This window comes from Agelaius tricolor, unplaced genomic scaffold (assembly GCF_023055355.1).
Source record: "Agelaius tricolor isolate 1412-34295 unplaced genomic scaffold, bAgeTri1.0.p SCAF_169, whole genome shotgun sequence".
NCBI classification, from domain to species: Eukaryota; Metazoa; Chordata; class Aves; order Passeriformes; family Icteridae; genus Agelaius; species Agelaius tricolor.
The window spans coordinates 1-67,652 of NW_027269429.1; the positions used below are offsets into that span (position 1 = coordinate 1).

At 57.3% G+C, this 67,652-nt stretch overlaps 5 protein-coding genes across 6 annotated transcripts in view; 4 read left to right on the forward strand and 1 right to left on the reverse strand.

Annotated features, from left to right (window-relative positions):
• Positions 1–6: 6 nt before the first annotated feature.
• On the reverse strand, positions 7–10,055 carry PAF1 (PAF1 homolog, Paf1/RNA polymerase II complex component; the record flags this gene model as incomplete). Its single annotated transcript, XM_071420879.1, is given in 14 exon segments — positions 7–384; positions 469–574; positions 1,524–1,652; positions 2,021–2,137; positions 3,111–3,214; positions 3,866–3,934; positions 5,002–5,034; positions 5,036–5,108; positions 6,284–6,385; positions 7,870–7,936; positions 8,903–9,024; positions 9,502–9,594; positions 9,705–9,734; positions 9,947–10,055. Coding segments are annotated over 14 exon segments (1,473 nt in total), but the record flags the coding sequence as incomplete, so codon positions are not given.
• A 19-nt stretch (positions 10,056–10,074) lies between these two features.
• On the forward strand, positions 10,075–12,002 carry MED29 (mediator complex subunit 29). The gene is made up of 4 exons (XM_071420885.1): positions 10,075–10,296; positions 10,685–10,743; positions 10,839–10,923; positions 11,118–12,002. Exons 1-4 carry the CDS (start codon positions 10,075–10,077, stop codon positions 11,391–11,393), a joined length of 642 nt encoding a protein of 213 aa, XP_071276986.1. The 3' UTR covers positions 11,394–12,002.
• A 145-nt stretch (positions 12,003–12,147) lies between these two features.
• Positions 12,148–38,758, forward strand: SUPT5H (SPT5 homolog, DSIF elongation factor subunit). Of its 2 annotated transcripts, XM_071420882.1 has the most exons (29): positions 12,153–12,403; positions 13,142–13,234; positions 13,896–14,064; positions 14,422–14,487; positions 16,000–16,069; positions 17,023–17,091; positions 17,236–17,301; positions 18,676–18,706; positions 18,864–18,932; positions 20,864–21,115; positions 21,969–22,058; positions 23,007–23,077; positions 23,171–23,276; positions 24,403–24,496; positions 24,571–24,707; positions 24,783–24,938; positions 26,220–26,366; positions 27,862–28,008; positions 29,236–29,361; positions 29,449–29,533; positions 29,613–29,717; positions 30,275–30,377; positions 31,407–31,534; positions 32,409–32,514; positions 33,802–33,960; positions 35,276–35,444; positions 36,962–37,168; positions 38,286–38,381; positions 38,485–38,758. In XM_071420882.1, the coding sequence occupies exons 2-29, from the start codon at positions 13,160–13,162 to the stop codon at positions 38,626–38,628; spliced, it is 3,243 nt and encodes a 1,080-aa protein (XP_071276983.1). In that variant the 5' UTR covers positions 12,153–12,403; positions 13,142–13,159; the 3' UTR covers positions 38,629–38,758. The 2 variants fall into 2 exon arrangements, with proteins under 2 accessions (XP_071276984.1, XP_071276983.1); XM_071420883.1 differs by lacking the exons at positions 36,962–37,168; positions 38,286–38,381; positions 38,485–38,758 and adding an exon at positions 36,172–36,306 and having other exon boundaries at positions 12,148–12,403.
• A 678-nt stretch (positions 38,759–39,436) lies between these two features.
• TIMM50 (translocase of inner mitochondrial membrane 50) lies at positions 39,437–59,028 on the forward strand. Its single transcript, XM_071420878.1, has 11 exons — positions 39,437–39,647; positions 39,805–39,934; positions 40,594–40,625; positions 41,538–41,559; positions 42,319–42,377; positions 43,149–43,268; positions 44,073–44,177; positions 46,539–46,637; positions 47,332–47,488; positions 57,661–57,767; positions 58,710–59,028. The coding sequence occupies exons 1-11, from the start codon at positions 39,471–39,473 to the stop codon at positions 58,812–58,814; spliced, it is 1,113 nt and encodes a 370-aa protein (XP_071276979.1). The 5' UTR covers positions 39,437–39,470; the 3' UTR covers positions 58,815–59,028.
• A 7,861-nt stretch (positions 59,029–66,889) lies between these two features.
• The window catches only part of DLL3 (delta like canonical Notch ligand 3), a 4,663-nt gene continuing 3,900 nt past the window's right edge, over positions 66,890–67,652 (forward strand). The window contains exon 1 of the mRNA XM_071420881.1: positions 66,890–67,466. Within this exon, the coding sequence (XP_071276982.1) occupies positions 66,890–67,466 (577 nt within the window). The remainder of the gene's footprint in view (positions 67,467–67,652) is intronic.

Here is a 67,652-nt window from a genome sequence, read left to right on the forward strand (position 1 = left end):
GGGGAGGGGGATTTGGGGAATTTGGGGAGGGGGATTTGGGGTGGGAAATGGGGAATTTGGGGAGGGGGATTTGGGTGGGAAATGGGGAATTTGGGATGGGGGATTTGAGGAGGGGGATTTGGGTAGAAAAGGGGGGTTTGGAGAGGGGGAATTTGGGGAGGGGATTTTGGGTAGGAAATGGGTGGATTTGGGGACAAGGGGGATTTGGGGAGGGGGGGGTTTAAGGAGGGGAATTTGGGGAGGGGGATTTTGGTTGGAAAAGGGGGAATTTGGGGAGGGGGATCTGGGGCCCGAACCCGATCCTGGCGTTTCCTTCTCGGCCTCCATCTCCTCCTCCTCCTCCTCCTCGGGCTCGTGGTTCTCCAGCTGCGCCCGCCGGGCCTCCTGTGGGGGGGCAGGGGGGGCTCAGGGGGGTCCCGGGGGGGTCCTGGGGGGGTCGGGACCCCTCCCCAAATCCCCGAGCCCCACCTGTGCCTCGAGCTCCTTCTCGTTCATGTCCCGGTGCTTCACCACCAGCACCGCGTTGGTGCCCGACTGGACCCCGGCGCGCGCCCGGCGCTTGCTCAGCCGCACCCTGGGGGCACGGCGGGGTCAGGGGGCGCCCCCAGATCCCCGGGGGACCCCCAGGGACACCCCAAAATCCCGAGGGACCCCCAGGATAACCCAAGACCCCTCTGAACCCCAACCAATGCCCCAAGTCCCCCCTCAATTCCCCCCCGTCCCTCCCAGTTTATCCCAATCCCCTCCCAGTCCCAGTTTATCCCAGTTTATCCCAGTCCCTCCCAGTTCCCCCAGGTTATCCCAGTTCCCCCCAATCCCCTCCCATCCCCTCCCAGTCCCCCCAGTCCCAGTTTATCCCAGTTTACCCCCGTTTATCCCAGTTTATCCCAGTTCCCCCCAGTTTATCCCAGTTTATCCCAGTCCCCCCAGTCCCATTTTAACCCAGTTTATTCCAATCCCCTCCCAGTTTCCCCAGTTTATCCCAGTCCCTCCAGTCCCAGTTTATCCTAGTTTATCCCAGTTTATCCCATTTTATCCCAGTCTCCCCATTTTATCCCAGTTCCCCCCAGTCCCCCCCAGTTTATCCAAGTTTCCCCAGTCCCATTTTATCCCAGTTTATCCCAGTTCCCCGCAGTTTATCCCATTTTATCCCAGTCCCCCCCAGTTTATCCCAGTTCCCCGCAGTTTATCCCAGTTTATCCCAGTTCCCCCAGTTTATCCCAGTTCCCCCAGTTCCCCCAGTCCCAGTTTATCCCAGTTCTCCCCAGTTCCCCCCAGTTTATCCCAATCCCCTCCCAGTTCCCCCCAGTTTATCCCAGTTTACCCCAGTTTCCCCAGTTCCTCCCAGTCCCATTTTATCCCAGTTTATCCCAGTTCTCCCCAGTTCCCCCCAGTTTATCCCAATCCCCTCCCAGTCCCCCCAGTTCCCCGGTCCCATTTTATCCCATTTTATCCCAGTTTATCCCAGTATATCCGAGTTTATCCCAGTTCCCCCCAGTTCCTCCCAGTCCCCCCGGTCCCACCGTGTCTCCAGCTCGTTGTAGTAGACGCCGTCGCCCTCGCGGAAGATGAAGAAATAATTCTCCTCGTAGCCCTTGCTGGCCTTGTTCTTCACGTTCCAGTTGTACTCCCGGGCGATCTTGTAGTCATACCTGGGGGGACGGGGGGGCCCCAAAAATAAAACCCCAAAAACCCCCAAAAATCCCCCAAAAATCCCGGGGTTCTGCCCCAAAACCTCCCGGAGCTTTGGGTTCGTTCTTTGCAAGGATTTGGGACCCCAAAACTGCCCCCAAACCCCCCAAGGGGACCCCCAAATCCCAAAGACCCCCCCAAAACCCCAATTCCTCCCCAATTTCCCCCGGGGTTCTCTGCCCATTTTTCATTTCCCAGGAATCCCCCGAGCCTCAAACCCCCCCCAATATTTTTCTATTATTTCCTTTAAGTTCTGGGGACCCCTGCCCGGTTTTGGGGACCCCTGCCCGGTTCTGGGGACCCCTGCCCGGTTTTTGGGGTGCCCTACACGTCCTCGGGGGCGTAGTCCACGTCCTCCTCCTGGTCCCGCTTGCGCTTCCTCAGCGTCTCCTCCACGGGCAGGAAATAGGCCACGAACTGGTTCCCCTCCTCGTCCATCATGCCCCTGGGAGCGGGCAAAAACAGCACAAAATCAGCCCCAAAATCACCCCAAAACCAGCCCAAAATTACCCCAAAAACACCCCAAAATCAGCCCCAACAACACCCCAAAATCAGCCCCAAAATCACAGCAAAGCCACAGTTCCCCTCCTCGTCCATCATGCCCCTGGGAGCGGGCAAAAACAGCACAAGATCAGCCCAGAATCGCCCCAAAAACACCCCAAAATCAGCCCAAAATCATCCACAAAATCAGCCCCAAAATCACCCCAAAAACACCCCAAAACCAGCACAAAAACAGCACAAAATCAGCTCAAAATTACCCAAAATCAGCCCCAAAAACACCCCAAAATCAGCCCCAAAATCACAGCAAAGCCACAGTTCCCCTCCTCGTCCATCATGCCCCTGGGAGGGGGCAAAAACAGCACAAAATCACCCCAAAAACTCCCCAGAATCAGCCCCAACAACACCCCAAAATCAGCCCCAAAATCAGCCCCAAAATCAGCTCAAAATCACCCCAAAATCAGCCCCAAAAACACCCCAAAACCAGCACAAAAACAGCCCCAAAATCAGCCACAAAATTATCCCAAAATCAGCTCAAAATTACCCCAAAATCACCACAAAATCAGCTCAAAATCACCCCAAAACCACCCCAAAATCAGCTCAAAATTACCCCAAAAACACCCCAAAATCACCCCAAAATCATCCACAAAATCAGCCCCAAAATCATGCCCAAAATCAGCCCCAAAATCAGCCCCAAAACCACCCCAAAATCAGCCCAAAATCACCCCAAAATCAGCCCAGACTGGGGTATTTTGGACCTGATCATGGCCTGGGACATCATTTCCAGATTTTGAGTGATTTTGGGTGGATTTTGGGGTGAATTTGGGGGATTTTGGGACCTGATCATGGCCTGGGACACCATCTCCAGATTTTGAGTGATTTTGGGTGGATTTTGGGGTGAATTTGGGGGATTTTGGGACCTGATCATGGCCTGGGACATCATTTCCAGCGCCGCTGCCCCTGAGGTGTCCTTGGGGGCCGGGTCGGAGTCGAAAATCACTTGGGCACAGGGGTTGATCCACATCTGGGGAGAAAAACGGGGAAAACGGGAAAAAACCAGGAAAAACGGGGAAAAAAACAAAAAAAAATGGGGGAAAATGGGAAAAAACGGGGGGAAATGGGGGAAAAAAACAGAAAAAATGAAGGAAAATGGGGGAAAATTGGAGGAAATGGGAAAAAATGGGGGGGAAAATGGAAAAAAATGGGGAAAAAACAGAAAAATGGGAAAAATGGGGAAAAAATGAGGAAAAATGGGGGGGAAAACCGGAAAAAATGGGGAAAACAGGGGAAAAAAAACCCAAGGAAAATAGGGAAAAAACAAGAAAAAAAGGTGAAAATGGGGGAAAGTGGGAAAAACGGGGTAAAACCAGAAAAAGTGGGGAAAATGAGGAAAAAAACAGGAAAAAATGGGGGGTTGGGAAGGGAGAGAGGGAAGAGGGGAAAAAATGAGGCAAGGAAAACGGGGATTTGGGGAGGGAAAATTGGATTTTGGGAGGGGAAAAAATTGGATTTTTGGGGAGGGAAAATTGGATTTTAGAGGGGTAAAATTGGATTTTAGAGGGGTAAAAATTGGATTTTGGGGGGGAATACTGGATTTTGGGGGGGAATATTGGATTTTTTGGGGGAGGGATTTGGAATTGAGGGGTTTGAAGGGGCTGGGGGGCCCCAAACCCACCTTGAAGTCGGGGAACACGGGCATCACCTCCAGGGGCGTCACCCGGGGTTTGCTGTAGTGCTGAGTGATCTGCCCGGGGAGGCCGGGGTGAGCCCCAAAAACCGCCCCAAAAAACCCCAAAACCCGCCCCAAAAAACACCAAAACCCGCCCCCAAAATACCCCAAAACCCTCCCCAAAATCACCCCCAAAACCCTCCCCAAAAAAACCCAAAACCACCTGAAAAAAATCCCAAAACCCTCCCCAAAAAACCCCAAAATCCTCCCAAAAAAAACCCCAAAACCCTCCCCAAAAAACCCCAAAACCCGCCCCAAAAAAACCCCAAAACCTTTCCCAAAAAACCCCAAAATCCTCCCCACAATCACCCCAAAACCCTCCCCAAAAAACCCCAAAACCCTTCCAGAATCACCCCCAAAACCACCTGAAAAAAACCCCAAAATCCTCCCCCAAAAAACCCCAAAACCACCTGGAAAAAAACCCCAAAACCTCCCCAATCGCACCCCAAAATCCTCCCCAAACCGACACCCAAACCACCCAAAAAAAGCCCAAAATCCTCCCCAAAGTCACCCCAAAACCACCTGAATCCCTCTCCAAAAAATCCCTAAAATCACCCCCAAAATCACCCCAAAAAAACCCAAATCCTCCTCAAACTCATCCTCAAAAAAACCCCAAAATCACCCCGAAACCATCTGAATCCTTCCCCAAAAAATCCCTAAAATCACCCTCAAACTCACCCCAAAAAAAACCCAAATCCTCCTCAAACTCATCCTCAAAAAAAGCCCAAAATCACCCTGAAAACCACCTGAATCCCTCCCAAAAAATCCCTAAAATCACCCCCAAAATCACCCCCAAAAAAAACCCAAAATCCTCCCCAAAACCACCTGAATCCCTCTCCAAAAAATCCCTAAAATCACCCCCAAAATCACCCCAAAAATCCCCCAAATCCTCCCCAAACTCGCCCCAAACCACCTGCAAACCCTCCCAAACCCACACCAATCCCTCACCAAATCAACGCCCAAAATCACCCCCAAATCCTCCCCAAACTCGCCCCAAACCCACCCTAAGCCCCTCCACAGCCCCAAACCTCCCAAATTCCCCAAACCGCCCCAAAATGCCCCAAAATGCCCCAAATCCCCACCGGTTTCTGGGCGTCCTCGAAGGTTTTCTCGATGGGCGGCGATTTGGCTGTCCCTGTCCTTGTAGATCTCCTCCTCTGTGAACTGCTGCTTCACCGAGACTCCGATCCTGCCAGGGGCCCAAATCACCCAAAACCGCCCCAAAATACCCCCAAAATATCCCCAAAATTATCCCAAAAACACCCCAAAAATATCTGCAAAATCACCCCAAAAATATCCCTAAAATCAGCCCAGCAGCACCTCCTCTGTGAACTGCTGCTTCACCGAGACTCCGATCCTGCCAGGGGCCAAAATCACCCAAAACTGCCCAAAAATTATCCCAAAAACACCCCAAAATATCTGCAAAATCACCCCAAAAATACCCCCAGAATCACCCCAAAAACACCCCCAGAATCAGCCCAGCAGCACCTCCTCTGTGAACTGCTGCTTCACCGAGACGCCGATCCTGCCAGGGGCCAAAATCACCCAAAACCACCCCAAAATATCCCAAAAACAGCCTCAAAGTCACCCCAAAATACCCCCAAAATTATCCGAAAAACACCCCCAGAATCAGCCCAAAACCACCCCAAAACCACCCAAAAAACATCCCCAAAATCACCCCAAAAATATCCCCAAAATCACCCCAAAAACATCCCCAAAATCATCCCAAAATCCATCCCCAAAATCACCCCAAAAACATCCCCAAAATCACCCCAAAAACATCCCCACAATCACCCCAAAAACATCCCCCAAATTACCCAAAATGTCCCCCAAAATCACCCCAAAACCATCCCCAAAATCACCCCGAAAACATCCCCAAAATCCCCCCAAAAATCTCCCCAAAATGACCCAAAACCATCCCCCAAAATTACCCCATCAACATCCCCAAAATCCCCCCAAAAACGCTCCCCAAAATCACCCCAAAATCAGCCCAAAAACCATCCCCAGAATCACCCCAAAACCACCCCAAAAAACATCCCCAAAATCACCCCAAGAACATCCCCAAAATCACCCCAAAAACCCTCCCAAAAAACCCCAAAAATCCCCGTAATTTCCCCAAATCCCCGTAACTTCCCCAGATGCCCCAAAATTGCCCGGATTTCCCCCAAACCCCCGAAATTGCCCGGATTTGCCCCAAACCCCCGGAATTGCCCGGATTTGCCCCAGCAGCCCCGAAATTGCCCGGATTTGCCCCAAATGCCCGAAATTGCCCGGATTTGCCCCAGATGCCCCGAAATTGCCCGGATTTGCCCCAGATGCCCCGAAATTGCCCGGATTTGCCCCAAATTTCCCCGTGGCACTGACTTGACCTCGGGTTTCTCGTTGCTGACGCCGTAGCGGTTGAACTCGGTGCTGATGTACTCGGTCTTGCGCATCCAGGGCACCACCTTGGCGTGCTGCTGCGACCTGGGCCAGAACCGAGCCAAAAATCAGCCCAGAACCGAGCCAGAACCGGGCCAGAACCGAGCCAAAATCAACCCAAAATCAACCTAGAACTGCCCCAAAGATCAGCCCCAAAACCGAGCCAGAACCGGGCCAGAACCGGGCCGGGATCAGCCCAGAGCCGAGCCAGAACCGGGCCAGAACCGGGCCAGAACCGAGCCAGAACCGGGCCAGGATCAGCCCAGAACCGAGCCAGAACCGGGCCAGAACCGAGCCAGAACCGGGCCAGGATCAGCCCAGAACCGAGCCAGAACCGGGCCAGAACCGGGCCGGGATCAGCCCAGAACCGAGCCAGAACCGGGCCAGAACCGAGCCGGGATCAGCCCAGAGCCGAGCCAGAACCGAGCCAGAACCGAGCCAGAACCGGGCCGGGATCAGCCCAGAACCGAGCCAGAACCGGGCCAGAACCGGGCCAGAACCGGGCCGGGATCAGCCCGGAGCCGAGCCAGAACCGAGCCAGAACCGGGCCAGAACCGACCCAAAATCAACCTAGAACTGCCCCAAAGATCAGCCCCAAAACCGACCCAGAACCGACCCAAAACCGAGCCAGAACCGAGCTAGAACCGAGCCAGAACCAACCCAAAACCGACCCAGAACGGAGCCAGAACCGAGCCAGAACCGACCCAAAGATCAGCCCCAAAACCGACCCAGAACTGACCCAAAACTGAGCCAGAACCGAGCCAGAACCGACCCAGAACTGCCCCAAAGATCAGCCCCAAATGGACCCAAAACCGACCCAAAACTGCCCCAAAACCGACCCAGAACTGCCCCAAAGATCAGCCCCAAAACCGACCCAAAACCGAGCCAGAACCGAGCCAGAACCGACCCAAAGATCAGCCCCAAAACTGACCCAGAACTGACCCAGAACCGACCCAAAATCACCCCCAAAACCGAGCCAGAACTGCCCCAAAAATCAGCCCCAAAACCAGCACAGAATCAGCCCAAAATCAGCCCCAAATCAGCACAGAATCACAACAAAATCAGCACAAAATCAGACCAAAATCACACCAAAATCACACCAGAATCAGCCCAAAATCAGACCAAAACTAGCAGATGGGGTTTGGGGAGCCCATTTGGGGTTTGGGGCAGGTTTGGGGGGCCCATTTGGGGTTTGGGGGGCCCATTTGGGGTTTGGGGGGCCCATTTGGGGTTTGGGGCAGGTTTGGGGGGCCCATTTGGGGTTTGGGGGGCCCATTTGGGGTTTGGGGGGCCCATTTGGGGTTTGGGGCAGGTTTGGGGGGCCCATTTGGGGTTTGGGGGGCCCATTTGGGGTTTGGGGCAGGTTTGGGGGGCCCGTTTGGGGTTTGGGGGGCCCATTTGGGGTTTGGGGCAGGTTTGGGGGGCCCATTTGGGGTTTGGGGAGCCCATTTGGGGTTTGGGGGGCCCATTTGGGGGTTTGGGGGTGCCCATTTGGGGTTTGGGGGTCCCCATTTGGGGTTTGGGGTCACCTCTTGGAGCTGGTGGGTGCCTGGATCTCCTCCTCCAGCAGCTTCTCATCCGCGGGGTCCAGGAGCACTGGGGGAAACGGGGGAAATCGCCCCAAAATGGGATCAGACTGTGGGGTTTGGGGGAAATCACCCAAAAATGGGGCCAGACCGTGGGGTTTGGGGGGAATCACCCCAAATTGGGGGTCAGTCTGCGGCGTTTAGGGTCAGCCTTGGGGTGGTTTTGGGGCAGCTTTTGGGTGATTTTGGGGCGGTTTTTAGGTGATTTTGGGGCGGGTTTTGGGGCAGTTTTTGGGTGATTTTGGGGCGGTTTTTGGGGCAGCTTTGAGAGCAGTTTTTGGGTGATTTTGGGGCGGTTTTTGGGGCAGTTTTTAAGTGATTTTGGGGCAGTTTTTGGGGCAGTTTTTGGGGCAGTTTTTGGGGCAGTTTTTGGGTGATTTTGGGGCGGTTTTTGGGGCAGTTTTTGGGTGATTTTGGGCCATTCTGGGGTCCTTACCACCCGGGTCTATCCTGTACGTGTCAGGGTTGATGAGGTTGACGGGGGCAGTTTTTGGGTGATTTTGGGGCAGTTTTTGGGGCAGTTTTTGGGGCAGTTTTTGGGTGATTTTAGAGCGGTTTTGGGGGCAGTATTTGGGGGATTTTGAGGCAGTTTTTGTGGCAGTTTTTAGGTGATTTTGGGGCGGTTTTTGGGGCAGTTTTTGGGTGATTTTGGGGCGGTTTTTGGGGCAGTTTTTGGGGCAGTATTTGGGTGATTTTGGGGCGGTTTTTGGGGCGGTTTTTGGGTGATTTTGGGGCAGTTTTTGTGGCAGTTTTTAGGTGATTTTGGGGCGGTTTTTGGGGCGTTTTTTGGGTGATTTTGGGGAGGTTTTTGGGGCAGTTTTTGGGTGATTTTGGGGCGGTTTTTGGGGCAGTATTTGGGTGATTTTGGGGCGGTTTTTGGGTGATTTTAAGGTGGTTTTGGGGCAGTTTTGAGAGCAGTTTTTGGGTGATTTTGGGGCAGTATTTGGGTGATTTTGGGCTGTTCTGGGATCCTTACCCCCCGGGTCTATCCTGTAGGTGTCAGGGTTGATGAGGTCGATGGTGACCCCCAGGTCAGGCTCTGTCAGCAGATCGTGCTTGTGCTGCTTCTCCAGGGACGTGGCCTTGTACTGCACAAACCTGGGGACAGCACCCCAAAATCAGCCCCAAAAACAACCAAAACCCCCCCCAAAACCCACCGGGATCAGCCCCAAAACCCACTGAGATCAACCCAAATCCCACTGAAATCAGCCCAAAACCCAGCCCAAAATCAACCCTAAAACTCACCCCAAAACCAGCCCCAAAACCCACTGAAATCAACCCCAAATCCCACCATGACTGGCTCCAAAACTCACCCCAAAATCAGCCCCAAAACCCACCAGGACCCCCGGGATCCCTCAGAACCCCTCCTGAGACCCTCAGAATTCCCCGCATGCCCCCCCAAGACCCCCAGATCCCCCTGGAACCCCTCAGGATCCCCCCTAGAACCCCCAGAACCCCCCAGAACCCTCTGGGACCCCCCCAGACCCCACAGATTTCCTCTCCAGGAGCCCCAAAAGGCCCCAGAACCCCTCATGGCCCCCCAAGACCCCCCCAGAACCCCTCAGAATTCCGTACCGGCTCTGGTCGAAGGGGTACGTGATGAACTTGGGGTCGAAGGGGATGTCCGGGAGGCTGTTGCAGAACTTGACCCGACAAACGACCCCGGACCTGTGGGGGGGGTGCGGGGGGGGACTCAGGGGGTCCCCGCGGGGTGGCCCCAAAACCGCCCGAATTCACCCCAAAACCGGGCCAGGACCCCTCCCCCCCGCCCCGCTCACCTCTCGGGGAGGGTCCGGTGCGAGCTCGGCCTGCGGGGAGGGGGGGGCGCGTCATGACGTCACAGGGGATCCCCGAACGCTTTCGTGACGTCAGGGGGCACCCCGTTATTTACCCCACAGCACCGCGGGGTGACGTCACGGGGGAATCCCGTCCCACCCCCACCCCGCCGCCACCGAGGGCGCCCCCCCCCGCTCGTCACGGCGGTCACCACCGTCACGGCGGTGACGTCACGCCCCGTTACCGGTGGCCCGGTTCATCGCGCTGCGCCTGCGTCTGGATGGTGGGCGCCATCTTGGGCTGCTACTTCCGGTCCTGCGCGGCGCCTCCCGCTGGCGTCACTTCCGCCGCGCGCCGGAAGTGGCGGACAACATGGCGGCTCCTCCGCCGCCTCCGGCCGGGCCGGGCCCGGGGCCGCCCTCAGCGCCCGCGGGGCCCGGAGCGGCGGCGGGGCCCGGAGCGGGTCCGGGGCCGCCCCCGGGGGCCGCGCAGGGCCCCGCGCTGCCCGCGCAGGCCGCGACCGCGCAGGCGCAGGACTTCGATCCCGTGCAGCGCTTCCGGCTGCTGCTGCCGCAGCTGAAGGAGAGCCTGCAGGTGGGCGGGGCCTGCGTCAGGGGCGGGGCTTGCCGCCGGGAATGGGTGTGGTTTGCCGCCGGGAAAGAGTGGGTTTTGCCGCCGGGAATGGGCGGGGTTTGCCGCCTGTATTGGGCGGGGTTTGCCGCCTGTATTGGGCGGGGTTTGCCACCGGGAATGGGTGTGGTTTTCCTGAAGGGGCGTGTCTCTCCTGGGGGTGTCCCCCGGAAATTTGGGAGTCCCTGGGCCGGGACCCGGCGACTCCGGGGGCGTCCCTGTCCCCCTACCCCCCCATTGTCCCTCCCGGTGATGTCCCCACCTGGGCTGGGGGCGCTGGGGGAGCCGCGGCTCCACCCCCTGACCCCTTCATGACCCCTCTGACCCCACCGTGACCTTCCCTGTCCCACAGACCCTGATGAAGGTGGCGGCTCAGAACCTGGTGCAGAACTCCAGCATCGACAACGGGCAGTGAGTGACACCCCCCGTAACCCCCAGTGCCCTCCCAGTAACCCCCAGTCCCTCCCAGTCCCTCCCAGTGCTCCCAGTCTGACCAGTTCCCGCAGGAAGAGCACTGACGGGGCCCTGCAGCGCTTTGACAAGAGCCTGGAGGAGTTCTACGCCCTGTGCGACCAGCTGGAGCTCTGCCTGGTGAGAAACCCCCAAAATCACCCAAAATCACCCCAAAATCCCACAAACCCCCCTGTGCGACAGGCTGGAGCTCTGCCTGGTGAGAGACCCCCAAAACCCCCCTGTAACTCCCATAACCCCCCCCCAAACCCCCTCTAACTCACCCAAATCGCCCAAAACACCCCAAAATTCCCATTTTTATCCCTCTTTCCCAGCGTTTGGCCCACGAGTGCCTGGCGCAGAGCTTCGACAGCGCCAAGCACGCCCCGGCGCTGGTGCCGGCGGCGCCCAAGGCCGAGGGGGGGTCCCTGGGGGGCTCGCTGGGGGTCCCGGGGGTCCCGGGGGGCCTGGGGGGCACCGAGAGCCTGCCCTACACGCAGTACCTGCCCCTGATCAAGGCGCAGATCGCCGGCGCCAAGGACATCCACAACGCCCTGCTCGAGGGCACCAACAAGATCACGGGCAGGCTGCCCCCGCCGGGGGGGCCCTGATGGGGTTTGGGGGGTTTGGGGGGTCCTGGCCTGATTTTGGGGGGTCCTGGTGGGGTCTGGGGGGTCCTGATGGAGTTTAGGGTGGTCCTGATTGGACTTAGGGGAGTCCTAATCAGGTTTAGGGAGGGGGTCCTCATAGGATTTTGGGTGGTCTTGATAGGATTTGGGGAGTCCTGATCAGATTGTGGAGGGCCCTGATGGGATTTGGGGGAGTCTTGATGGGATTTGGGGGGCCCTGATGGGATTTGGGAGGGCCTGATAGGATTTTGGGGGGCCCGATAGGGTTTAGGGGGGTCTGATCCGATTTTGGGGGGCCCGATAGGGTTTAGGGGGCTCTGATCTGATTTTGGGGGGCTCTGATGGGATTTGGGGGATCCTGGTGGGGTTTGGGGGGGCCAAGACCCCCAGGACATCCCCAGTGTGGTGCTGAGGGTGGGAGAGGGGGGACTGAGGCAGAGGCTGGGCTGGTTTGGGGTGCTTTTGGGCGGTTTTGGGCGGTTTTGGGGTGGTTTTGGGGGAATTTGGGGGTTTTGGGACCCCAAATCCCGGGTTGAGGAGTTTCTGGGTGAACTGTTGGAATTTTGGTAAATAAACGCGAGTTTTGTGACAGTCTTCGGCTTTTTCTGTGCATGTCGTCACGGGAGGGGAGCGTGGGAAAGGGCCTGGGACAGGTTGTGATTCGCCGTGACGTCACGGCCCGCGCGAGTGACGTCACACCACACCGCAAAAAAAAAAAAAAAAAAAAAAAAAGGCGCGAAAAACTCCCCGGTGCATTTTGGGCCTCTCGCGCCGCCGTCGGAGGCCGCCGAATCTCGCGAGAGGAAGGGCTGGAAGTCTCGCGAGAGCGGGGCCCGGGAGCGACGCGGAGCGGCTGCGGGTCGGGACCGGAACCGGGGCCGGGAACCGCGACAGGGCCCGGGAATCGCGACAGGGCCCGGGAACTGCGACAGGAGCAGCGCCGGGAGCGGCTCAGGCGCCGGCGGAGCCAGGCCCGGAGCGGAAGGCAGCGGGTGAGGGAGGAGGCGGCGGCGGCAGCGCTCGGCGCGGCAGCGGAGCTCTCAGAGCACCCTCAGAGCCCTCAGGGGGCCCTCGGGGCAGCCCCGGAGACCTCAGAGCCCTCAGATCCCCCCCACATCCCTCAGGGCATCCTCAGAGCCCCACCCGCAGCCCTCAGAGCCTTCAGATCTGCCCGGATCCTTCAGAGCCCCCCGGAGCCCTCAGGGCAGCCCGGGAGCCCTCAGAGCGTCCTCATCCACCTGAGGACGCTCCTTGACCCCTCAGATTCCCCCCCAGAGCCCCCCGGAGCCCTCAGGGCAGCCCGGGAGCCCTCAGAGCGTTCTCATCCACCTGAGGACGCTCCTTGACCCCTCAGATTCCCCCCCGGAGCCCTCAGAGTTCCCCCGGATCCCCTCAGAGCCCTCTCAGAGGGTCCGCGGAGCCTTCAGGGCAGCCCGGGAGCCCTCAGAGGAGCCCTCAGGACGCCTCCAGCCCCCTCAGGACCTCACCCACGCTCTCCTTGGCCTCTCAGGACCCTTCAGATCCCTCCTTGAGCCCCACAAGGCACCCGCAGACCCCTCAGAGCCGCCCCCCAGACCTCTCAAGGCTCCTCAGACCTTCCTGGATCCCTCAGGACCCCTCAGAGCCACCCCTCACACACTCCCTGTCCCCCCAGATTCCCCTTCAGACCCTCCGTGAACCCCTCAGGACCCCTCCTCACACGCTCCTCGACCCCTGCTCGGTCCCCCCAGCCCCTGCAGCCCCCGGCCATGTCGGACAGCGAGGAGAGCAACTTCTCCGAGGAGGAGAGCGAGCGCAGCAGCGACGAGGGCGACGACAACGAGGTCAGCCCCGAGGCGCGGGGGCGTTTTGGGGCGATTTGGGGCGTTTTGGGGGATTTTGGGGGGAGTTTGGGGGAATTTTGGGGGGGTTATGGGGCATTTTGGGGGGATTTTGAGGGATATTTGGGGGGGATTTTGCAGGGATTTTGAGTGATTTCGAGGGATGCCCTGAGGGATTTTGGGGTATTTGGAGGGATTTTGGGGAGTTTCGAGGGGGTTTTGGGGGGTTTGGCAGGGATTATGGGGGGATTTTTTTGGGGGGGCTTTGGGGGATTTCGTGGGGATTTTAGGGAGATTTTTGGGGGATTTTGGGAGGATTCTGGGGGCATTTTGGGGGGATTTTGAGGGATATTGGGGGGGATTTTGGGGGGATTTTGAGCGATTTCAAGGGATGCCCTGAGGGATTTTGGGGGGATTTGGGGGTATTTGGCAGGATTTTGGGGAGTTTCGAGGGGGTTTTGGGGGGTTTGGCGGGGATTTTTTGGGGGGGATTTTGTGGGGATTTTAGGGAGATTTTTGGGGTATTTTGGGAGGATTCTGGGGGCATTTGGGGGAATTTTGAGAGGATTTTGGGGGGCTTTGAGTGGGATTTTGTGGGGATTTTGGGGGATTTTGGATATTGGGGGATTTTGGGGGTCCCTGACCCCCCCCTCGCCCCCCCCAGCCCGAGGAGCAGCGCGGGGGGGGCAGCGGCAAGGAGGAGCCCGAGGAGGAGGAGGAGGAGGAGGAAGAGGAGGAGGAGGAGGAATACGATGAGGAGGAGGAGGAGGAGGAAGACGACGACCGGCCGGCCAAGAAGCCGAGGCACGGGGGCTTCATCCTGGACGAGGCTGGTGAGGGGGGCTTGGGGGGTCTGGGAGGGTTTTTGGGGGGTCTGGGAGGGTTTTTGGGGGGGTCTGGGAGGGTTTTTGGGGGGGTCTGGGAGGGTTTTGGGGGGTCTGGGAGGGTTTTGGGGGGGGTCTGGGAGGGTTTTGGGGGGGTCTGGGAGGGTTTTTGGGGGGGTCTGGGAGGGGCTTTGGGGGGTCTGGGAGGGTTTTTGGGGGGGTCTGGGTGGGATTTTGGGGGGTCTGGGAGGGTTTTGGGGGGTCTGGGAGGGTTTTTGGGGGGTCCGGGTGGGTTTTGGGGGGTCTGAGGGGCTTTGGGGGGTCTGGGGGTCTCCAGGCCGCTGACCCCCTCCCTTCCCCGCCCAGATGTTGACGATGAGTACGAGGATGAAGATCAGTGGGAGGATGGGGCCGAGGACATCCTGGAGAAAGGTGAGAGCCTGGGCAGGGGGCTGCAAACCCACCTGGGGGGCTGCAAACCCTCACCTGGGGGGTCTGGGGAGGGGGGAGCTGAGCCCTGCATGGGGTGGGTGCCCGCTGACCCCTCCCCACATGCCCTGAACCCCTTTTCCTGCCCCAAAACTGCCCTTTCTTGCCCCAAAACTGCCCTCCCCAAATCCCCAAAGCGCCCTTTCCTTCCCCAAATCCCTTTTTCCCTAAATCCCATTTCCGTCCCCCCCAAACCCCCTTTTTCTCCCCAAACCCCTTTTTTCCCCAAAACCCCATTTTCCCTCCAAAATCCCTTTTTGTCACCCAAATCTCTTTTCCCCCGTCCCTTTCCCCAAATCCCCATTTCCCCCCCAAACCCTTTTTACCCCTAAATCCCCTTTTACCCCAAACCCTTTTTCCCCAAAATCCCCCTTTTTCCCCAAAATCCCCCATTTTCCCCCCAAACCCTTTTTCCCCAAAACCTCCCTTTTTCCCCAAAACCCCCATTTTCCCCCCAAACCCCTTTATCCCTAAATCCCCTTTTTTGCCCCCAAACCCTTTTTCCCAAATCCCCCATTTTCCCCCAAACCCTTTTTCCCCAAAATCCCCCATTTTCCCCCCAAATCCCCTTTCCCCCTCCCTTTCCCGGGGTCTCCCCTCCCCCTCCATCTCATCCGCTCTCGCCTGGGTTTTTTTCCGTTGCATTTTTTTCTTTATTATTTTCCCCCAAACCCCCGATTTTCCCCCCAAACCCCCGGTTTTGCTGTTGATTTGCTCCATCCTCCACCGCCACCTCCTCCTCCTCCTCCTCCTCCTCCTCCCGGGGGCAGAGGAGATCGAAGGTAAGAGCCCCTTCCCCAATTCCCGGGGCTGAGCCCCCTCCCCAATTCCTGGGGCCGAGCCCCCTCCCCAACTCCCGGGGCCGAGCCCCCTCCCCAATTCCCGGGGCCGAGCCCCCTCCCCAATTCCTGGGGCCGAGCCCCCTCCCCAGTTCCCGGGGCCAAGCCCCCTCCCCAATTCCCGGGGCTGAGCCCCCTCCCCAATTCCCGGGGCCGAGCCCAATTCCCAGGGCTGAGCCCCCTCCCCAATTCCTGGGGCTGAGCCCCCTCCCCAATTCCCGGGGCCGAGCCCCCTCCCCAATTCCCGGGGCCGAGCCCCCTCCCCAATTCCCGGGGCCGAGCCCCCTCCCCAATTCCTGGGGCCGAGCCCCCTCCCCAATTCCCGGGGCCGAGCCCCCTCCCCAATTCCTGGGGCCGAGCCCCCTCCCCAATTCCCGGGGCCGAGCCCCCTCCCCAATTCCCGGGGCCGAGCCCCCTCCCCAATTCCCGGGGCTGAGCCCAATTCCTGGGGCCGAGCCCCCTCCCCAATTCCCAGGGCTGAGCCCCCTCCCCAATTCCCGGGGCCGAGCCCCCTCCCCAATTCCCGGGGCCGAGCCCCCTCCCCAATTCCCGGGGCCGAGCCCCCTCCCCAGGCCCCGCTGCCCCCGCCCACCCTCCTGTGCCTCCTCTTCCTCAGCCTCCAACATCGACAACGTGGTGCTGGACGAGGATCGCTCGGGGGCGCGCCGCCTGCAGAACCTCTGGAGGTCACCCCCTTCTTTTCCCTAATTTCCCTGTTTTTTCCCAATTTCCCCTTCTTTTCCCCCGGTTTCCCCGAGTTTTTGCTGTTTTCCCTTCCTTTTCCCCCATTTTCCCCTTGTTTTCCCCCATTTTCCCTTTGTTTTCCCCATTTTCCCCTTATTTTCTCCGTTTTCCCCATTTTCCCCTCATTTTCCCCCATTTTCCCCTTGTTTTCCCCATTTTCCCCTCATTTTCCCCATTTTCCCCTTGTTTTCCCCATTTTCCCCTCATTTTCCCCCATTTTCCCCTTGTTTTCCCCATTTTCCCCTTGTTTTCCCCATTTTTCCCGTTTCCGGCTGATTTCTCCCCATTTTTCCCCATTTTTCCCGTTTTTCCCATTTCCACCTGATTTCTCTCCCTTTTTTTCCCCTTTTTCCCGTTTTTCCCCGTTTCCGGCTGATTTCTCCCCATTTTTTCCCGTTTTTCCCGTTTTTCCCGTTTCCGGCTGATTTCTCCCCATTTTTTCCCCCTTTTTCCCCGTTTTTCCCGTTTCCGGCTGATTTCTCCCCATTTTTTCCCCGTTTTTCCCGTTTCCGGCTGATTTCTCCCCATTTTTCCCCATTTTTCCCGTTTCTGGCTGATTTCTCCCCATTTTTCCCCATTTTTTCCCGTTTTCCCGTTTCCGGCTGATTTCTCCCCATTTTTTCCCCCTTTTTCCCCGTTTTTCCCGTTTCCGGCTGATTTCTCCCCATTTTTCCCCATTTTTCCCGTTTCTGGCTGATTTCTCCCCATTTTTCCCCATTTTTCCCGTTTCCGGCTGATTTCTCCCCATTTTTCCCCGTTTTTTCCCCATTTTTCCCGTTTCCGGCTGATTTCTCCCCATTTTTCTCCCCGTTTTTCCCGTTTCCGGCTGATTTCTCCCCATTTTTCTCCCCGTTTTTCCCGTTTCCGGCTGATTTCTCCCCATTTTTCCCCGCAGGGACCAGCGTGAGGAGGAGCTGGGCGAGTACTACATGAAGAAATACGCCAAGTCCTCGGTGGGCGAGACGTGAGTGACCAATGAGTGACCATTGAGTGACCCCTGAGTGACCCCCGAGTGACCCCTGAGTGACCCCCGGGTGACCCCGCCTGGCCACGCCCCCCCGGCCCCGCCCCGCCCCCTGATTTTGGGGCGTTTTCCCCGTTTCCGCAGAGTTTACGGCGGCTCCGACGAGCTCTCGGACGACATCACCCAGCAGCAGCTGCTGCCCGGCGTCAAGTGAGATTTGGGGCCAAAAACGGCGATTTTGGGGCAGAAACGGGGATTTTGGGGATGGGAACCGATTCTGGGGGCAAAAATGGGGATTTTGGGGCAGAAACGGGGATTTTGGGGATGGGAACTGATTCTGGGGGCAAAAATGGGGATTATGGGGCAGAAACGGGGATTTTGGGGCAAAAACGGGGATTTTGGGGCAGAAACGGGGATTTTGGGGATGGGAACTGATTTTGGGGGCAAAAATGGGGATTTTGGGGCAGAAACGGGGATTTTGGGGATGGGAACTGATTTGGGGGGCAAAAATGGGGATTTTGGGGCAGAAACGGGGATTTTGGGGCAGAAACGGGGATTTTGGGGATGGGAACTGATTCTGGGGGCAAAAACGGGGATTTTGGGGCAAAAACGGGGATTTTGGGGCAGAAACGGGGATTTTGGGGATGGGAACTGATTTTGGGGGCAAAAATGGGGATTTTGGGGCAGAAACGGGGATTTTGGGGATGGGAACTGATTTGGGGGGCAAAAATGGGGATTTTGGGGCAGAAACGGGGATTTTGGGGCAGAAACGGGGATTTTGGGGATGGGAACTGATTCTGGGGGCAAAAATGGGGATTATGGGGCAGAAACGGGGATTTTGGGGCAAAAACGGGGATTTTGGGGATGGGAACTGATTTTGGGGGCAAAAATGGGGATTTTGGGTCAGGACTCCCAAGAATCAGAACTGATTTGGGGCCAAAAACGGGGATCTTGGGGCAAAAACGGGGATTTTGGTGCTGGCAACTGATTTTGGGGGCAGAAACGGGGATTTTGGGGCAAAAATGGGGATTTTGGGGCTGGGCTTCTGGGGATGGGAACTGATTTTGGGGGCAAAAATGGGGATTTTGGGTCAGGATTCCCAAGAACCAGAACTGATTTGGGGGCAGAAACGGGGATTTTGGGGATGGGAACTGATTTTGGGGGCAAAAACGGGGATTTTGGGTCAGGACTCCCAAGAATCAGAACTGATTTTGGGGGCAAAAACGGGGATTTTGGGGCTGGGCTTCTGGGAATGGGAACTGATTTTGGGGAGAAAAACGGGGATTTTGGGTCAGGACTCCCAAGAATCAGAACTGATTTGGGGGCAAAAACGGGGATTTTGGGGCTGGGGTTCTGGGGGTGGGAACTGATTTTGGGGAGAAAAACAGGGATTTTGGGGCTGGGAATTGATTTTGGAGGCAAAAACGGGGATTTTGGGGCTGGGGTCGCGGGAATGGAAACTGATTTGGGGGCAAAAAAGGCAATTTTGGGGCAGGGCTCCTGGGAATGGGAACTGAGCTGGGGGAAAAAAGGGGGAATTTGGGTCAGACGCCCAAAATTCGGAATTTTTGTTGTCCGCCACAGGGACCCCAATCTCTGGACAGTCAAGTGCAAGGTGGGTGCTGGGGGGGGGGAGCACCTAAACCCCCCAAAATTTGGGGTTTGTGCCCAAAAATCCCCTCTGAGCCCAAATTGCGCCGTTTTTGCCCAAATTGTGCCGTTTTTGCCCAAATTGTGCTGGTTTTGCCCAAATTGTGCCGTTTTCACCCCAGATCGGGGAGGAGCGCGCCACGGCCATCGCCCTCATGCGCAAATTCATCGCCTACCAGTACACGGAGACGGTGAGAACTGGGGGGAACTGGGAGGGACTGGGATTGAACTGGGAGGGACTGGGAGGGACTGGGGGGAACTGGGAGGGACTGGGGGGGGACTGGGAGGGACTGGGAGGAACTGGGGGGGACTGGGGGGAACTGGGATTGAACTGGGAGGGACTGGGAGGGACTGGGGGGAACTGGGATTGAACTGGGAGGGACTGGGGGGAACTGGGAGGGACTGGGGGGAACTGGGAGGGACTGGGAGGGAACTGGGGGGGACTGGGAGGGACTGGGAGGGACTGGGGGGAACTGGGAGGGACTGGGAGGGACTGGGAGGGACTGGGAGGGACTGGGGGGGACTGGGGGGAACTGGGAGGGACTGGGGGGGACTGGGAGGGACTGGGATAAACTGGGAGGGACTGGGATTGAACTGGGAGGGACTGGGATGGACTGGGATGGACTGGGGGGAACTGGGGGGGACTGGGAGGGACTGGGATGGACTGGGAGGGACTGGGAGGGACTGGGATTGAACTGGGAGGGACTGGGGGGGGACTGGGAGGGACTGGGAGGAACTGGGGGGGACTGGGGGGAACTGGGATTGAACTGGGAGGGACTGGGAGGGACTGGGGGGAACTGGGAGGGACTGGGAGGGACTGGGGGGAACTGGGATGGACTGGGGGGAACTGGGATTGAACTGGGAGGGACTGGGAGGGACTGGGGGGAACTGGGAGGGACTGGGGGGAACTGGGAGGGTCTGGGAGGGACTGGGAGGGACTGGGGGGGACTGGGAGGGAACTGGGAGGGACTGGGGGGAACTGGGATTGAACTGGGGGGAACTGGGAGGGACTGGGAGGAACTGGGAGGAACTGGGAGGGACTGGGGACACACCTGAGCATTGGGGACACACCTGAGCATTGGGGCACACCTGAGCATTGGGACATTGTGGTCACACCTGTGCACAGGGACACACCTGAGCAGTGTGGTCACACCTGTGCACGGGGACACACCTGAGCATGGGGACACACCTGTACATGGGGTCACACCTGTACATGGGGTCACACCTGTACCTGGGGACACCGAGGCTGTGCTGGGCTGTCCCCAGTGTCACTCTGGTGTCACTCTGGTGTCACACTGATGTCACCTGGTGTCCCTGCTGTCCCCAGCCCCTGCAGATCAAATCCGTGGTGGCACCTGAGCACGTCAGGGGTTACCTGTACGTGGAGGCACTGGGGGCACACCTGTACACACCTGTACACACCTGTACATGGGGACAATGGGCTCGTGTCTGTGTGTAGCGGTACCGGGGCTGTTCCTGGCCTGTCCCCAATGTCACATTGATGTCACATTGATGTCACCTGCTGTCCCCAGCCTCTCCAGATCAAGTCGGTGGTGGCACCTGAGCACGTCAGGGGTTACCTGTACGTGGAGGCACACCTGTACACACCTGTACACACCTGTACATGGGGACAATGGGATCACACTGGGCTATATTGCTGTGTCCCCAGTGTCACATTGATGTCACATTGATGTCACCTGCTGTCCCCAGCCTCTCCAGATCAAGTCGGTGGTGGCACCTGAGCACGTCAGGGGTTACCTGTACGTGGAGGCACAGCTGTACACACCTGTACACACCTGTACACACCTGTACACACCTGTACATGGGGACAATGGGCTCGTGTCTGTGTGTAGCGGTACCGGGGCTGTTCCTGGCCTGTCCCCAGTGTCACATTGATGTCACAGTGATGTCACCTGCTGTCCCCAGCCCCTGCAGATCAAGTCGGTGGTGGCACCTGAGCACGTCAGGGGTTACCTGTACGTGGAGGCACACCTGTACACACCTGTACACACCTGTACATGGGGATAACAGGATCACACCTGTACAGAGGCACACCAGGGCTGTTCCTGGCCTGTCCCCAGTGTCACATTGATGTCACATTGATGTCACCTGCTGTCCCCAGCCCCTGCAGATCAAGTCGGTGGTGGCACCTGAGCACGTCAGGGGTTACCTGTACGTGGAGGCCTACAAGCAGACGCACGTCAAGCAGGCCATCGAGGGCGTGGGCAACCTGCGCCTGGGCTACTGGAACCAGCAGATGGTGCCCATCAAGGAGATGACGGACGTGCTCAAGGTGGTCAAGGAGGTCACCAACCTCAAACCCAAGGCCTGGGTGCGCCTCAAGAGGGGCATCTACAAGGACGACATCGCCCAGGTGAGGGGGACGCACCTGGGAGGGGAAGGGACACACCTGGGAGGGGAAGGGACACACCTGGGGGAGCAGGGGACACACCTGGGGGATACCTGGGAGGGGAAGGGACACACCTGGGGGATACCTGGGGGAACAGGGGCCACATCTGGGGGAACAGGGGACACCTGGGGGCTCCGGGCTCACCTGAGGAACACCTGGGGGAACAGGGGACACACCTGGGAGGGGAAGGACACACCTGGGGGAACAGGGGACACACCTGGGGGACACCTGGGAGGGGAAGGGACACACCTGGGGGACACCTGGGAGGGGAAGGGACACACCTGGGAGGGAGGGACACACCTGGGGGATGCCTCAGACCCAAGGCCTGGGTGCGCCTCAAGAGGGGCATCTACAAGGACGACATCGCACAGGTGAGGGGGACACACCTGGGAGGGGAAGGGACACACCTGGGAGGGGAAGGGACACACCTGGGGGACACCTGGGAGGGAGGGACAGGCATGGGGGAACAGGGGACACACCTGGGAGGGGAAGGGACACACCTGGGGGAACAAGGGACACACCTGGGGGACACCTGGGGGAACAGGGGACACACCTGGGAAGGGAAGGACACACCTGGGGGAACAAGGGACACACCTGGGAGGGGAAGGACACACCTGGGGGAACAGGGGACACACCTGGGAGGGGAAGGACACACCTGGGGGAACAAGGGACACACCTGGGGCCACACCTGGGGGCTCCGGGCTCACCTGAGGAACACCTGGGGGAACAAAGGAGACACCTGGGGCCACACCTGGGGGAACAGGGGACACCTGGGGGCTCCGGGCTCACCTGAGGCTCCGCCGTGGATCCCCCCCAGGTGGATTACGTGGAGCCCAGCCAGAACCAGATCTCCCTGAAGATGATCCCCAGGATCGACTTCGACCGCATCAAAGCCAGGATGAGCCTGGTGAGGGGGAGGGGAACGGGGAGGGGGAGGCACACCTGGGGGGGGGGGAGGGGAGGCACACCTGGGGGGGAGGGAGGTCCCCAGGGCGGATCCCAGTGGGTCACCTGGGCGGATCCCTGGGCAGATCCCGGCTCAGTGGATCCCAGCTCAGATCAGATCCCAGCCCAGTGGATCCCCAGTCAGATCCCTGATCAAATGCCCTGATCAGAGCTCAGATCCCCTGCTCAGGTCCCCAGTCAGATCCCAGCTCAGTGGATCCCCAGTTCAGATCCCCAAATCAGATCCTGGATCAGCAGATCCCCGCTCGGATCAGATCCCTGCTCGGTGGATCCCCACCCGGATCAGATCCCCGCTCAGGTCCCCTCCCAGTGGATCCCCAATCAGATCCCAGCTCAGTGGGTCCCCAATCAGATCCCCCCGGCGGCAGATCCCAGCTGAGATCCTCTCCCAGCAGATCCCAGCTCAGATCCCAGCTCAGCAGATCCCAGCTCAGTGGATCCCTGTTCAATGGATCCCCTGTCAGATCAGATCCCTGTTCAATGGATCCCCTGTCAGATCAGATCCCCACTCAGCTCAGAACCCTGCTCAGTGGATCCCCGCTCAGTGGATCCCATCTCGGATCAGATCCCAGCTCAGTGGATCCCCTCTCAGATTAGTGGATCCCAGCTCAGATCCCAGCTCAGTGGATCCCAGCTCAGTGGATCCCAGTTCAATGGATCCCCTCTCAGATCAGATCCCAGCTCGGTGGATCCCCAAATCAGATCCCCGATTAGATCCCAGCTCAGCGGATCCCAGCTCAGATCAGATCCCAGCTCAGATCCCAGCTCAGCTCAGATCCCCTCTCAGATCAGCGGATCCCAGCTCAGCTCAGATCCCAGCTCAGCAGATCCCAGCTCAGATCAGATCCCAGATCCCAAAACCCTCCTTTTCTCCCTCTCCCCCCCACAGAAGGACTGGTTCGCCAAGCGCAAGAAGTTCAAGCGGCCGCCCCAGCGCCTCTTCGACGCCGAGAAAATCCGGTAGGGCCGGGCCCGAGGGGATCCCCTGAGCCCCCCTGAGCCCCCTGGGATCCACTGGGATCCACTGGGATCCACTGAGCCCCACCCCTGCAGATCCCTGGGCGGGGACGTGGCCTCGGACGGCGACTTCCTCATCTTCGAGGGCAACCGCTACAGCCGCAAGGGCTTCCTGTTCAAGAGCTTCGCCATGTCGGCCGTGGTGAGCCCAAAAACGCCAAAATCCACCCCAAAATGTGCCCCTGACAGCCCAAAATGGGCCCCAAGGGCTTCCTGTTCAAGAGCTTCGCCATGTCGGCCGTGGTGAGCCCAAAAACGCCAAAATCCGCCCCAAAATGTGCCCCTGACAGCCCAAAATGGGCCCCAAGGGCTTCCTGTTCAAGAGCTTCGCCATGTCGGCCGTGGTGAGCCCAAAAACGCCAAAATCCGCCCCAAAATGGGCCCCTGACAGCCCAAAATGGGCCCCAAGGGCTTCCTGTTCAAGAGCTTCGCCATGTCGGCCGTGGTGAGCCCAAAACTGCCAGAATCCACCCCAAAATGGGCCCCAAACAACCCAAAATGGGCCCCAAGGGCTTCCTGTTCAAGAGCTTCGCCATGTCGGCCGTGGTGAGCCCAAAAACGCCAAAATCCACCCCAAAATGGGCCCCCAAGGGCTTCCTGTTCAAGAGCTTCGCCATGTCGGCCGTGGTGAGCCCAAAAACGCCAAAATCCACCCCAAAATCTGCCCCTGACAGCCCAAAATGGGCCGCAAGGGCTTCCTGTTCAAGAGCTTTGCCATGTCGGCCGTGGTGAGCCCAAAAACTGCCAAAATCCACCCCAAAATGGGCCCCAAACAACCCAAAACCTGGCGCCCCCACACAAATTTGTCCGTTTGAACTGAAAATTTGCCTCCTCTACCCAAAATCCGCGCGTTTCAACCTGGAATCCTCTTTGAAGCCCAAATCCACCTTTTTGAACCAAAATCTGCCCGTTTGAACCCAAAACCCTCAGGTTTGATCCTGAAACCATCCCCCGGTCCAGCCCCAGACCCGGTTTTGCCCCAAACTGTGGGATTTTAACCCAAACCATGGGATTTTATCCCAAACTGTTTGATTTTAACCCAAACCCTGGGATTTTACCCCAAACCCTGGGATTTTACCCCAAACCCTGGGGTATTTTGGTATTTTTACCCAAACCCTGGGGTATTTTGGTATTTTCCCCCAAACCCTGGTATTTTGCCCCAAACCCTGGGGTATTTTGGTATTTTACCCAAACCCTGCTATTTTCCCCCAAACCCTGGGGTATTTTGGTATTTTTACCCAAACCCTGCTATTTTACCCCAAACCCAGATCACGGAGGGCGTCAAGCCCACCCTGTCCGAGCTGGAGAAATTCGAGGACCAACCCGAGGGCATCGACCTGGAGGTGGTGACCGAGAGCACAGGTAAGGGCAGATCCCCAATTTCCGCAGCCCAAAGTGCCCCAAAACCGCCAGAATTCACCCCAAAACCGCCGCAGGGAAGGAGCGCGAGCACAACTTCCAGCCCGGGGACAACGTGGAGGTGTGCGAGGGGGAGCTCATCAACCTGCAGGGCAAGATCCTCAGCGTGGACGGCAACAAGATCACCATCATGCCCAAGCACGAGGACCTCAAGGTGGGCAGAGCCCCGAAAGGCCCCGATTCGGGGCGGATTTTGGGGCAATAACGCCGGAATTTGGGGCTTTTCCAGGACATGCTGGAGTTCCCGGCGCAGGAGCTGCGCAAGTACTTCAGGATGGGCGACCACGTGAAGGTGATAGCAGGGAGGTTCGAGGGGGACACCGGGCTCATCGTCAGGGTGGAGGAGAACTTCGTGATCCTGTTCTCGGACCTGACCATGCACGAGGTGGGGAATGGGGAGAAAAACGGGGAAAATGGGAAAAAACGGGGAAAAACGGGAAAAAACGGGGGAAAATGAGAGAAAATGGCATAAAAATGGGGGAAAATGGACAGGGGAGGAGAACTTTGTGATCCTGTTCTCGGACCTGACCATGCACGAGGTGGGGAATGGGGGGAAAAACGGGGAAAACGGGAAAAAACGGGAAAAAACGGGGAAAAATGAGAAAAAACAGGGGAAAATGAGAAAAAATGGCATAAAAATGGGGGAAAATGGACGGGGGAGGAGAACTTTGTGATCCTGTTCTCGGACCTGACCATGCACGAGGTGGGGAATGGGGGGAAAAACGGGGAAAATGGGAAAAAACGGGGAAAAACGGGAAAAAACTGGAGAAAACTGTGAAAAATGAGAAAAAAATGGCATAAAAATGGGAAAAACCAGGATGAAGTGAGGGGAAATGGACGGGGGAGGAGAACTTTGTGATCCTGTTCTCGGAGCTGACCATGCACGAGGTGGGGAGTGGGGGGAAAAACGGGGAAAACGGGAAAAAATGGGGAAAAATAAGAGAAAAACGGGGGAAAAATGGGAAAAATGAGAGAAAAATGGGGGAAATGGACGGGGGAGGAGAACTTTGTGATCCTGTTCTCGGACCTGACCATGCACGAGGTGGGGAATGGGGGGAAAAACGGGGAAAATGGGAAAAAACGGGGAAAAACGGGAAAAAACGGGGAAAAATGAGAAAAAACAGGGGAAAATGAGAGAAAATGGCATAAAAATGGGGGAAAATGGACGGGGGAGGAGAACTTTGTGATCCTGTTCTCGGACCTGACCATGCACGAGGTGGGGAATGGGGGGAAAAACGGGGAAAATGGGAACAAATGGGGAAAAAATGAGAAAAAATGGGGAAAAAATGGGAAAAATGAGAGAAAAACGGCATAAAAATGGGGGGAAATGGACGGGGGAGGAGAACTTTGTGATCCTGTTCTCGGAGCTCACCACGCACGAGGTGAAAAATGGGGAAAAAATGGGGAAAATGGGGAAAACCATGAGAAAAACCTGGGTGGAAATGGGGAAAACCCAGGAAATACACAGGAAAACTGGGGAAAAACGGGGGAAACCAGGAAAAACCTGTGGGAAAAACAGGAAAATGTGAAGAAAAATGAGCAAAAAAAAAGGGGAAAAATTGTGAAAAGGCAGGAAAAAGCGGCGGGAGGCGGGGACGGGGTTTTGGGGTGAAACCTGGCGGTTTTGGGGCCTCACCCAGGCGGTTTCTCCCCGTTTTGTGCCCAGCTGAAGGTGCTGCCCCGGGACCTGCAGCTCTGCTCCGAGACGGCCTCGGGCGTGGACGTGGGGGGGCAGCACGAGTGGGGGGAGCTGGTGCAGCTGGACCCCCAAACCGTGGGGGTGATCGTGCGCCTGGAGCGGGAGACATTCCAGGTGAGAGCCCCGAAAAAACCCCGAAATCCTGGCCAAAATCCCCAAAAAATGTCCCACAAAATGCACCCGAAATCCTGGCCAACATCTGCCAAAAACGCACCCGAAATCCTGCCCGAAATCCCCAAAAATCTGCCACAAAACACACCTGAAATCCCCAAAAAATCTGCCACAAAAGCACCCGAAATCCTGGCCAAAATCCCCAAAAAAACCACCCCAAAATCCTGGCCAAAATCCCCAAAAAAGCGCCCGAAATCCTGGCCAAAAACCCCAAAAAAACCACCCCGAAATCCTGGCTGAAATCCCCAAAAAATGTCCCACAAAATGCACCCGAAATCCTGGCCAAAATCTGCCAAAAATGCACCCGAAATCCTGCCCGAAATCCCCAAAAATCTGCCACAAAACACACCTGAAATCCCCAAAAAATCTGCCACAAAAGCACCCGAAATCCTGGCCAAAATCCCCAAAAAAACCACCCCGAAATCCTGCCTGAAATCCCCAAAAAAATCTGCCAAAAAACCATCCGAAATCCTGCCCGAAATCCTGGCCAAAATCCCCAAAAAAGCGCCCGAAATCCTGCCCGAAATCCTGGCCAAAATCCCCAAAAAAACCACCCCGAAATCCTGCCCGAAATCCTGGCCAAAATCCCCCAAAAAGCGCCCAAAATCCTGGCCAAAAACCCCAAAAAAACCACCCCGAAATCCTGGCCGAAATCCCCAAAAAATGTCCCACAAAATGCACCCGAAATCCTGCCCGAAATCTGCCAAAAATGCACCCAAAATCCTGCCCAAAATCCCCAAAAAAACCACCCCGAAATCCTGGCCGAAATCCCCAAAAATCTGCCACAAAAACCCCCCAAAATCCTGGCCAAAATCCCCAAAAAATCTGCCAAAAAATGCACCCGAAATCCTGCCCGAAATCCTGCCCGAAATCCCCAAAAAAATCTGCCACAAAACCCCCACATCCCAGCTGTACCCAGGTGTGCCCCAGGTGTACCCAGGTGTACCCCAGTCAGTCCCAGGTGTGTCCCAGATGTACCCAGGTGTATCCAGGTGTGTCCCTGGTATCTCAGCTGTATCCCAGGTGTACCCAGCTGTACCCAGGTGTGCCCCAGGTGTACCCAGGTGTATCCCAGTCAGTCCCAGGTGTATCCCAGGTGTGCCCCAGGTGTACCCAGGTGCGCCCCCGTGCCCCCAGGTGCTGAACATGTACGGCAAGGTGGTGACTGTGCGCCACCAGTCTGTCCCAGGTGTATCCCAGGTGTGCCCCAGGTGTACCCAGGTGTGCCCCAGGTGTACCCAGGTGTACCCAGGTGTACCTCAGGTGTATCCAGGCTGTCCCAGGTGTACCCAGGTGTATCCCAGTCAGTCCCAGGTGTACCCAGGTGTGCCCCAGGGTGTACCCAGGTGTATCCCAGTCAGTCCCAGCTGTACCCAGGTGTGCCCCAGGTGTACCCAGGTGTACCCAGGTGTACCCAGGTGCGTCCCCGTGCCCCCAGGTGCTGAACATGTACGGCAAGGTGGTGACCGTGCGCCACCAGGCGGTGACGCGCAAGAAGGACAATCGCTTCGCGGTGGCGCTGGACTCGGAGCAGAACAACATCCACGTCAAGGACATCGTCAAAGTCATCGACGGCCCCCATTCCGTGCGTCTGGGGCAGATTTGGGGCAGATTTGGGGCATTTTGGGGAGATTTGGGGCATTTTGGGGCACGTTTGGGTCATTTTGGGGCAGGTTTGGGGGGGGCAGAACAGCATCCACGTCAAGGACATCATCAAAGTCATCGACGGCCCCCATTCCGTGGGTCTGGGGCAGATTTGGGGCAGATTTGGGGCATTTTGGGGAGATTTGGGGCATTTTGGGGAGGTTTGGGGCATTTTAGGGGAGATTTGGGGCATTTTGGGGGAGATTTGGGGCATTTTGGGGGAGATTTGGGGGGTTTGGGGGGGCAGAACAACGTCCACGTCAAGGACATCGTCAAAGTCATCGACGGCCCCCACTCCGTGGGTCTGGGGGAGATTTGGGGCATTTTGGGGCAGGTTTGGGTCATTTTGGGGTGATTTGGGTCCTTTTGGGGTGATTTGGGTCCTTTTGGGGAGATTTGGGGCATTTTGGGGCACGTTTGGGTCATTTTGGGGCAGGTTTGGGGGGGCAGAACAGCATCCACGTCAAGGACATCGTCAGAGTCATCGACGGCCCCCATTCTGTGGGTCTGGGGCAGATTTGGGGCAGATTTGGGGCAGATTTGGGGCATTTTGGGGAGATTTGGGGCATTTTGGGGGAGATTTGGGGCATTTTGGGGGAGATTTGGGGGTTTCGGGGAGCAGAACAACGTCCACGTCAAGGACATCATCAAAGTCATCGACAGCCCCCACTCCGTGCGTCTGGGGGAGATTTGGGGCATTTTGGGGCAGGTTTGGGGGGTTTGGGGCAGGTTTGGGCCCTTTTGGGGAGATGTGGGGCATTTTGGGGCAGATCTGGGGCATTTTGGGGGGCAGAACAACATCCACGTCAAGGACATCGTCAAAGTCATCGACGGCCCCCATTCTGTGGGTCTGGGGGACATTTGGGGCATTTTGGGGCAGGTTTGGGTCATTTGGGTCTCACTCTGGTTTTGGGGAGTCTCACCCTGATTTTGCAGGGTCTCACCTGTTAAATTGGGGGCTTCTCACCCCGATTTTGGGGTTCTCACCCCGATTTTGGCTGCGCAGGGCCGCGAGGGCGAGATCCGGCACCTGTTCATGTGTGGGGGTTTCACTGGGGAATTTTGGGGGGTCTCACCCCGATTTTGGGGTTCACCTGATTAATTGGGGGGTTAATTTGGGGGTCTCACCCCGATTTTGGGGGTTCTCACCCCGATTTTGTCTGCGCAGGGCCGCGAGGGCGAGATCCGGCACCTGTTCCGCGGCTTCGCCTTCCTGCACTGCAAGAAGCTGGTGGAGAACGGGGGCATGTTCGTGTGCAAGACGCGGCACCTGGTCCTGGCGGGGGGCTCCAAGGTCAGGCCCCCCTCCCCGGCGCCCCCCCCCCCCAATTTTCCCGTTTTCCCCCTTTTTCCCCCCATTCCAACGCCGCTTTCCCGCCAGCCTCGGGACGTCACCAACTTCGCCATGTGCGGCTTCGCGCCCATGTCCCCCCGCATCAGCAGCCCCATGCACCCCAGCGGGGCCGGTGAGTGCTTTGGGGAGGGGTCCCGGGGGTGCTGGGGACCCTCGGGGACCCCTCTGAGCCCCCCGTGCCCCCTCCCCAGGGCAGAGGGGCGGATTCGGGGCCGGGGGGCTGAGCCGGGGCCGCGGCCGGCGCGACAACGACCTCATCGGGCAGACGGTGCGCATCTCCCAGGGGCCCTACAAAGGTGGGTCTGGGGCCCTCCCCGAGCCCCAAAACCCCTCGGGGGGCTCCCTGAATCCCAGAAACCCCCTTGGGACCCTCCCTGAACCCCAAAACCCCCTCGGGGGCACCCAGAAACCCCCCTTGGGACCCTCCCTGAGCCCCAGAAACCCCCTCGGGACCCTCCCCGAACCCCAAAACCCCTCAGGGGGCTCCCTGAACCCCAAAACCCCCTCAGGGGGCTCCCTGAATCCCAGAAACCCCCTTGGGACCCTCCCTGAACCCCAGAAATGCCCTTGGGACCCTCCCCGAACCCCAGAAATGCCCTTGGGACCCTCCCCAAAGCCCCAAAACCCCCTCAGGGGGGCTCCCTGAACCCCCTTGGGACCCTCCCCTGAGCCCCAAAACCCCTTGGGACCCTCCCCAAAGCCCCAGAAATGCCCTCGGGTGCTCCCAGAAACCCCCTCGGGGGCTCCCGAAACCCCCTTGGGACCTCCCCAAAGCCCCAAAACCCCCTCGGGGGCTCCCAGAAACGCCCTCGGGGGCTCCCCTGAGCCCCCCTGAGCCCCCCAATTCCCCCAGGGTACATCGGGGTGGTGAAGGACGCCACGGAGTCGACGGCGCGCGTGGAGCTGCACTCGACGTGCCAGACCATCTCTGTGGACAGGCAGAGACTGACCACAGTGTGAGTGACCCTGGGGACACCCTGGGGACACCTTGGGGACACCCTGGGGACACCCTGGGGACAGCCCTGGGGACAGTGCCAGACCATCTCTGTGGACAGGCAGAGACTGACCACTGTGTGAGTGACCCTGGGGACACCTTGGGGACACCCTGGGGACACCCTGGGGACAGCCCTGGGGACAGTGCCAGACCATCTCTGTGGACAGGCAGAGACTGACCACAGTGTGAGTGACCCTGGGGACACCCTGGGGACACCCTGGGGACACCCTGGGGACACCCTGGGGACAGCCCTGGGGACAGTGCCAGACCATCTCTGTGGACAGGCAGAGACTGACCACAGTGTGAGTGACCCTGGGGACACCCTGGGGACACCCCTGGGGACAGTGCCAGACCATCTCTGTGGACAGGCAGACTGACCACAGTGTGAGTGACCCTGGGGACACCCTGGGGACACCCCTGGGACACCCTGGGGACACCCTGGGGGCTTGGGGACACCCTGGGGACACCCTGGGGACAGTGCCAGACCATCTCTGTGGACAGGCAGAGACTGACCACAGTGTGAGTGACCCTGGGGACACCTTGGGGACACCCTGGGGACACCCTGGGGACACCCCTGGGACAGTGCCAGACCATCTCTATGGACAGGCAGAGACTGACCACAGTGTGAGTGACCCTGGGGACACCCTGGGGACACCCTGGGGACACCCTGGGGACAGTGCCAGACCATCTCTGTGGACAGGCAGAGACTGACCACAGTGTGAGTGACCCTGGGACACCCCTGGGGACACCCCTGGAATTGTCCTGGGGACACCCCTGGGGCTGGGGGTGGCCCCTAAGGGGGTCTCTGACACCCCTGAGAGGGTCCTGGAGCCACCCCCTGTGTCACCCTCCCTGTGTCACCTCCTTCTGTCCCCATAGAGGGTCCCAGTGCCCCGGGGGTCTCACCTGTGTCACCCTCCCTGTGTGACCCCTGATTGACCCCTGTGTGACCCCTGATTGACCCCTGTGTGACCCCGTTGTGTCCCCACAGGGGCTCGCGGCGCCCCGGGGGCCTCACCTCGGCCTACGGGAGGACCCCGATGTACGGATCCCAAACCCCCATGTACGGCTCGGGGTCCAGAACGCCCATGTACGGCTCACAGACCCCTCTGCACGATGGTGAGTGACACTGGGGACATCATTGGGGACACTGGGGACAGCCCATGTACGGCTCACAGACCCCTCTGCACGATGGTGAGTGACACTGGGGACATCATTGGGGACATCATTGGGGACACTGGGGACATCAATAGGGACATTGGGGACAGCCCATGTACGGCTCACAGACCCCCCTGCACGATGGTGAGTGGGACATGGGGACACTGGGGGCACTGGGGACATCAATGGGGACATTGGGGACAGCCCATGTACGGCTCACAGACCCCCCTGCACGATGGTGAGTGACACTGGGGACATCATTGGGGACATTGGGGACACTGGGGACATCAATAGGGACACTGGGGACAGCCCATGTACGGCTCACAGACGCCTCTGCACGATGGTGAGTGGCACTGGGGACACTGGGGACATCACTGGGGACACTGGGGACATCAATGGGGACAATGGGGACATCACTGGGGACAGCCCATGTACGGCTCACAGACCCCCCTGCATGATGGTGAGTGACACTGGGGACATCATTGGGGACATTGGGGACACTGGGGACACTGGGGACATCATTGGGGACATCGTTGGGGACATCATTGGGGACACTGGGGACATCATTGGGGACACTGGGGACATCAATGGGGACAGCCAGGTGACAATAATGGGGACACTGGGGACACTGGGGACATTGGGGACAGCCAGGTGACAATAACGGGGACACTGGGGACATTGGGGACAGCCAGGTGACAATAATGGGGACATTGGGGACACTGGGGACATTGGGGACAGGCAGGTGACAATAATGGGGACACTGGGGACAGGCAGGTGACAATAATGGGGACACTGGGGACAGCCAGGTGACAATTTCGGGGTGTCCCCCCCCCAGGGAGCCGCACCCCCCACTATGGCTCGCAGACCCCCCTGCACGACGGGAGCCGGACCCCGGCCCAGAGCGGGGCCTGGGACCCCAACAACCCCAACACGCCCAGCAGGTGAGACCCCCGCCCAAAATTAACCAAAATATCCCAAAATAACCCCAAAATAACCCAGCAACCCCAACACGCCCTCCAGGTGAGACCCCTCCTCAAATTAACCAAAATATCCCAAAATAACCCCAAAATAACCCAACAACCCCAACACGCCCAGCAGGTGAGACCCCTCCTCAAATTAACCAAAATATCCCAAAATATCCCAAAATATCCCCAAAATATCCCCAAAATAACCCAACAACCCCAACACGCCCTCCAGGTGAGACCCCCACCCAAAATAACCCCAAAATAACCCTAAAATAACCCAAAACAACCCAACAACCCCAACACCTCCTCCAGGTGAGACCCCTCCTCAAATTAACCAAAATATCCCAAAATAACCCAACAACCCCAACACGCCCAGCAGGTGAGACCCTGCCCAAAATTAACCAAAATATCCCAAAATAACCCCAAAATAACCCAACAACCCCAACACGCCCAGCAGGTGAGACCCCTCCTCAAATTAACCAAAATATCCCAAAATATCCCCAGAATAACCCAACAACCCCAACACGCCCTCCAGGTGAGACCCCCGCCCAAAATAACCCCAAAATAACCCTAAAATAACCCAAAACAACCCAACAACCCCAACACCTCCTCCAGGTGAGACCCCTCCTCAAATTAACCAAAATATCCCAAAATAACCCAACAACCCCAACACGCCCAGCAGGTGAGACCCCTCCTCAAATTAACCAAAATATCCCAAAATATCCCCAAAATAACCCAACAACCCCAACACGCCCAGCAGGTGAGACCCCTCCTCAAATTAACCAAAATATCCCAAAATATCCCCAAAATAACCCCAACTGGGGGGGTCTCTCTCTCTCTCTGGGGCCGGGTTCCCATTTTCGGGGCCCCCTCCCCAATTTTCCCCCCAATCCGGGGGTCTCTGTTTCTCTCTCTGGGGCCGGGTTCCCGTTTCGGGGACCCCTCCCCAATTTTCCCCCCAATCTGGGGGTCTCTCTTCTCTCTCTGGGGCCGGGTTCCCATTTTGGGGACCCCTCCCCAATTTCCCCTCTCTGTCTCCGGGGCCGGGTTCCCATTTTCGGGGCCCCCTCCCCAATTTCCTCTCTGGGGCCGGGTTCCCGTTTCCGGGGACCCCTCCCCAATTTTCCCCCCAATCCGGGGGTCTCTGTTTCTCTCTCTGGGGCTGGGTTCCCATTTCTGGGGACCCCTCCCCATTTTCCCCTCTCTGTCTCCGGGGCCGGGTTCCCGTTTCGGGGACCCCTCCCCAATTTTCCCCCTCCCCAGGGCGGACGAGGATTTCGAGTACGGCTTCGAGGACGAGCCCACGCCGTCGCCCCAGGGCTACGGGGGCACCCCCAACCCGCAGACCCCGGGGTACCCCGACCCCGCGTCGCCCCAAGTCAGCCAGCCCTACAACCCCCAGACCCCCGGAACGCCCGCCATGTGAGTGAAATCACCCAAAATCACCCGAAATTACCCCCAAAATCACCCCAAAATCCCCCCGAGTCAGCCAGCCCTACAACCCCCAGACCCCCGGAACGCCCGCCATGTGAGTGAAATCACCCAAAATCACCCAAAATTACCCCAAAATCCCCCCCAAAATCACCCCCAAAATCACCCCAAAAAACCCCAAAATCACCCCAAAATCACCCCAAAATCCCCTTCAAAATCACCCCAAAATCACCCCAAAATACCCTGAAATTCTCCCCAAATCCCGCCAAAAAAATCCCAAAAATCCCCAAAATCCCCCAAAATCTGCTGGGTGGGGGGATGGGAGGGGAAGGGGGCGAATGGTCCTGGGGACCCCAAAATGGGGTTTGGAGTTTGGGGGTCCCAAAATGGGGGCCTGGGGGGTGGGGGACACCAAAACCTCCCCTGAGGGGGGGAAACGGCTCCTGGGGGGCCCCAGGTGTGCCCTGGGTGTGCCTCACCTGTGCCCAGGTGTGCCCCAGGTGTGACCCTGGTGTGCCCAGGTGTGAGCCTGGGTGTGCCCTCACCTGTGCTTAGGTGTTACCCAGGTGTGAGCCCGGGTGTGCCCTGGGTGTGCCTCACCTGTGCCCAGGTGTGCCCCAGGTGTGAGCCTGGGTGTGCCCTGGGTGTGCCTCACCTGTGCTCACCTGCCCCCACCTGTGCCCAGGTGTGAGTCCAGGTGTGGCCCTGGGAATGCCCTGGGTGTTACCCAGGTGTGAGCCCTGGGTGTGCCCTCACCTGTGCTCAGGTGTGAGCCAGGTGTGAGCCCTGGGTGTTACCCAGGTGTGCCCAGGTGTGAGCCCGGGTGTGCCCTGGGTGTGCCTCACCTGTGCTCACCTGCCCCCACCTGTGCCCAGGTGTTACCCAGGTGTGCCCCAGGTGTGCCCTCACCTGTACCCAGGTGTGAGCCCTGGGTGTGCCTCACCTGTGCCCAGGTGTGAGCCTGGGTGTGCCCTGGATGTTACCCAGGTGTGAGCCCAGGTGTGCCCCCACCTGTGCCCAGGTGTGCCCTCACCTGCGCTCACCTGCAGGTGTGAGCCCTGGGTATGCCCTGGGCGTGCCCCAGGTGTGACCCTGGGTGTGACCCAGGTGTGCCCCGGCTGTGCCCTCACCTGTGCCCACCTGTGCCCAGGTGTGAGCCCTGGGTGTGCCCCAGGTGTGCTCCGGCTGTGCGCTCACCTGCGCTCACCTGTGCCCAGGTGTGAGTCCAGGTGTAGCCCTGGGTATGCCTCACCTGTGCCCACCTGTGCCCACCTGTCCCCTCACCTGTGCCCGCACCTGTCGCCAGGTACAACACGGAGCAATTCTCGCCCTACGCCGTCCCCTCCCCCCAGGGCTCCTACCAGCCCAGCCCCTCCCCCCAGAGCTACCACCAGGTGGCGCCGAGCCCGGTCGGGTACCAGAACACGCACTCACCTGCGAGCTACCACCCCACGCCCTCACCTATGGCCTACCAGGTACCCAAAATACACCGAATTCACCCCAAAATAACCCTGACCCCGAAAAACCCCGCCCCGAAAAACCCCGACCCAAAAAACCCCAAAAATCCCCAAAAAACCCCACCCAAACCCCAAAAAACCCCACCCAAACCCCACTCACCTGCGAGCTACCACCCCACGCCCTCACCTATGGCCTACCAGGTACCCAAAATACACTGAATTCACCCCAAAATGACCCTGACCCCGAAAAACCCCGCCCCGAAAAACCCCGCCCCGAAAAACCCCAAAAATCCCCAAAAAACCCCACCCAAACCCCACAAACCCCACCCAAACCCCACCCAAACCCAACTCACCTGCGAGCCACCACCCCACGCCCTCACCTATGGCCTACCAGGTACCCAAAATACCCAAAATTCACCCCAAAATGACCGCCACCCCAAAAAACCCCGCCCCGAAAAACCCCGCCCCAAAAAACCCCAAAAATCCCCACACAAACCCCACCCAAACCCCACCCAAACCCCACTCACCTGCGAGCTACCACCCCACGCCCTCACCTATGGCCTACCAGGTACCCAAAATACACTGAATTCACCCCAAAATAACCCCGACCCCGAAAAACCCCGCCCCGAAAAACCCCGCCCCAAAAAACCCCACCCAAACCCCCATATAGCCCCCCCAAACCCCATTGAAACCCCCCCAGACCCCCTTTAACCCCCCCAATAACCCTGTCCCCATTGCCCCCCAGGCCAGCCCCAGCCCCAGCCCCGTGGGCTACAGCCCCATGGCCCCCCCAGACCCCCATATAACCCCCAAAACCCCATTGAAACCCCCCAAACCCCCTCTAATTCCCCCCAAACCCCATTGAAACCCCCCCAATCCCCATTGTAACCCCCCAAACCCCACTGTAACCCCCCCAAACCCCATTGAAACTCCCCCAGACCCCATTGAAACCCCCCCAATCCCCATTGTAACCCCCCAATAACCCTGTCCCCATTGCCCCCCAGGCCAGCCCCAGCCCCAGCCCCGTGGGCTACAGCCCCATGGCCCCCCCAGACCCCCATATAACCCCCCAAACCCCATTGAAACCCCCCCAAATCCCCATATAGCCCCCCCAGACCCCCTTTAATCCCCCCAATAACCCTGTCCCCATTGCCCCCCAGGCCAGCCCCAGCCCCAGCCCCGTGGGCTACAGCCCCATGGCCCCCCCAGACCCCCTTTAACCCCCCCCAAACCCCCATATAGCCCCCCCAGACCCCATTGAAACCCCCCCAAACCCCATTGAAACTCCCCCAGACCCCATTGAAACCCCCCCAATCCCCATTGTAACCCCCCCAGACCCCATTGAAACCCCCCCAAACCCCCTCTAATCCCCCCCAAACCCCATTGTAACCCCCCAATAACCCTGTCCCGTTGCCCCCCAGGCCAGCCCCAGCCCCAGCCCCGTGGGCTACAGCCCCATGACCCCCCCAAACCCCATTGTAACCCCCCAAACCCCCTTTAATCCCCCCAATAACCCTGTCCCCATTGCCCCCCAGGCCAGCCCCAGCCCCAGCCCCGTGGGTTACAGCCCCATGACCCCCGGCGCCCCCTCCCCGGGCGGGTACAACCCCCACACGCCCGGCTCGGGCATCGAGGCGGGCGCGGGCGGGGACTGGGTGACCACGGACATCCAGGTGAAGGTCAGGGACTCGTACCTGGACAGCGCCGCCGTGGGCCAGACCGGCGTCATCCGCAGCGTCACGGTACCTGGGCAGGGGTCACGGGGGGATTTGGGGGTCACAGAGGGGATTTGGGGGTCACAGGGGGGATTAAAGGGGGTCTGGGGGCGCTGGGTGACCACGGAGATCCAGGTGAAGGTCAGGGACTCTTACCTGGGACAGCGCCAGGTACCTGGGGAGGGGGTCTGGGGGGGATTTGGGGGCCACAAAGGGGATTTGGGGGATTTGGGGGTCACAGGGGGGGTTTGGGGGGGTCACAAAGGGGATTTGGGGGGGATTAAAGGGGGTCTGGATGGGCTGTATCACCATGGAGATGCAGGTGAAGGTCAGGGACTTGTACCTGAGACAGCACCAGGTACGTGGGGAGGGGTCTGGGGGGGATTTGGGGGGTCACAGGGGGGATTTGGAGGTCACAGGGGGGATTTGGGGGTCACAGGGGGGGTTTGGGGGGGATTAAAGGGGGTCTGGGGGCGCTGGGTGACCACGGAGATGCAGGTGAAGTCAGGGACTCGTACCTGGGACAGCACCAGGTACGTGGGGAGGGGGTTTGGGGGGGATTTGGGGGCCACAAAGGGGATTTTGGGGGTTTTTCTGGGGGGATTTTCAGAAGTTTTTTGGGGGGATTTTGGGGGGTTTTCTGAGGGGATTTTGAGAGGTCACAGAGGGGATTTTGGGGTTTTTTTTGGGGGATTTAGGGTTTTTTTTGGGGGGGATTTTGGGGGGTTTTCTGGGGGGATTTTGGGTGTTTTTTGAGGGGATTTTGGGGAGTTTTTTGGGGGCATTTTGGGGGGGTTTTCTGGGGGGATTTTGGGGGGGTCACAGAGGGGATTTTGGGGGGTTTTCTGGGGGGATTTTCAGAAGTTTTTTGGGGGGATTTTGGGGGTTTTTTTGGGGGGTTTTCTGGGGGGATTTTGGGAGGTCACAGAGGGGATTTTGGGGGTTTTTTTGGGGGGATTTTGGGGTTTTTTTTGGGGGGGATTTTTGGGGGATTTTGGCGGGTCAACAGAGGGGATTTTGGGGGTTTTTTTAGGGGGATTTAGGGTTTTTGGGGGGGATTTTGGGGGGTTTTCTGGGGCGATTTTGGGGTTTTTTTTGGGGGTATTTTTGGGGGTCCCCAAGGCTGACCCCGTCCCCGTTGCAGGGCGGGATGTGCTCGGTGTACCTGAAGGACAGCGAGAAGGTGGTCAGCGTGTCCAGCGAGCACCTGGAGCCCGTCACGCCCACCAAGAGCAACAAGGTGGGACCCCACGCACACCTGGGGACCCCCAAATTCCCCCGAAATTCCCTTCTGAGCCCCCCAAATCCCCCCTGAGCCCCCCAAATCCCTTTTTGCCCCTCAGGTCAAGGTGATCCTGGGCGAGGACCGCGAGGCCACCGGGATCCTGCTGAGCATCGACGGCGAGGACGGCATCGTGCGCATGGACCTGGAGGAGCAGCTCAAGATCCTCAACCTGCGCTTCCTGGGCAAGCTGCTCGAGGCCTGAGCGCCCCCAGGACCCCAGACCCATTTAGCCCCTTTTTACCGCTTTTTTCGGCCCTTTTTTTCCCCCCTTTTTTTGCCCCTTCTTGCCCATTTTCTGCCCTTTTTCCCCCATTTTTTGCCCGTTTTTCACTACTTTCCCCCCCCCCCCCCCCCGTTTTTGGCCCTTTTCTGCCCCTTTTCACTCATTTTTCGCTCCTTTATTGCCCCTTTTCTGCCCCGTTTCTGCTCTCCCCTCGTTGCTGTTTCTGGTTTTTGGTGTTGAATAAAGAATTGGGGGCGCAGCACTTGGAGTTTTGGGGTCGATTTCGGGGGATTTGGGGCTGCTTTTGGGACAAGTTTTGGGGGAGGTTTTGGGGGAAATTTGGGCTGATTTCCAGGCCCATTTTGGGGGATTTCAGGCTGGTTTCCAGGCCCATTTTCGGGCCAGTTTTTGGGGGGTTTGGGGCGTGTTTCAAGGCCCATTTTGGGGCCAGTTTCAGGGGATTTGGGGATACATTCAGAGCCCATTTTGGGGCCAGTTTGGGGATTTTGGGGTCCATTTTGGGGCCGGTTTGGGGATTTCGGGGCCGCTCTCGGGGTCCTGACGCCGCCATTGCCCCGGCCCCGCCTCCGCGCCTTCCCGCCTTCGCGCCCCTTCCGCCAGCGCGCGCTCTGATTGGCTGCCGCGCCTCTGGCCCCGCCTCCCCCACACCCCCATTGGCCGCCGGCCGCGCCGCCATTGGCCAAACCCCTCCCCGCCCCGCCCGTCTCCCTCACCTCTCGCCTCTGATTGGCTCTCCCGTTGCCCACTCCCCGGCTCCCATTGGCCGCCGCTGCCGCGCCGGCGCGTTGCCGTACAGCAACATGGCGGCGTCCATGGCGGCCCGAGCGGTGGCCTGGGGGCTCCGGCGGGCCCGGGCCGCGACCCCCGGGACCCCCGGGACCCCCGCGCCGCCCGCCGGGCCCCGCCGCGCCCTGGGCGGCCCCGCCGCGGGCTCCGACACGGCCGCGGTGCTGCGGGAGCGGCTGCGGCAGCGCCAGGTGCGGACACGGCGGGGGCGGGCGGGGCGGGCCCGGGGGGCTGCGGGACCCCCGAGAGTCACCAGGTGTGCCCAGGTGTGCCCCGGGTGTGCCCAGGTGTGCCCCTGCTGTCCCCAGGTGTCCCCTCTCTCACCCGTGTGTGTCTCACCTGTCCCAGGTGTCCAGCGCCCCCCCTCAGGACGAGGATCCCCAGTCCCGGGGGTCTCAGGGGTCCCTGCGGCTCCTGGCTCTGCGCCTGGGGGGGCTCCTGGCGGCCACCGGAGGCGCGGCCGTGCTCTACGTGTTCGGTGAGTGACACGGGGGTCACCAAAAGGTCCCCAAAATGTCCCCAGGTGTCACCAAAATGTCCCCAAAATGTCCCCAGGTGTCACCTAAATGTCCCCAAAATGTCCCCAGGTGTCACCTAAAGGGTCCCCAACGTCCCCAGGTACCACCAGTGTCCTCAAAAATGTCCCTAAAAGGGTCACCAATGTCCCCCAACATGTCCCCAAAAGGGTCCCCAAATGTCCCCAAAAGGGTCACCAATGTCCCCTAAAAGTGTCACCAAAAGTGTCACTAGTGTCCCCAAAAATATCCCCCAAATGTCCCCAGGTACCACCAATGTCCCCAAATGTCCTCAGGTGTGCCCAAAAGGGTCACCAGTGTCCCCAAAAGTCCCCAAAGGTGTCCCCTAAAATGTCCCCAAAAATGTCCCAAAATGATCCCAAAAGGGTCCCCAAAAATGCCACCAAATATATCCCTAAATGTCCCCAAAAGTGTCCCCAAAGGTGTCCCCAGAAGCGTCCCCAATGTCCCCATCCGCCCCTGGGACACTGCAGGGACACTCATCAGTGTCCCCAGGTGTCCCCAATGTCCCCAATGTCCCCAATGTCCCCCAATGTCCCCAGGTGTCCCCAATGTCCCCAATGTCCCCCAATGTCCCCAATGTCCCCATTTCCCCCCCCAGGCAGCAACTCCGTGGACGAGCACGGGGACAAGGTGAGGTGACAACGGGGGCAGGGGGGTGACAATCGGGGACAATCGGTGACAATTGTCCCCAGAGGGGGGTGGCAGCTCCCCGCAGGGGGGTGGGGTGGTCCTTTTGTCACTTCTGTCGCTTTTTTGTCACTTCTGTCGCTTTTTCGTCCGTTTTTTGTCACTTCTGTCGCTTTTTTGTCACTTCTGTCGCTTTTTCGTCCGTTTTTTGTCACTTTTGTCGCTTTTTTGTCGCCGGGAGCCGCTTCCTGCCGCCCAGGGGCAGGGGCGGGGACATCTGGGCACATCAAAGGAGGTGGCCGAGGGTGACAATGACCCGGGAGGGGACAACAGGACGTGAGGGGCCCGGTGTCACCTCCCTGTGAATTGTCACCGTGCCCCGGGGCTGGCCCTGTCCCCTCTGGGTCCCCTTTTGGGGGTGCCACCTCAATGTCCCCTCATTGTCCCCACAAAATGTCCCCTCAATGTCCCCCAAAAATGTCCCCTCTCTGTTCCCTCAATGTCCCCTCATTGTCCCCTCAATGTCCCTTCAATGTCCCCTCAATATCCCGCAAAAATGTCCCCTCAATGTCCCCTCAATGTCCTCTCTCTGTCCCCTCATTGTCCCCTCCCTGTCCCCTCAATGTCCCCACAAAATGTCCCCACATTGTCTGCCCAAAATGTCCCCCCAATGTCCCCTCAATATCCCCCCAAAATGTCCCCTCAATGTCCGCCCAAAATGTCCCCTCATTGTCCCCACAAAATGTCCCCTCAATGTCCCCCAAAAATGTCCCCTCAATGTCCCCTCATTGTCCCCTCAATGTCCCCACAAAATGTCCCCACAAAATGTCCCCACAAAATGTCCCCTCTCTGTCCCCTCCCTGTCCCCTCATTGTCCCCCAATGTCCCCCCAGTGTCCCCTCTCTGTCCCCACAGATCCCCGATGAGTTTGACAATGGTGAGTGACCCTGGCAGGGGACAGGGAGGTGACGGTGCCACCCCCCCGGTGTCCCCTCAATGTCCCCTCAATGTCCCCTCAGTGCCACCCCCGGTGTCCCCTCAATGTCCCCCCAGTGCCACCCCCCAGTCCCTTTCAGGAGTGACCCGAAAGGGGAGGGGGGAGGGGGACACTGCCACCTTTGGGGGGGGGTCTTTGTCCCTTTTGTCCCCTCTGGGGGGGTCCCTGTCCCTTTTTTGGGGGGTCTCAGTCCCCTCTGTTCCCTCTGGGTCTCCCTGTCCCCGCTTTGTCCCTTTTTGGGGGGGGTCTCTGTCCCCTCTGTCCCTTTAGCGGGGTCCTTGTCCCTTTTTTGGGGGGGGTCCCTGGGGGTCCCTGTCCCTTTTTTGGGGATCCCTGTCCCTGCTGTCCCTTTTCGGGGGTCCCTGTCCCTTTTTGGGGGGTTCTGGGGGGGGGGGGGGTCCCTGTCCCTTTTTGGGGGTCCCTGTGCCTCCTGTCCCTTTTTGGGGTGTCCCTGTCCCTTTTTGGGGGGTCCTTGGGGGTCCCTGTCCCTTTTGGGTGTCCCTGTCCCTTTTTGGGTGTCCCTGTCCCCTCTGCCCCTTTTTGGGGGGGTCCTTGGGTGTCCCTGTCCCTTTTTGGGGTGTCCCTGTCCCTTTTTGGGTGTCCCTGTCCCCTCTGTCCCTTTTTGGGGGGGTCCTTGGGGGTCCCTGTCCCTTTTCGGGGGTCCCGGTGCCCCCGGGGGTCTCACGGGGGCTCCCCCAGACCCCGTTGGGATCCGGCACCTGCGCAGAACCTTCAAATACTTCAAGGACTACAGGCAGGTGAGGCTGGGGGGAATGGGGGGAACTGGGGGGTCCTGGGGGGATTTGGGGGGGATTTGGGGGGTCCTGGGGGGGATTTGGGGGGTCTGGGGGGATCTGGGGGGTCCCAGGGTGGGTCTGGGGGTCTGGGGGGTCCTGGGGGGGTCTCTGGGGGGTCCCAGGGGTCCCCGGGGTTGGGGGTGGCCCCAGCCTGGGGAAGGGGACGAGGGTGGGGGGTCCTGGGGCGACCTCGAGTTTGGGGTCCCTGTCCCCATCTGGGGTCTCTATCCCCATTTTTGGGGTCCCTATCCCCATTTTGGGGGTCCCTATCTCCATTTTGGGGTCCCTGTCCCCATTTCTGGGGTCCCTATCCCCATTTTGGGGTCCCTGTCCCCATTTTTGAGGTCTCTATCCCCATTTTTGGGGTCTCTATCCCCATTTTGGGGTCCCTGTCCCCATTTTGGGGTCTCTCTCCCCATTTTTGGGCTCCCCGTGCCCATTTTTGGGGTCTCTCTCCCCATTTCTGGGGTCTCTATCCCCATTTTGGGGTCCCTGTGCCCATTTTTGGGGTCCCTATCCCCATTTTTGGGGTCTCTATCCCCATTTTTGGGGTCCCTATCCCCATTTTGGTGTCCCTATCCCCATTTTGAGGTCTCTATCCCCATTTCTGGGGTCTCTCTCCCCATTTTGGGGTCTCTATCCCCATTTTTGGGGTCCCTATCCCCATTTTTGGTGTCCCCATCCCCATTTTGGGGTCTCTCTCCCCATTTTTGGGGTCCCCGTGCCCCCCAGATGATCATCGAGCCCACCAGCCCCAAGCTGCTGCCGGACCCTCTGCGGGAGCCCTACTACCAACCGCCCTACACGCTGGTGATCGAGCTCACGGGGGTCCTGCTGCACCCCGAGTGGTCGGTGAGGGACCCCAAAAACCCCAAAAAACACCCCAAAAATACCCCCAAAACCCAAAAATCCCCAAAAACCTAACCCCCGCCTCAAAAAACAGCCTAAAACCAGCCCAAAAACCCCCAGAAACATCACAGAGCTCACGGGGGTCCTGCTGCACCCCGAGTGGTCGGTGAGGGACCCAAAAACCCCAAAAAACACCCCAAAAACACCCCAAAAATCCCAAAATCCAAAAATCCCCAAAATCCCAAAAAAGAGCTAAACAACCCCAAAAAAAACACCCTAAAACCAGCCCAAAAACCCCAAAATCCAAAAAAAAACTAAATGCCCCCAAAAAACACCCTAAAACCACCCCAAAAACCCTGAAACCCCAAAATCCCCCAAAACCCCTGAAACGCCAAAAACTCAAAATCCGCAAAACGCCAAAACCTCGGAAATGCCCAAAACCCCAAAACTGGCCCTTTTTGAGGTGGTTTTGGGGCCATTTTCGGGGTGGTTTTGGGGCCATTTTTGGGGTGGTTTTGGGGCCATTTTCGGGGTGGTTTTGGGGCCATTTTTGGGGTGGTTTTGGGGCCATTTTTGGGGTGGTTTTGGGGCCGTTTTCATGGCCGTTTTTGGGGCCATTTTGTGCCTTTTGAGCCATTTTCCAACCTCTCAAACCCCCTCAGATCTCCTCGATTTCCCCCCAAAGAAAAACCCCCAGACCCCAATCCCAGGCCCCCAAAACCGCCCGAATTTGCCCCCAAAATCACCGGAATTTGCCCAAAATCACCGGAATTTGCCCAAAACCGCCGGAATTTGCCCCAAACGCAGCTGGTGACGGGCTGGAGGTTCAAGAAGCGCCCGGGCATCGAGCACCTCCTGCAGCAGCTGGCGCCGCTCTACGAGATCGTGGTGTTCACCTCCGAGACCGGCATGGTGAGGGGCTTTGGGGTGAATTCGGGGGGATTTGGGGCTTTTTACAGCGGGGCTCGGGTGCTCAGGGATGGCCCAAAATGTCTGTGAAAAAATCGGCCCAAAATCAGCCCAAAATTCCTGAAAAAACAGAACAAAATCAGCTCAAAATCCCCCAAAAAACAGAACAAAACCAGCTCAAAGTTCCCGAAAAAACACAACAAAATCGGCCCAAAATCAGCCCAAAAAACACAACAAAATCGGCCCAAAATCAGCTCAAAATTCCCAAAGAAACACAACAGAATCAGCCCAAAAATTCCTGAAAAAACACAACAAAATCGGCCCAAAATCAGCCCAAAAAACACAACAAAATCAGCCCAAAATCAGCCCAAAATTCCCGAAAAAACAGAACAAAATCAGCTCAAAATCAGCCCAAAAAACAGAACAAAATCGGCCCAAAATCAGCCCAAAATTCCTGAAAAAACAGAACAAAATTGGCCCAAAATCAGCCCAAAATCCACCCAAAAAACACAACAAAATCAGCCCAAAATGCCCCCGAAAAACAGAACAAAACCAGCCCAAAATCCCCAAAAAAAACACCCCAAAACCACAACAAAATCAGTTCAAAATCCACCCAAAAAACAGAACAAAATCAGCCCAAAATTCCCCCAAAAAACAGAACAAAATCAGCTCAAAATCAGCCCAAAATTCCTGAAAAAACAGAACAAAACAAGCTCAAAATTCCTGAAAAAACGCAACAAAATCAGCCCAAAACCCACAACAAAATCGGCCCAAAATCAGCTCAAAATTCCTGAAAAAACAGAACAAAATCAGCTCAAAAGCAGCCCAAAAAACACAACAAAATCAGCCCAAAACCAGCCCAAAATTCCCGAAAAAACACAACAAAATCGGCCCAAAATCCACCCAAAAACCACAACAAAATCGGCCCAAAATCAGCCCAAAAAACACAACAAAATCAGCCCAAAATCAGCCCAAAATTCCTGAAAAAACAGAACAAAACAAGCCCAAAATTCCCGAAAAAACACAACAAAATCAGCTCAAAATTAGCCCAAAATACAGAGCAAAATCAGCCCAAAATTCCTGAACAATCAGCCCAAAACAAGCTCAAAATTCCCGAAAAAAACACAACAAAATCAGCTCAAAATTCCCCAAAAAAACAGAACAAAATCAGCTCAATATCCCTGAAAAAACACAACAAAATCAGCCCAAAATTCCCGAAAAAACACAACAAAACCAGCTCAAAATTCCCGAAAAAACACAACAAAATCAGCTCAAAATCCACCCAAAAACCACAACAAAACCAGCTCAAAATCCACCCAAAAAACAGAACAAAATCAGCCCAAAATCCCCCCAAAAAACCACCCCAAAATCAGCCCAAAATTCCCGAAAAAAACACAACAAAATCAGCTCAAAATGCCCCCAAAAAACTCCTCCCCATCTGCATTTTGGGGGCAGTTTGGAGGATTTTTGGGGGTTATTTTAGGATTATTTTAGGATTATTTTAGGATTATTTTGGGGTGTGTTTTCGGGAAGGATTTGGGATAAATTAAACCCCTCCCCGGCTGCATTTTGGGGAATTTTTTTGGGGTTATTTTGGGGCTATTTCGGGGGATTTTGGGATTTTTTGGGGACGAGATTTAGAGAAGGAAAAATCCTCCCCGGCTGCATTTTGGGGCAAGTTTGGAGGATTTTTTGGGGGGTTATTTTAGGATTATTTTGGGGTTATTTTAGGATTATTTTAGGATTATTTTGGGGTGTGGTTTTGGGAAGGATTTGGGATAACTCAAACCCCTCCCCGGCTGCGTTTTGGGGCCAGTTTGGGATTTTTTGGGGAAGCTGCCGGGAAGAATCGGGGATCCCATTGTGGAGGGGACCCGGGGTGCCCCAAAACCGCCAGAAACGACCCCAAAACTGCCGGAAACAACCCCAAAACCCCAGAAATGACCCCAAAAACCCTGGAAATGACCCCAAAACCCCCGAAATTACCCAAAAACCCCAGAAATGACCCCAAAACCCCCGAAATGACCCAAAAACCCCAGAAACGACCCCAAAACCCCAGAAATGACCCCAAACCCCGTAAATGACCCAAAAACCCCAGAAATGACCCCAAAACCCCAGAAATGACCCAAAACGGCCATAAATGACCCAAAAACCCCGTAAATGACCCAAAAAACCCCAGAAACGACCCCAAAACCCCGGAAATGACCCTAAAAACCCCAGAAACGACCCCAAAACCCCGGAAATGACCCAAAAACCCCGGAAATGACCCCAAGAACCCCAGAAATGACCCAAAACCCCCAGAAATGACCCAAAAACCCCATAAATGACCCAAAAACCCCGGAAATGACCCCAAAACCCCCGCAGACGGCGTTCCCGCTGATCGACAGCATCGACCCGCACGGCTTCGTGTCCTACCGGCTCTTCCGCGACGCCACGCGCTACATGGACGGGCAGCACGTCAAGGTGGGCCCGCTTTGGGGCGAAAAACACGGGGTTTGGGCAAAAACCGCAGGTTTGGGGTGAAAAACACGGGGTTTGGGCAAAAACCGCAGAGTTTGGGGTGAAAAACACGGGGTTTGGGCAAAAATCACAGATCTGGGGTGAAAAACACGGGGTTTGGGCAAAAACCACAGATATGGGGCGAAAAACACGGGGTTTGGGCAAAAACCTCAGAGTTTGGGTGAAAAACACGGGGTTTGGGTAAAAACCACAGAGTTTGGGGCGAAAAACACGGGGTTTGGGCAAAAACCACAGAGTTTGGGTGAAAACCCCGGGTTTTGGGGTGAAAATCACAGATCTGGGGTGAAAACCCCGGGGTTTGGGCAAAAATCACAGATCTGGGGTGAAAACCCCGGGTTTTGGGGTGAAAGTCCCAGATTTGGGGTGAAAATCACAGATCTGGGGTGAAAAACACAGGGTTTGGGCAAAAACCTCAGATCTGGGTGAAAATACCGGGTTTGGGTTGAAAACCCTGGGTTTTGGGTGAAAATCCCGGGTTTTGGGTGAAAATCCCAGATTTGGGGTGAAAATCCCCAATTTTGGTGTGTAAATCCCCGATTTTGGGGCGTAAATCCCCGATTTTGGGGCGAAAATCCCCAATTTTGGTGTGAAAATCCCCGATTTTGGGGCGAAAACCCCCGGTTTTGGGTCTGTCCAGGACATCTCGTGCCTGAACCGGGACCCGGCGCGCGTGGTCGTGGTCGATTGGCGCCGGGACTCGTTCCGGCTGCAGCCGCACAACGGCCTGGCCCTGCCGCGCTGGGACGGCGCCTCCGAGGACCGCGCGCTCTTCGACCTGGCCGCCTTCCTCAAGAGTGGGTGAAATGACCCAAAAATGCCCTGAAATGACCCAAAAATGCCCTGAAATAACCCAAAAACTCCTTTAAACCCAGCCCGAATTAACCCAAACTCAGCCAAACCCACCCAAACCCCAAAGGCCCCGAGGACTGGGCCCTCTTCGACCTGGCTGCCTTCCTCAAGAGTGGGTGAAATGACCCAAAATAACCCAAAAATGCCCTGAAATGACCCAAAAATGCCCGGAAATGACCCAAAAATGCCTTTAAACCTGCCCCAAATCAACCCAGAATGCACCAAACCCAGCCCGAATTAACCCAAACTCACCCAAACCCCAGTGGCTCCGAGGACCGCGCCCTCTTCGACCTGGCTGCTTTCCTCAAGAGTGGGTGAAATGAGCCAAAAATGCCCTGAAATGACCCAAAAATGCCCTGAAATAACCCAAAAATGCCTTTAAACCTGCCCCAAATCAACCCAGAATGCACCAAACCCAGCCCGAATTAACCCAAACTCACCCAAACCCCAGCGCCTCCGAGGACCGGGCGCTCTTTGACCTGGCTGCTTTCCTCAAGAGTGGGTGAAACCGACCCAAAATGACCCAAAATCCACCCCAAAACTCCTTTAAACCCATCCCGAATTAACCCAGAATGCACCAAACCCAGCCAAACCCACCCCAAATTAACCCAAACCCCAAAGGCTCCGAGGACCGGGCGCTCTTCGACCTGGCTGCTTTCCTCAAGAGTGGGTGAAATGACCCAAAAATGCCCTGAAATAACCCAAAAATGCCTTTAAACCTGCCCCAAATTAACCCAATCCCACCCAAACCCCAACGGCTCCGAGGACCGGGCGCTCTTCAACCTGGCTGCTTTCCTCAAGAGTGGGTGAAACCGACCCAAAATAACCCAAAAATGCCTTTAAATCCAGCCCGAATTAACCCAAATTAACCCAAACCCAGCCCGAATTAACCCAAATCCCAGTGGCTCCGAGGACCGGGCGCTCTTCAACCTGGCTGCTTTCCTCAAGAGTGGGTGAAACCGACCCAAAATAACCCAAAAATGCCCTGAAATGCCCTGAAATGACCCAAAAATGCCTTTAAACCCAGCCCGAATTAACCCAAATTAACCCAAACCCAGCCCGAATTAACCCAAACCCAGCCAAACCCACCCCAAACCCATCCAAATCCCAACGGCTCCGAGGACCGCGCCCTCTTCGACCTGGCTGCTTTCCTCAAGAGTGGGTGAAACCGACCCAAAAATGCCCTGAAATGACCCAAAATAACCCAAAAATGCCTTTAAACCCAGCCCGAATTAACCCAAACCCAGCCCGAATTAACCCAAACCCCAACAGCTCCGAGGACTGCGCCCTCTTCGACCTGGCTGCTTTCCTCAAGAGTGGGTGAAACCGACCCAAAAATGCCCTGAAATGACCCAAAAACGCCTTTAAATGACCCAAAAACTCCTTTAAACACAGCCCAAATTAACCCAGATTCACCCAAACCCACCCCAAACTCACCCAAATCCCAACGGCTCCGAGGACCGCGCCCTCTTCGACCTGGCTGCCTTCCTCAAGAGTGGGTGAAATGACCCAAAAATGACCTGAAATGCCCCGAAATGACCCAAAAATGCCTTTAAACCTGCCCCAAATCAACCCAGAATGCACCAAACCCAGCCCGAATTAACCCAAACTCACCCAAACCCCAGCGGCTCCGAGAACCGCGCCCTCTTCGACCTGGCTGCTTTCCTCAAGAGTGGGTGAAATGACCCAAAAATGCCCTGAAATGACCCAAAATAACCCAAAAATGCCTTTAAACCCAGCCCGAATTCACCCAAACCCAGCCCGAATTAACCCAAATCCCAGCGGCTCCGAGGACCGGGCCCCTCTTCGACCTGGCTGCCTTGTTGCCGTTATGGCCTAGCGACCTGGTTCGGGAGGTCCGGCACGGTGACCCAAGGCCCAGGGTCACTCGGTCCAATGCTACATACACCAATGTGGTGGACAGCAAAATGGCGTTTATTGAGGGGTCTCAGGGGGTATTTATGGTTTGGGCAGTCTGTGTCATTTCCCTCTGCTCATGTCCGGCCGGGTGTGGCTGGGTACAGAGCAAAGGTCAGACTGCAGGGTGAGGGGGAGCTTCTTATCTACCCGTACAGCCCGAGATCTTCCGCACGCAAGTCCCTAGCTCTCCACATTTCCCCCCCCCTCATGATTAGTAAAAATCTTATAAAGTTATAAAATGTAAAGGTTACAAAATTTCATGGGTTAGTAGAATTAGCGTAAAATCGTAAGTGTGTTAGTAAGTGGCACGCCTTAGAGTAATTGTCGGCGCTCGAGAAACAAAATGTTAGCCGTTTCCAAACGCCTTTTAACAAATAGCACCAGTTTGTTTAACATGCAAGGCCCAAAGATTAGGGTTAGTAAGATTATAGTGACTGGGCCTATGAGGGTAGAAATCAGGGTGGTGAGCCATGGAGACCGGTTGAACCACGACTCGAACCAGCCCTGTTGAGCTTCTCTATCTGCTTTCCTTAGGTTTAGCCGATTCCTCAGTTCGGCCATGGAGTCTCTGACGACTCCGGTGTGGTCTGCATAAAAGCAGCATTCCTCTTTCAAGGCAGCACACAGGCCTCCTTGCTGCATGAATAAGAGGTCCAGTCCTCTCCTGTTTTGGAGGACAACCTCTGAGAGTGAGGAAAGGGATTTTTCCAGGGAAGAGATGGATTTCTCGATCCTTTGCAAGTCCTCATCAACTGTCATCTGCAGTTGTGCCAGTCCCTGATGTTGAGTTGCAAGGGACGAGATGCCTGTGGCAGCACCGGTAGCTCCTAAACCGAGGAGCATTGCGATGGTGATGCCTGTTATCACCTCTCGTTTGTAGAGCCGGTTGGGTTCCTCGAGCAAGCGGTACACCTCTTCTTCCTGGAGATACAGGACTCTGGGGACAATTAGAACTTGGACACAAAAGTCAGTAGAATGATCAAATTTGTCAAGGAGTACACATGGGCTTACCCCGGATTTGTGGCAGACCCACATTCCCGATGCAGCTGGGATCACCCACTGGAACTTCCCTCCCTTAAGTTTGACGAATTCCTTGCAGACGTTGCCCATCTGCTTTGCCAAGGTTGCATTGCCAAAGCATTTGCCCTGGCCCGTAACCTGACTTAGGGTGATACCTCTCCGGGGGGTGTCCCATCTGCATTGGCGTGGATTGTTTGACTTAGAGAAGATGAATGGGAGATCGAAGGCCACACCTTCGTAAAAAGGGGGTTGTGCATCATAGCATAACCAGCATGATTCTGTGAAGTTCGGGTTGGATTGGTTTAACGATAAGAAGGTAGCATTTAACACGCTTAAGAATGGGCTGGAGAGGGTTGGTTTGGTTAAGAGATCGGATGGGGAGACTAGTTTCGACCTTTGTGTTTCGCGGCTAGAACTACCGTTAGCTGCGATCTCTTCCCTGGGTCTACTTACTGCTAGAACCGGATTGGGTCCGACTGATTGGGATACTGAAGCTGGGAGTCTGATAATTTGTATGTTCGCCCAGATGCTGCGGCTAGGGAGATGAGCATACGCTGTCCACACTTTACCTGTGGCCCAGGCATCATGGGTCGGCTGCAGGATTGTCATTATATAACCTGTGCAAGTGTGCTGTTTCAAGCCTCCGGGCATAAGCACATACCCATCTCCGTCATATTTTGGTTCGATACAGCCGTGTGGAGTGTACTTAATTTGCAGGAACTTATCCGGCTGTTGAGGCGTCCATCTATTGCTTATCACAATAGTTTCACAACCCCAGTATCCACAATATCCATGCCCTGGGTAATTACAATAACTTTTTCCTGGGTTGGAAGCAGGGCACCAGTACATCCCAAATACTGTTGTCTCCTGGAATCTGGGGTGCCCTGTATGCATGGGAAAAATGTCTTTTAACCTGAACTCGAAAGATGGGATGTCGGCTGTAACAATTTCTTTGATGACCCCCTCACCTGAGAGATGGCGTAGAACCCACCTGAATGGCTGGTGAGGGTAATGTTTTGTATCTGCTTGTCCTCCGCCTACTAACCCTAGAAACAAGATTACACAGAGATACCGTTGCTGCTTTAACTTTGATGGCGCAAGCTTCTCAGGTGATGTCGGGTTGCTCGTTGGCCTCTCTCTCTTTTCCAGTAGTGGGGAATATGAGGCTCGGGGACGTCCAATGATCCAGTCCTGCAAACAAAGTCTCACAATTCTCATGAGTTTCTCTATGAAGGTCTGGTTTGATAGATTTGAGTGGACACCATTTAATGTCCCCGTCCTTTTTGACAGCCGCATATCCCCGCCCCGTGAGCACCAATCTCCAACCCTGTTCCCACTCCCCTAGTTCGTTTTTGATCACCACCCGCGGGCCTTCCTCTAGCGCCCGAGTGGCCCAGTGTCTCTGAGCAGGACTGTTTGTTTCGTCCCCCCTAGGGAATTGATTTAACGCTAGCAGCGCAGTTGCCAGCATGCGCGCCTGGTCACCCGGGGGAATGGCATTGGTGAAGCCTTCTGCCTTTGCTAGCACTTCCAGCTTAGTTTTCAGAGTCTGGTTTGCTCTTTCGACGATGGCTTGCCCTGTGCTATTATATGGGATGCCATGCACCAAGGCGATGTTCCATTTCGAGGCGAATGCTTGGACTACCTTTGAGATGAAGTTTGGGCCGTTATCTGTTTTGATCTGTTTTGGAACTCCAAGCCATGCCATGGCTGTTAGCCAATGTTGGATGGTCGCTTTGGAATCAGTCTTGAGATGCTGTGTGGCCACAATCATGCCGCTGTACGTATCTACGGTAACCGCGAGCCACGCTCGGGGTTTCAACAGCTGGCATTGTGTAAAGTCTGTTTGCCATATTTCTGAGGCTTTGAGGCCTCTGGGGTTGACGCCACTCGACCACAGTGGTGACTTCTGGCAGTGGGGGCACGTAGCGACGACGTGCTTTGCGTCCACAGTAGAAATCCCGCACCTTTTCGCAAGCGCTTTAGCTCCGATGTGAAGGGATTCGTGCAACTGACGAGCTTCTTTCAGTGTCCATACGCCCTTTGCGGCAGCGTCAGCCTTGTCGTTGCCTATTTGGTAGAATCCCTTGATCGGGTCGTGGCTGTTGACGTGGATGACTGATATGGTGCCTTTCCGTGAATAGAGTGCTTCCTCCAGCATCGTTGCCACTGTGGACACTGACACACCTGGTCCAGACATGGCTAGGCAGAGCTTGGCCACAAATATGGAATCAGTCACAATGTTAATGTGTTCTTCTGGGAACAGTCCGCACGCTAGCACTACAGCTGCTGCTTCAAGCTGTTGGACCGAAAGCGTGGGGTCGGTTGCCTTGACACATTGCCACTGTTCTCCTGACTGCCATACTGCCGCCGCGGTGGAGGTCTGTGATGATGCGTCTGTGAAGATGGTTGGTCCCGCCCGCGGTCGGTCAAGTACTTTTGGTGGGAGGTCGATATCGATGACCGTGAGGAGCCGAGTCCAAGGGGGTTTTTCCGCGTAGCGAATCTCTCCTCCAAAGCCTGTAAGGGCCATGGCTAGATATTCCGATATTGTTGTTGACTGCGCAGAGAGCTGTTTGCGGAGAGGCAAGCTTATCCTGGAAGGTTCGATGCCCAGATGTCTTAGGGCGAGTTTCCTGCCTTTCATGATGAGGCTGCAGAGGCACTCGACTCCCGGGGAAAAGGCACGCGACGGTTTCCCCAAAACCACCCATAGTATTGGTTGGGCCTTGTCAGGGGGTCCTTGGGCTAAGGCTCCCACTCCCCCCTTTTTTGTGAAGTGGACATACAGATCGACTGGAGCACTTGAGTCCCATCTGGTGAGCATGCTCTCTGACATCTGACGTTCGATGAAGTTGAGCGAGCTTACCGCTGCCGGTGTCAGGGTTTTTTGCTCCCATGGGTTCTTCCCTTTCAAGAGGTCATTCAGAGGGTCCATGACCTCGGGAGGAATCAGGACGATGTTGCGGAGCCACTGTAAGGACCCTACCAGCTGTTGCATGTCGTGGAGCGTCTTGATGTCTCGGCGGATTTTCATCTGGGGAGGAGTTATGTAGGAGCTTGTGATTCCCACTCCTAGGAAGGTCACGCACGGTCCCCTTTTTATTTTTGCACTCGCTACCTCAAAGCCATTTGTCCTTAGGGTCTCGGAGATGGTAGACACCAGCTGGTCCACTTGTCTCGTGGATGGTGCGGCGATCAGGATGTCGTCCATGTACTGCACGATGGTTACAGTCGGATTGCTCTGCCGGACTGGTGCTAGCGCTCGGTCCACGGTGATCTGGCAGATGGTCGAGGAGTTGAGCATTCCTTGTGGAAGCATCCTCCATTGGAAGCGTAGGTTGGGCCGCTGGCTGTTCGGGAAGACGATGGAGAAGGCGAAACGCTCCTTGTCGTCTTCGTGCAGGGGAATAGAAAAGAAGCAGTCTTTGATGTCGAGCACTGCACAGGGTTGTCCTTTCGGTATCACAGAGTTCATGGGCAGCGAAGTTTGCACAGGGCCCATAGGCTGGATTCTCTTGTTCACTTCTCGCAAGTCGTGCAGGAGTCGAAAGCCTTCACCAGATCGCTTGGGTATTACGAAGATAGGAGTGTTCCATGGACTCGTGGAGGGTTCTATATGATTCTTGTGTAATTCACGGCTAACTAACTCAATGAGGGCAGTCATTCGAGGCGTTGACAAGGGCCACTGTTCGACCCACACTGGGTCGGCTGATTTCCAAGTCAGCTTGATGGGCAATGGCGGGTACGCGACAGTGGCCCTTAGAATAAATTTGTCACCCTAACATCCAGCAGGGCTAGGGCATCCCTCCCTAGCAAGGGTGGGCAGTTCGACATTACATATACGGTGAGGGTGATAGTTCTTCCCGGTCCTCTCTCGGTGCAGAGGGTTATTGCCACTGGTTGGGTGCTCTTGTGGGCTCGGGACAGCCCTCCAACTCCGCCCACCATGGAGGCTACTTCTAGCTTCCATGGTCGAGGCCAATGTATGTCTGGGATGACGGTGACATCTGACCCTGTGTCCACCCAAAAGGGAAGGCAGATGGCCGAGTCGTCGGAGCTGTTGTGGAGACGACACACTGCCCACACGATCAGTGGGTGTTTCCCCACCTTCGCGGCGAAGGCCACCCATGGGTCCCGTTCCCATGCTTTCATGGCCAAAGCCACCCAGGGGCCTCGGCCCCAGGGAGCGGTTCTTGGTATTCCTGAGGTGCAGATGGGTTTGATTGAGCCATTGGCTGGGCGACAAAGTTGGTCATTCCCTGAGAGGGTGGTGGTGGTGGGCATGAAAGCCGTGTGCCCCATTGGGGGTTGCTGTAGCTGGGCCGCTGCATGTTCCAGGTGGGAGGAGGCTGGATACGGCCCGGCTGCCCCCTCCCTCTCCCGTTTCCCTGATGCCTGGATCTGCATTCCTTAGCTAAATGCCCTTTCTTTCCACATGCCCAGCATGGTCCCCTAGGTCTCCCCTGGCGTGGTGGAGCAGCTGCTGGTGGGCGCCCTGATTGGGGGCAGTTTGTTGCCACGTGCCCAGCTTGGCCACACTTAAAGCATGCCATGACACTCGTTATTGCAGTATGAACTGCTGCTTGAATGGGAGCTAGGTGTTCTTCCTTTGCAACGTGTCTGATCATGGCAGCTAGATTAGACCCTTGCGGCAGTGATCTTAAAATGTCTTTGGTGGCTGAGTTGCATTGCTGGCGCAGGCACTCTGCCAGCACAGGACCCTTTGCCTCTGAGGGTAATGTTGAGGAGTCCAAGGCAGCCTGTAAACGATCCACAAACTGAGTGAAGCTTTCACTCTCACTCTGCTTTATTGTGGACCAAGGCGACGGTTTGGCTATTACTTTGGAAGCAACACGGATGGCTTCTCGGGCAGCACGGGTTGTTGTCATAACCTCATGTGCCCGCAAGCCCTCAGCCTGTGCCTGAGGGGTGATCATTGTAGGGTCTGTGCCCATTAGCCTCTGTATGCTGGAGCCGTGCAGTGGATGGTCTGCCCCTGTTACCAGGGCCAGCTGCTTAATACAGTTATCCTCCCATTCCTGCTTAAAAACGATCATCCCTGCCCCATCAAAAATCATTCTGCAAGTCTGCTTAATATCAAAAGGTAACATGTCATCCCCTCCAAAAACGCTGTCAATGAGTGTGGAAACCATGGCAGAATTAATTCCCCTATCTGCAATTGCTTTAATAATTGCTTGCACGTCTTTCGGGTTTACCGGGGAATAGGTCCTTTGATTCCCGCCGGCTCCCCCCACCCGAACCGGGAACACCAGTTTTGCTGACGGAGTCCATTCAGCACACGCTATTTTTATTTTCCGCCAGTCTGTAAGCGGAGTTCGATCTTTCTCCGATATCTCCTTCACCCATGCAGGAGCGCTGTGGCTAGTGACCCTGTATGCCGCTGCTCTCCTTCTGTTAAAACCCGAATCCGAGTCGGAACTCCCCGATCCCCTCTCGAGCTCGGAGCTCGAGTCCGAGTCCGAGTCGGAAGTCGACTGGCCGGACGTTTCCGGGCTGCTCTGCCTTTTTCTCGGGCTCCGACCCCGCCCCTTCTTGCGGGGGTCGGGCCGTTCCCTCCCCCTGGGGTCCCCCCGCCTCCTGCTGGGGGAGGTCCTTGCCCTATAAGGACCTGATGTGAACTGAGCGCTCTGATTGGCCTTACGCTCCTCCGCGGGGGCCACCCCATCACCCCGCTCGCCCGCGCATGCGTTGTTAAGCAGGCTGACTGCATTTCCGCCCCCCGTGTTCTCCTTTCCGCCCTGAACATGCGGTTCGGCGCCATTTTCAAACGGATATGGAGGGGGTGCGCTTTTATCCACCCCTTTGGGGTCCGGCAATTTCGCCGCCTCCAGCGCTTCTTCCATTAACCCCCGCCAAAACGCCCGCGCGTGTTCCCCCCCTGATGGTAAGGAGGTCTGCTCGGGGGAATCCGGCGCTCGCGGTTCCGCGGTGCCGATCTGATCGAAGCCCTCTGCGGTCTGCGTTGCCGCGCTCACCCCCAACTGCGGCGTGGCTAATAACCAAGCCTGCGCGGCTTTCCAGGTCTCCTGCTCTTCTCTAGCTTTCTGCAGAGCCTGCACGACTCTGCCCCATGACTTTAGAGCTTTCCCTGAGCCTGAGGAAATAGTCTCCTCAGCTAAAACCTTCGTACAAGTATCCCACATCTCCGGATGGAGAATATCCACCGGGCTGTCTATCGCCCCCAGCTTAATAAGTCTCGGTATAGCAAGACATAAATCTTTTAGCTTACAATCAATCCCCCATTGAGCATGCATCTGAGTTACGACCTTCGCTATGGCTTCCATGGTCCACGCTGGTCCGGGGGCGTCCCCCCCGCTGCACTAGGCCTGCTGTGCAGCCGCCGGTCCCCTGTCCAGGCGAAATCCCGAACTCCGGGCGCTGCAATTTTCCCGGGTTTCGGCACCAGATGTTGCCGTTATGGCCTAGCGACCTGGTTCGGGAGGTCCGGCACGGTGACCCAAGGCCCAGGGTCACTCGGTCCAATGCTACATACACCAATGTGGTGGACAGCAAAATGGCGTTTATTGAGGGGTCTCAGGGGGTATTTATGGTTTGGGCAGTCTGTGTCATTTCCCTCTGCTCATGTCCGGCCGGGTGTGGCTGGGTACAGAGCAAAGGTCAGACTGCAGGGTGAGGGGGAGCTTCTTATCTACCCGTACAGCCCGAGATCTTCCGCACGCAAGTCCCTAGCTCTCCACACTGCCTTCCTCAAGAGTGGGTGAAACCGACCCAAAAATGCCCCAAAATGACCCAAAAATGCCCTGAAATGACCCAAAATAACCCAAAAATGCCTCTAAACCTGCCCCAAATCAACCCAAACCCAGCCCAAATTAACCCAAACCCATCCAAATCCCAACGGCTCCGAGGACCGGGCCCTCTTTGACCTGGCCGCCTTCCTCAAAAATGGGTGAAACTGCCCCAAAATAACCCAAAAAATGCCTTTAAACCCAGCCCAAATTAACCCAAACCCACCCCAAATTAACCCAAACCCACCCCAAATTAACCCAGAATTCACCTAAACCCACCCAAAACCCACCCAGAACCCACCCAAAATCCACCCAAACCCACCCCAAATCCCTGAATCCCACCCCAAACCCAGATCCGCCCGGTTTTGCCCGAAATCGCTGGGTTTCAGCCCAAATTCCGCCCGCAGCCATCGCCCTCAGCGGGGTCGAGGACGTGCGCTCGGTGCTGCAGAATTATTCCCACGAGGACGATCCCCTGGCGGCCTTCCTGAGGCGCAGGACACGCCTCGAGGAGGTGAGGGGGCAAAAACACACCTGGGGGCACCCAAAAACACACCTGGGCACACCTGGGGGCACCTGGGGATACCTGGGCACCCAAAAACACACCTGGGGGCACCCAAAAACACACCTGGGCATCCCCTGGCGGCCTTCCTGAGGCGCAGGACACGCCTCGAGGAGGTGAGGGGGAAAAAACACACCTGGGGACACCCAAAATACACCTGGGCACACCTGGGCACACCTGGGAGGGGATGGGGACACACCTGGGGGCACCTGGGCATCCCCTGGCGGCCTTCCTGAGGTGCAGGACACACCTCGAGGAGGTGAGGGCACACCTGGGCACACCTGGGCGGGGATGGGGACACACCTGGGGGCACCTCGGGGGGGATGGGGACACACCTGGGCACACCTGGCGGCGTTCCAGAGACACAGGACACACCTGGAGCAGGTGAGGTCACACCTGGGCTCTCACCTGTCCCTCCCCTGCAGGAGGAGCAGCAGCGCCTGGCCGAGCTGGCCCAGGGGTTGGGCACACACCTGGGGGTTACCTGGCACACACCTGTGTCTCACCTGTCTCTCACCTGTCCCCCCCCCACAGGAGGAGCAGCAGCGCCTGGCCGAGCTGGCAGGGGTTAGGCACACACCTGGGGGTTACCTGGGCACACCTGTCCCTCACCTGTGTCTCACCTGTCCCCCCCCCACAGGAGGAGCAGCAGCGCCTGGCCGAGCTGGCAGGGGTTGGGCACACCTGGGGGTATCTGGGGGTTACCTGGCACACACCTGGGGGTTACCTGGGCACACCTGTCCCTCACCTGTCCCTCACCTGTCCCTCACCTGCAGGAGGAGCAGCAGCGCCTGGCCGAGCTGGCCCAGGGGTTGGGCACACCTGGGGGTTACCTGTCCCTCACCTGTCTCTCACCTGTCCCTCACCTGTCCCTCACCTGTCCCCCCCCCGCAGGAGGAGCAGCAGCGCCTGGCCGAGCTGGCCCAGGGCAAGAAAGCGCCCGGGGCCTTCCTGGGCTCCCTCGCCGGGCGCCTCTGGCCGCGCTCCAAGCAGCAGTGACGTCACCGGCGGCGCCATCGATGACGTCATCGCACCGCGACCTCATCACCCGCGGGGGGGGGGGGGAGAGGGGGAGGCACGGAATTCCCGCCCTTCCCCCTTCCCCTCCCCCACCCCGAATTCCCGCGCGGGGGGGGGGGGGGGGGAGGGGAATGGGGGAGGGGCCCGGGGGGGGTCCCGGCCCCGTTTTGGGGCGAATAAAGGCGGAAATGGAGCTCCGGGGGTGCCCTGGTGGATTTGGGGTGAAACCCGCGGGTTTGGGATGTTTGGGGGCGAATTCCCCGTTTTGGGGCAAAATCCCCCGGTTTTGGGGCAAAATCCCACGGTTTTGGGGGCGAATTCCCCGTTTTGGGGCCAAATCCCCCATTTTGGGGGTGAATTCCCCCGTTTTGGGGCAAAATCCCCCATTTTGGGGCAAAATCCCACGTTTTTGGGGGTGAATTCCCCCGTTTTGGGGCCGAATCCCCCATTTTGGGGGTGAATTCCCCGTTTTGGGGCAAAATCCCCCGTTTTGGGGCCGAATTCCCCATTTTGGGGGTGAATTCCCCGTTTTGGGGGTGAATTCCCCATTTTGGGGGCGAATTCCCCGTTTTGGGGCAAAATCCCCCATTTTGGGGCAAAATCCCACGGTTTTGGGGGTGAATTCCCAATTTTGGGGGTGAATTCCCCGTTTTGGGGCAAAATCCCACGGTTTTGGGATCTTTTGGGGTGGAATTCCGCTTTTTTGGGGGAGGGTTTGCAGCCGAGTTCCCATTTTTGGGGCTGAATCCTCCTTTTTGGGAGGTTTTGGGGCAGAATCCGGCGGGTTTGGGTGGGTTTGGGGCCGAATCCCATTTTTGAGGGGGTTTTGGGTCCAAACCCCGCGGTTTTGGGGCTGAATCTCCTTTTTTGGGGAGGTTTTGGGGCTGAATCGGCTTTTTGGGGACAAATCCCCCTTTTTGGGGCAGATTTGGGTTTGAATCTCCTTTTTTGGGTCTGAATCTCCTTTTTTGGGTCTGAATCTCCTTTTTTAGGTCCCAATCTCCCTTTTTTGGGTCTAAATCTCCCTTTTTTGGGTTTGAATCTCCTTTTTTAGGTCCCAATCTCCCTTTTTAGGTCCCAATCTCCCTTTTTTGGGTCCAAATCTCCTTTTTTTGGGTCCAAATCTCCTTTTTTTGGGTCTGAATCTCCCTTTTTTGGGTCCCAATCTCCCTTTTTTGGGTCCCAATCTCCTTTTTTGGGTCCCAATCTCCTTTTTTAGGTCCCAATCTCCCTTTTTTGGGTTTGAATCTCCTTTTTTGGGTCCCAATCTCCCTTTTTTGGGTCCCAATCTCCCTTTTTTGGGTCCCAATCTCCTTTTTTGGGTCCCAATCTCCTTTTTTAGGTCTGAATCTCCCTTTTTTGGGTCCCAATCTCCCTTTTTTGGGTCCCAATCTCCTTTTTTGGGTCCCAATCTCCTTTTTTAGGTCTGAATCTCCCTTTTTTAGGTCCCAATCTCCTTTTTTGGGTCCCAATCTCCTTTTTTAGGTCTGAATCTCCCTTTTTTGGGTCCCAATCTCCTTTTTTGGGTCCCAATCTCCTTTTTTAGGTCCCAATCTCCTTTTTTGGGCCCCAATCTCCTTTTTTGGGTCTGAATCTCCCTTTTTTGGGTCCCAATCTCCTTTTTTGGGTCCCAATCTCCTTTTTTGGGTCCCAATCTCCCTTTTTTAGGTCCCAATCTCCTTTTTTGGGTCCAAATCTCCTTTTTTGGGTCCCAATCTCCCTTTTTTGGGTCCCAATCTCCTTTTTTGGGTCCCAATCTCCCTTTTTTGGGTCTGAATCTCCCTTTTTTGGGTCCCAATCTCCTTTTTTGGGTCCCAATCTCCTTTTTTGGGTCCCAATCTCCTTTTTTAGGTCCCAATCTCCTTTTTTGGGTCCCAATCTCCTTTTTTGGGTCTGAATCTCCCTTTTTTGGGTCTGAATCTCCCTTTTTTGGGTCCCAATCTCCTTTTTTGGGTCCCAATCTCCTTTTTTGGGTCCCAATCTCCTTTTTTAGGTCCCAATCTCCTTTTTTGGGTCCCAATCTCCTTTTTTGGGTCTGAATCTCCCTTTTTTGGGTCCCAATCTCCTTTTTTGGGTCCCAATCTCCTTTTTTGGGTCTGAATCTCCCTTTTTTGGGTCCCAATCTCCTTTTTTGGGTCCCAATCTCCTTTTTTGGGTCCCAATCTCCTTTTTTGGGAGTTGGGGGCGTGGCTCTGCCGCGGTGGGCGGGGCGGTGGGCGGGGCTCTGCCCCATTCAAATGGGTCTGGGGGCGGCGCGCGGCTCAGACCCGGCCGAGCCCCGGCCCCGGCGGGACCCCCATGGCGCCCCTCCCCCTCCTGCCCTTCCTCCTCCTCCTCCTCCTCCTCGGCCCCGCCCCGGTGAGGGGGGGGCGGAATTTGGGGGGGGGGGGGGGCCGGGGGGGATTTTGGGGTTTCTGGGGGGGATTTTGGGGGTCCTGGGGGCAATTTTGGGGTTTCTTGGGGTAATTTGGGGTTTCTGGGGGTAATTTTGGGGGTCCCGGGTGGGGATTTTGGGGTCTTGGGGGGATTTTGGGGGTCCTGGGGGAATTTTGGGGGCAATTTTGGGGGTCTTGGGGTAATTTGGGGTTTCTGGGGGTAATTTTGGGGGTCTTGGGGGGATTTTGGGGGTCCTGGGGCAATTTGGGGGTCTTAGGAGGGATTTTGGGGGGTCCTGGGGGCAATTTTGGGGTTTCTGGGGGCAATTTTGGGGGTCCTGGGGGGGATTTTTGGGGGTCTTGGGGGGATTTTGGGGGTCTTGGGAGGGAGATTTTGGGATTTCTGGGGGGATTTTGGGGTTTCTGAGCAGATTTTGGGGGTCTTGGGGGGGATTTTAGGGTTTTGGGGGAATTTTGGGGTTTCTGGGGGGGATTTTTGGGTTTCTTGGAGTAATTTTGGGGATCTTGGGGCAATTTTGGGGGTCCTGGGGGCGATTTTGGGGTTTCTGGGGGTGATTTTTGGGGTCTTGGGAGGGACATTTTGGGGTCCTGGGGGGAGATTTTGGGGTTTCTGGGGGTAATTTTGGTGTTTCTGGGGGAATTTGGGGTTTCTGAGGGGATTTTGGGGGTTCTGCGGGGATTTTGGGGATCTGGGGGCAATTTTGGGGTTTCTTGGGGTAATTTTGGGGTTTCTGAGGGGATTTCGGGGATCTGCGGGGATTTTGGGGTTTCTGGGGGTAATTTTGGGGGTCTTGGGAGGGAGATTTTGGGGTTTCTGGGGGGATTTTGGGGATCTGGGGGCAATTTTTGGGTCCTGGGGGTAATTTTGGCGGTCTTGGGGGGGAGATTTTGGCATCCTGGGGGCGATTTTGGGGTAATTTGGGGGTGTCGGGGTAATTTTGGGGCACTTTGGGCTAATTTTGGACTCTCGGGGGTAATTTGGAGTCTTGGGGGGGATTTTGGGGTCTCGGGGTGGATTTTGGGGTCTCGGGGGGATTTTGGGTCTCTTTGGGGTAAATTTGGGGCTCTTTGTGGTAATTTTGGGGGTTTTGGGGGTCCTGGGTGTAATTTTGGTGTAATTTGGGGGGTTTTGGGGTAATTTCGGGGCTCTTTTGGGCAATTTTGGGGTAATTTTGGGTTAATTTCGGGGGTGATTTCGGGGTAATTTTGGGGGTGATTTTGGGTTAATTTCGGGGTAATTTTGGGTTGATTTTGGGTTAATTTTGGTGTAATTTCGGGTTCATTTTGGGGTAATTTCGGGGTAATTTCGGGGGTGATTTTTGTGTAATTTTGGGTTAATTTCGGGTGTGATTTTGGGTTAATTTCGGTGTAATTTCGGGTTGATTTCGGGTTCATTTTGGGGTCATTTCGGGGGTGATTTTTGGCTAATTTTGGGGTAATTTCGGGTTGATTTTTGGCTAATTTCGGGGTGATTTCGGGGGTGATTTTGGGGTAATTTTAGGATAATTTCGGGTTAATTTTGGGGTAATTTCGGGGTAATTTCGGGGGTAATTTCGGGTTAATTTTGGGGTGATTTTGGTGTAATTTTGGTGTAATTTCGGGGGTGATTTCGGGTTAATTTTGGGTTAATTTCGGGTGTAATTTTGGGTTAATTTTGGGTTAATTTTGGGTTGATTTCGGGTGTGATTTTGGGTTGATTTCGGGTTAATTTCGGGGTTATTTTGGGTTAATTTTGGTGTAATTTCGGGTTAATTTCGGGTGTGATTTTGGGCTAATTTCGGGTTAATTTCGGGGTTATTTCGGGTTAATTATGGGTTAATTTCGGGTGTGATTTTGGGTTGATTTCGGGTTAATTTCGGGTTGATTTTAGGTTAATTTTGGTGTAATTTCGGGTTCATTTTGGGTTTAATTTCGGGGTAATTTCGGGGGTTGATTTCGGGTTGATTTTAGGTTAATTTTGGTGTAATCTCGGGTTAATTTGGGTTAATTTGGGGGTTTCCAGGGCCGCCCCTTGGGGGTCCTGGAGCTGCGCGTGCTCTCGGCGCGCGGGGGTCCCGGGGGTCCCTGCGGGGCCCCGCCCCCCCCCTCGTGCCGCCTCCAGTTCCGGCTCTGCCTGCGCCCCCCCGGGGGGCGGGGCTGCGGCCTGGGGGTCGCGCAGAGCCCCCCCGGGCCCCCCCCCCGCGCCCGGAGCCCCCCGGATGCTGCGGCTGCCGCTGGCCTTCCCCTGGCCGGTGAGACCCCGCCCCAAATTGGGGAGACCCCGCCCCGAAATGGGGGAGAGCCCGCCCCGAAATGGGGGAAACCCCGCCCTGAAATGGGGGGAGACCCCGCCCCAAAGGGGGGAGAGCCCGCCCCGAAATGGGGGAGACCCCGCCCTGAAATGGGGGAGACCCCGCCCCGAAATGGGGGAGACCCCGCCCTGAAATGGGGAAACCCCGCCCCGAAATGGGGGAGACCCCGCCCTGAAATGGGGGAGACCCCGCCCCAAAATGGGGAGACCCCGCCCCGAAATGGGGGAGACCCCGCCCCAACGTGGGGGCGACCCCGCCCTGAAATGGGGGAGACCCCGCCCCGAAATGGGGAAACCCCGCCCCGAATGGGGGAAACCCCGCCCCGAAATGGGGGAGAGCCCGCCCCGAAATAGGGGAGAGCCCGCCCCAAATGGGAGACCCCGCCCCGAAATGGGGGAGACCCCGCCCCAACGTGGGGGAGACCCCGCCCCAAAATGGGGAAACCCCGCCCCGAAATGGGGGAGACCCCGCCCTGAAATGGGGGAGACCCCGCCCCGAAATGGGGGAGACCCCGCCCCAAATGGGAGACCCCGCCCCAAAATGGGGGAGACCCCGCCCCAACGTGGGGGAAACCCCGCCCCAAAATGGGAGAGACCCCGCCCCAAAGGGGGGAGAGCCCGCCCTGAAATGGGGAAAGCCCGCCCCAAACGGGGGAGACCCCGCCCCAAATCCGGGACCCCTCCCTAAATGCGAGGCCCCTCCCCAAAATGGGAGACCCCTCCCCAAAAATTCTAGAGCCCCCCTCCAATGGGAGACCCCGCCCCAAAATTCCAGACCCCCTCCCCAAATGGGAGACCCCGCCCCAAAATCCCGGACCCCTCCCCAGAATATGATGAGACCCCTTCCCCAAAATCCGAGACCCCTCCCCAAATTCTCGCCCCCCCCCCAGGGCAGCGTCTCGCTCGTGGTCGAGTCCTGGCGGCTGGAGGAGAGCGGAGCCCCCGGTGAGGGGGATTTGGGGGGGATTTGGGGGTCTCGGAAGGGAAATTTGGGGTCCTGGAGGCGAAATTTGGGGTCTTGGAGGGAAAATTTGGGGTTTGGGGTGGAAATTTTGGGGTCCTGGAGGGGAAATTTGGGGTTTGGGGTGGAAATTTTGGGGTCTTGGAAGGGAAATTTGGGGTCTTGGGGGAAAGTTTGGGGTTTGGGGTGGAAATTTTGGGGTTTGGGGTGGAAATTTCGGGGTTTGGGGAGGGGGAAATTTGGGGGCCTTGGGGAGAGAAATTTGGGTTCGGGAAAGGAAATTTGGGGACAAACCCGGGGGTTTTGGGGCGGGGAACAAACGGAGATTTTGGGGGAGGTTTGGACTTGGCGGGGTTAATTTGGGTCTGGGGGTCCCGGGGGGTTCTGGGGGGATCTCGGGGGGGAATTTTGGAGTTTGGGAGGAAAATTTTAGGTCGGGGAAGGAAATTTGGGGACAAACCCGGGGGTTTTGGGGCGGGGAACAAACGGAGATTTTGGGGGGTTTTGGGGTGAATTTGGGCCTGGGGGTCCCGGGGGGTTCTGGGGGGGTCCGGGGGGGTCCTGGCCGCTCTGACCCCGCCCCTTTTCCCCATTTTTCCCCATTTTTCCCCCGTTCCAGGGCCCCCCCCTGCGCCTCGTGGCCCGGGCGGTGTCGAGGCCGCGCCTGAGCCCGGGGGGGCCCTGGCGGGGGGGGGCGGGGGGGGGGGCTGCGCTTCGGGGCGCGCCTGCGCTGCCCCTCCCCCCACCCCCGCCCCGCCCCCCGGGGCTGCGCCCCCCCCCCGCGGCTGCTGGAGGGACCCCCGTGAGTGACCCCCCCCTCCCCAAAAAACGGCCCGAAATCCACCCAAAAATGACCCGAAACCCCCCCAAAAATGACCCGAAACCCCCCCAAAATAACCCGAAACCCCCCCAAAAATGACCCGAAACCCACCCAAAAAATGGCCCGAAAAACCCCCAAAAAATGACTCGAAACACACCCAAAAAATAACCCGAAACCCCCCCAAAAAATGACCCGAAACCCACCCAAAAAATGGCCCGAAAAACCCCCAAAAATGACCCGAAAAACCCCCAAAAATGACCCGAGAAACCCCCCTAAAAAATGACCCCAAACCCCCCCAAAAATGACCCGAAAAACCCCCCAAAAATGACCCGAAAAACCCCCAAAAATGACCCGAAACCCCCCCCCAAATATAACCCGAACTCGCCCAAAAAATAACCGGAAACCCCCCCAGAAATGACCCGAAACCCCCCCAAAAAAATAACCGGAAACCACCCCAAAAATGACCCGAGAAACCCCCCAAAAAATGACCCGAAACGCCCCCAAAAATGACCAGAAACGCCCCCAAAAATGACCCGAAACACCCCCAAAAAATGACCCGAAACCGCCCCAAATATAACCCGAACCCCCCCAAAAATGACCCGAAAAACCCCCAAAAAATGACCCCAAAAATCCCCCAAAAATCACCCGAACTCCCCCAAAAAACGATCCGAAACCACCCCAAAAAATAACCCGAAATCCCCCCAAAAAATGACCCGAAATCCCTCCAAAAATGACCCCAAACCCCCCCAAAAAATGACCCGAAACGCCCCCAAAAATGACCAGAAACGCCCCCAAAAATGACCCGAAACACCCCCAAAAAATGACCCGAAACCGCCCCAAAAATGACCCGAGAAACCCCCAAAAATGACCCGAAACCCCCCCAAATATAACCCGAAACCACCCCAAATATAACCCGAGAAACCTCCCCAAAAATGACCCGAAACCCCCCCAAAAATGACCCGAGAAACCCCCCTAAAAATGACCCGAAACACCCCCAAAAAAATAATCCAAAACCCGCCCAAAAAATAACCCAAACCCCCCCAAAAAATACCCGAAAAACCCCAAAAATGACCCGAACCCCCCTCTGTCCCCTCAGGGCGGTGTCGGGGGGGTCCCTGCGCCCCCCCCAGCCCCTGCGGCGCCTGCGCGGTGAGTGCGGACCCCCCCCCCCACCCCCCCCAAACCGGGACCCCCCCCCCCGTGCCCCCCCCCCGGCCCCGGTAACGGCGCTGTCCCCGCAGGGCCCCGGCAGCGGCTGCGAGATCCCGGCGGCACCGGCGGCGACCCCCGGAGCTCCGGCCCCGCCCGAGCCCCTCCCGGGGGTCCCGGGGGTCCCAGAGCCCCTCCCGGGGGTCCCGGAGCCTCTCCTGGGTATCCCGAAAGCCCCGGAGCCCCTCCCGGGGGTCCCAGAGCATCTCCCGGGGGTCCCTGGTGCCCTCCCGGGGGTCCCAGAGCCCCTCCTGAGGGTCCCTGCTGCTGTCCCGGAGCCCCTCCCAGGGGTCCCGGTGGTCCCGGGGGTCCCAGAGCCCCTCCTGAGGGTCCCGGAGCCCCTCCCGGGGGTCCCAGAGCATCTCCCGGGGGTCCCCAATGCCATCCCGGGGGGTCCCGGAGCCCCTCCCGGTGGTCCCGGTGGTCCCGGGGGTCCCTGGTGCCATCCCAGAGCCCCTTGTGGGGGTCCCAGAGCCCCTCCCGAGGGTCCCGAGGGTCCCGGAGCCCCTCCCGGGGATCCCAGCCCATGTCCCGAGGGTCCCGGAGCCCCTTGTGGGGGTCCCGGGGGTCCCTGGTGCCCTCCCAGGGGTCCCAGAGCCCCTCCCGGGGGTCCCGGTGGTCCCAGAGCATCTCCCGGGGGTCCCCAATGCCATCCAGGTGGTCCCGGAGCCCCTCGTGGGGGTCCCAGAGCCCCTCCCGGTGGTCCCAGCCCATCCCCCGGGGGTCCCGGTGGTCCCCGATGCCCTCCCGGTGGTCCCGGTGGTCCCGGGGGTCCCGTTCCCGCTGCCGGAGGTGCCGCCCTCCCCCTGCGCCCTCGGGCCCTGCTTCAACGGCGGCGCCTGCGCCCCCGACCCCGGGACCGCCCCCGGGTACAGCTGCCGGTGCCCGCCCGGGTTCCGCGGCTCCAACTGCGAGCGCCGGGCGGATCGCTGCGAGCCCAGCTACTGCCTCAATGGTGAGAAATGGCCCAAAATCCTCTAAATTACCCCCAAAAACACCCCCTAAAACTGCCGGGCGGATCGCTGCGAGCCCAGCTACTGCCTGAACGGTGAGAAATGGGCCAAAAATGGCCCAAAATGACCCAAAAATACTCCAAAAACGCCCCAAAAACACCCCCTAAAACTGCCGGGCGGATCGCTGC

Bases quoted from the DNA above. Each gene is read 5' to 3' on its own strand.
- TIMM50 (XM_071420878.1), top strand. From the start codon at position 39,471: ATGGCGGCGTCCATGGCGGCCCGAGCGGTGGCCTGGGGGCTCCGGCGG. The intron at 40,626-41,537 runs GTGAGGTGACAA...CTGTCCCCACAG, and splicing joins TGGACGAGCACGGGGACAAG to ATCCCCGATGAGTTTGACAA. The intron at 43,269-44,072 runs GTGAGGGACCCC...CCCCAAACGCAG, and splicing joins TGCTGCACCCCGAGTGGTCG to CTGGTGACGGGCTGGAGGTT.
- MED29 (XM_071420885.1), top strand. From the start codon at position 10,075: ATGGCGGCTCCTCCGCCGCCTCCGGCCGGGCCGGGCCCGGGGCCGCCC. The intron at 10,744-10,838 runs GTGAGTGACACC...CAGTTCCCGCAG, and splicing joins TCCAGCATCGACAACGGGCA to GAAGAGCACTGACGGGGCCC. The intron at 10,924-11,117 runs GTGAGAAACCCC...CCTCTTTCCCAG, and splicing joins ACCAGCTGGAGCTCTGCCTG to CGTTTGGCCCACGAGTGCCT.
- SUPT5H (XM_071420882.1), top strand. From the start codon at position 13,160: ATGTCGGACAGCGAGGAGAGCAACTTCTCCGAGGAGGAGAGCGAGCGC. The intron at 24,939-26,219 runs GTGGGGAATGGG...TTTTGTGCCCAG, and splicing joins CGGACCTGACCATGCACGAG to CTGAAGGTGCTGCCCCGGGA. The intron at 29,534-29,612 runs GTGAGTGCTTTG...CCCCCTCCCCAG, and splicing joins CATGCACCCCAGCGGGGCCG to GGCAGAGGGGCGGATTCGGG.